Raw genomic sequence first — 72,089 nt, forward strand, 5'->3', positions numbered from 1 at the left:
GGGCACACAAAAGGCGCAACTGTGCAAAATGTTGCTGAAGGAGACGCATGTGATAAATAACCCCTAAGGAATGTATTCACATGTTTGCATTTTTCATGGACAGAAAAAACAGTCTTTAAGGCCCGGGGGCCACATGTAGCATAAACACCGCGGATTGGGAGAAGTGTTTTACAGTCACACCTTTCAGACATTGCAGAAAAATATGCGCAGTGGAAATGCTGCTTTTTCCAAAACTATTGTGGTTTTGGAAATCGCAGCATGTCAATTATAAGTATGGAAATGCTGTTGGTTTCCCTGTACAGTATGTATAATGGAAGCAGAAAGTCTGCAGTGGAAACCTGCGGTCTTGCCCTGTCGGAGGCTTTATTAAGACTGATATACACAACCTAGTCTTAATATATCTGCTCTTTGTGCTTCTATTCCTCGCCATTGTATGATCTCTGTATGCTATAACTGAAATGTAACATTGTTATTTACTCCCAGAGGGTAAAATATGTCCTGGAGAAGCTGGGGTGAGGGATAAGTTTCCGCATACTAATTGTACACTTGTACAGAAGGTCAGGAATTGGTAACTACTAACTAGCTGTCTTCCAGACTTCTCAGTAGCTGGCCTTGTCTCTGTGCCTCTCCACCTGGGACATGTAAAGATGTACTTAATGCCAGATGACTCCACTGGGCTAATTAACTAATAAGTGTGTTGTCGCTTGCATTGTCCCTTCTTGCAGAACAGCAGCAGTGCCAGTACAGCTAATGTTGGCCTTGGAGGAGTAACATGGATGAGCGCTTTCATTGGGGTGCAGAAGAAGTCTGCAGACCTCTCTCTCAGCCTGGCTAATTAAGGGAGCTATGATTCCCTGACAGAAGTTGAGCAGATTATCTTCATGCCATATGTTCTCAGGAGTAGCAGTACTCACTATAGCACTACTGTCTTCATCACCAAGGAGCTAGATAATCCCCCTTGTTCATCTCAATGTGTGAAGAGCAATGAATATCTCCTCTCTATTACCTTCCCCTGGTACCAGAACTCTGCCAGTAAAGCCTTGGAGGTATGATGAGTCCAACTACTGTCACACGTGGACAGTTAATAAGGGGTAGTGGTGCTTCTACCCAAAACTAGATCATCTTCTGGCATAGACAAAAGTTCAGTTTGTCCACAACCATTGACTTACAAGGGAATGGAGTTACATTACGACCATAAGGGTGTGAGGACAAAAGTCCAGCAATGCTCTATAACTTGTATTTTGTGTTTTTCATCTCTGATGATTCACCGCATGTAAAATGTATACATAAACACATGTATGATAGCATCCTGAGGGTAGATCTACTTTTTGTGGCAGTTTCCCTTTCATTTTCTCACCTATTTATTCAGGAATAGAATGCAAAAGCAGTAGGAAATATAAAAAAAAGAACTTACATTTCTTATTCCTGCTGTATCCAACTATGGCTTTGGCGCAAAAATCTGCATAAAAACTGCAGTGACTTTTTATTTAAAAAAAAAAAAAGTTCATGTGTCCACCCTAGCTTGGCTTTATTCAGTGGGGAAACAATTCTAGCTGCAGGGGTTAAACCAATGGGGAAGTTTTTGCCGTGGGCAGGTCTGCTGCAGGATAGCTCATGTTAGATATCGACATTGTATTCATATGCAAATGAGGGGGAATCTAGAGCTGAGAATAAAGTCCGAGAAAACTAAGGGCTTGTACGCACAGGGTAAGAGGGGCAGATTTTGACGCCGAATCCACCTCAAAATCCGCCCCCTCACAGTATAGGTCTATTTAGACTGCTAGCGTTCTTTTTTGCACTAGTGGTTTGTTCCCGCTTGCGTAAAAATGAAGCGAGCTGTCCTTTCTTGAGGTGGCGTTCGCCTCGCGACACCTCCCTCCAGACTAGGCCCATTCATTTCGGCCTAATCCAGGGTGTAAAGCCACGATGGGATGCCGTGCACTGCATCGGCATTCCGTCGCGGCAGTCGCGACAGAATGCGCACATGACAAATCCCCGTGTGAACTAGCCCTAAGGCATGCCCCAAAGCACTTGAAAATGGGACTCCAAAGCTGAACAACAGGCATATTTGGAATTAGCTCTACAAGTACTGGAATTGGGTTTATAACTATTTTACTGCTGCCAGACTTCCTTTAAAGGCTATAGAGAAATACGAGAAATCAATAAACACATATTGTACTAGCTCCTGTGCTTTATTATCATGTATTCAGAAGCCCTCGTTTCCAATTTTTTTGAGCTCCTTTCCTCCATGCTCTCCCTGCTTCACCATTCGCCATTCACCCCCTGATGCCACTTAAATCGCACCTGCAGATCCCTGAAGAGACAGAAGAACATTAGGGGAAAGGTGAGTATTAGTGGTTTTTATTTTTGTTTGTTTTGTTTGTGTGGGGGGAACGAGTAGAGGGATATACTGTGGGGGCAACTGCAGGGGGAACTTATACTGTGAGGGTCAGGGCCGCCGATAGGCCAGTATTACGGCCTATCGGTTTTGGCCCGCCACCGTGTGCCAGCTCCCTGGCGCCCGCAGCAGTCATTGTATGTCCTATTTCAACTCAGATCTGCGTCCAGAGGTATGTGTGCCTTGTATTAATAATGATGTAGGCTGCTATGCTTCTAGCATAGCAGCCTGTTTGGGGGTGGGACTTTCACTTTAAAGGAGTGTTCACATTGTGTTTTTGGCCTCCCTTGCCGGGATACGTTGGTAACGAGTCACAATCAGCTCCCCACTTTTCCCTGCACAGAGAACTGCAGCCCCCCCCCCCTTTTTTTTTAATGGGCAGTTCTTCGTGCAGGGATAAGTTGACAGCTGATTCTGACTGGTTACCAATGTATCCCGGCAAGGGAGGCCAAAAACGCAATGTGAAAAAGCCCTGAGGATTTATTAGGAGGGCTCTTATAGATGGTGTTGGCTCTCTATAGGCGCTGTCACACGTAGCAGATTTTACCTGCAAATAGAATCTGATTAAGCCTTGTAATGCTGCTAAATAAAGGTAAATTTAATACATAATTGGTATGTCGCAAGATAAAGTAGTTTTAAAATGGGGGGGGGCAGACAATTAGGCGGTATGGGGCCCCAAAATTCCTGATGGCGGCCCTGGTGAGGGTACCTAGAATGAGACTATTAACTGTGGGAGCAATTGGATGGGGACAATCTATTGTTAAGGCACACCAAGTCAGGGGACACAAAGAGAAATTGATGGGAGTCAAACTGGAAGAGGGTGGGCTAAATTTGCCATGGTGCCTCTTTTGGTCCTTTGAAAGTTGGGAGGTATTTTTTTATGGTCCTCGGTGTTTCCTACAGTAATAGTTGCTCCATATCAATTAAAACAAATAATACTTACCGACCCCTGTTGTCCAGCTCAATGCAGCAGACCTGCACCAAGTACTACCAGTTGCCTGAATGCTAGAGTAGGAAGGTTTCCTGCTTCATCATTGTATTCAACCCTGAGGACGCAGATGAGGCTGTACTGGGGAAGGGGCTTGGGGAACCATCTCAGAAGATCTCTGACGGAAATTAAGAGGAAACAAGACATAGCAGCTGTGCAGTGTATACAAGTATATGCAAGCAAAAGTCCTATAGGGGAAATGATAATAGTCAGAAAGTGAATACAATGAACACAATAAAAAAAAACATGGCAAAGGTGTACATAGCCTTTAAGACCCTTTTATGTGACACAAAAGTCAGGAATTATTGAGAATAAGCATTTCAAGGAACTTTTTATTCTAAGTACTATAAGAGCGGTGAGATTTTATAGGTACCCAGATTGCTAAATCTAAAACATACAAACAAGTACAGAGATAATACCCCAGATAAAGTGGGAACATAAAAGCTGGGGGGGGGGGTGTTAATGGTAGCTGTTGGGGAAGAGGGGCTTATATTAGACTTAAAAGTCTAATCACCATTTTATACCTTCCAACAGTCTGGATTTTGTGGCAATTCCCCATCAACTGGCATAAAAAGGAACAGGACTATGCACTGTTTGGACTATGGGAGAATATTGGGCACATATACATGTGTCAGAGTGTGAGAGCTCAAGACAGATCCCATTCACTTCAATGTGTGCCGGTTTACAGGCGCTACACATTGCAATCAATGGGAGGCTTTTTAACCCTTTGATTTCAATGTGTAGCGCGCGTGAGCCGGCACGCAGGGGGTTAAGTGGCTGGCCACCGGTAAAGTGTGCCGTTCAAAACGGGAGTTTCGAATAATACTCGCTCTTCCCCATATGTCATATAGTAGCACAACGGATGGGGTATTCCTGCCCCTGCGTGCAATTTAGGACAGGTGGAAATTTTAATTAGTCTAATCAATCCTCCCCTATAAGAGGTCAGAAGACCTCCCCTCCCTGTGTTTTTTTCTGTCCTGTGTGTGGGACAGGTGGGGGGAAAGGCTCTTTTCCCCTGGTGTTTGTTTGAACCCTGTTTTCTTTATGATGCCATTTTTTACACTTTTCCACCGGTAGTTACCTGGACATTCTGGGTGACGTTATGTCACTCATGTTCTCCTGGTGGCTTAGAGCTTGCCGGCGGTTTAGCTCGGCCAGTCCTGGAACACTTCTTCGGCATCTTTGCTGACCCTCGGTGCAGCTCTGGAAGTTTCTGTGTTCCGGTCCCTCTCGCGTCCGGGTGTGCTCGTTCTCGCACACGTGCGGGGGGTGGTGCTCTCTGTATATGATATGGTAGCGTTCGTCCCGTACCTCCTCCAGCTAGGTTCTGCGCATGCGCAGACAGCAGTTTGCCTACTCATACGTTAGGCATCTCGGCTCCCTCTTTCGCCCCTCCCTGTGGGCAGGGGCGGAGAGGACGATACAGCTACTTGCAGATAATGAAATATCTGCAGATGTAGTATGATTTTAGTTTGCCCTTTCTTAATTTTCATAACTTGTGGGCCCTTTTTTGCTACGTAGTAGCCTGTGACCTTTGGGGCGGTACTTTTCCCTTTGTCTTTCCGGGGTAGGGCTATTTAAGCCTATCCCTTTTGGCAGGCCAGTTGCTGATTTCAGGCTACAGCTTGGCTTGGTCAGCTCTATTCAGGCTAATCATTTCAGTGCTAAGCTCTGTGTATTTTTGTCTGAGGTACCTCTGTCTATGCTATGTGACTCCTCCCTTGCATTTGCATTCTCAGCATGCTAATATTTTTTGTCATCTATTCATAGATGTCTTCCTCGGCATCTGCCTCAGGGGAGAATCGGCGAAGAAAGTCCGCGTCTAAAGGCAGACATGCGCCATGTAGCGATTGAGAAATCTCATTACCTGATGGCAACGATTACTCACGCTGTCGCCAGTGCCGAGGTCCACCGGCTGAGGATTCACAACTCCGTGAACTCATATCTTGGGTAAAGGATTATGTTAAGGAGTCAATGCATGAGATGAAGGAGTCCATCTCTCACTTCACCAAGAGACCACGGATAGAGCCGCCCTCTCGGTCATTTCCCCTGGATAAAGAGTTGATGAAATTTCCTCGGATGAGGATTCTGAGGATGCTGCTGGCCCATCCTTTCCGCTTGATAAGACGTCGAAACTCCTTAAATTAATTCGGCCTTAGCGGGGCGAAGATGCAGACCGTAGGGCCAAGGTCGTTTAAGGTGGAACCCACCTTAGCAAGGTGCATGGAGACGGAAACATAAAAAACACTGTTACTTACCTCTCCACGATCCGGGCAGGCTTCGGCCTAGTCGTCTGATGTCTCATGACCCTGGCCTGCGTCCCGGGTCATGTGACGTCTGACGTCATTGAAGATGGACTACAGCGAAGGCCGACAGCGTAGGAGCCGGGAGATGGGTGAGGAACAGAGGTTTTTTTTAATGTTTTTGTCCCCCTGGGTCTCCGATTATTATAGTCTGGGGTCTGAAAAGACCCCAGAGTATAATAATTGTTTATGGGTGTCCACAGTGGGACATAATACTGTGTGCAGGGGCCACTATGGGGGATAATACTGTGAGCAGGGGCCACTGAGAGACATAAAAGTGTGTGCAGGGGCCACTAAGGGACATAATACTGTGTGCAGGGGCCATTGAGGGGCATAATACTGTGTGCAGGGGCCACTATGGAGCACAACAGAGCGCGCAGGAATGTGTAGGAGGGGGTCAGTCGAGGGTGTCGGTCGAAGCGGGCCCCATGTCAAAAGTTCGCCACGGGGCCCCGCCATTCCTAGTTACGCCACTGTTTAGAACCCTTTTTCCCGTGGAGGAAGCAGAATTGGGTCGCTGGGGCCTGCCCCCAAGAGTGGATATGGCCGTCTCTAAACTGTCCAAGCGCACAGTGGTACCATCAGAGGATGGATCAAATCTCCAAGATGCAATGGATAGCCGTACAGAGGGTTTGGGCATATATACTGCAGCCTTATGTAGCTCCTTATGGAGTCTGCTCTTGAACAGGCCAATGTTGACTGAATGGCCTGGGATAATCCTCCATGTCCGTATAGGGCGCGGTCAATCTCCAGGCTGTCAGGTTGAACCTCTTCAGGTCCTGGCAGAGTCAGTTGTTTTGGGTTACCAGGTTGTGAAGAAGTGGAAGCCTCCAGTATGTCCCTCGACACATCTGCATGAGGTCTTTGTCAATACCTTCGACACCATTGGAAGTGGAGGGAAGATGTATGCCAGCCTGAACCTCCAAGGTATTGATAGGGCATCTACTGCCAAGGGATTGTCCTCTTGATAGAGGGAGGAAAACTTCTTCACCTTGGCATTGTACTGGCTGGACATCAGATCCATCTCAGGGAGACCCCACATCCGAGTCAGTTGAAGAAAGACGTCCTGGTTGAGAGACCATTTGCCGGATATCATCAGGCCTCTGCTGAGATGGTCCGCCAGTGTGTTCAGATGTCCCTTTATTTGCACCGCTTTGAGATGACTTAGATTCACTTCTGCCCAACTAAAAATCAAATGTGTTAATTTGAGAAGGGAAGGTGATCTCGTGCCTCCCTGTTTGTTCAGGTAAAGAACGGAGGTGATGTTGTCCATTCGCACTCTTACCGCTTTGCTGCGGAGTAAATGGGCAAAGTGCAGCAGAGCCCAGTAAACTGCGCAGAATGAGGTCATGGGGCAAGTTCTTAACAACCCCTACCTCATGTCGGCTCTCTCCACAGGGGGTCTGGATGGAGACAATCATGGTTGGGTAGTCCCTTATATCTCCATGTATGCACAGGACCTCGACTGTGCGTCCAGTGACAGTCCCGTGGTCAACATAGTTCCCATTAACAAGGGTCACCTGACTGCCAGAATCCAGTAGTGCCACCACTAAGCACCCAGCCATGGTCACCTGGCACAGGTGGCGCTCATCAACAATGTCTGGGGTGGCAGCAGTGTTAACAGGTGCAGCATAGAGGGACAATTAGCTGCAATATGGCCCGGCTCCTGGCACTGCCAGCAGATGACAGTCCTTCTCCCCTGGTTCACTACCTTTTCTTGGGGAGCTGGAGATAAACTGGCCCTCTGGGCCTTGGGAGTTTGTGGGATTTAGGGACGTCCCTTCCCAAGGGACTGTGTAGCACAGTATCGCTCCACCAACCCCTCCAATACATTGGCGTTTCTTGGGTCACCATGCCCCACCCACCTCTGGATCTTACCCAGTAAAGACCTCAGGTACCGGTCTACGACAACCCACTCCACAATCTGTGCTGGGGTCAATGTCTCTGGCTGGAGCCACTTCCAAACAAGTTGTACAAGGTGGTGCATTTGTGACCTTGGTGGTACCACCTTGGTGGTAACATCCCAATCATGGACTCTTTGAGCCTGGACATTCTGGTCCACGTCCACACGGAGCTGGGCCAGGATCTCTGCCTTCACGCGCTGATAATCACATGCATCCTGTTCACTCAGGTCAAAATAAGCTTGCTGGGGCTCAGTAACTAAGAAGGAGCCAACACCTCTGCCCAGAGCAGAGGTGGAAGCCTCTCACTGGTGGCCACTCTTTCAAACTCAGTCAGATAGGCCTCTACGTCGTCCTCTGACGTCATCTTGGTCAACGCTTTACGGACCTCTTTTCTGGCATCCTGCTCTGGCTTTGCTGGGTCGGCCTTTTGCTGAGCAGCCAGCAACATGGTCATCTGCTTGGCCAAAAGACGGTTGGTCTCCTGTTGCGCTGTATTAGCCTCTGCATGTCTCTGCTGCAAAAGCCTGTTGGCCTCTTCATGTCTCTACTGCTGCTGATTAGCCAGGACCAGCTGTTTCACAATCTCTTCCATAGCTGTGGCTTTCTATTTCAGCTTGTGTATGTCTCACTGCAAAGGCACAGAATAAACAAAACCCTTCTCAGCTGAGAGACTAACTTAAACATAAGGAAACTTTTCCCTTACTATACAGGAGACTGGCTACCAGACTCCCACCTTGGCAACAACAATGGGTGGCACAGTACCTGCTCTGTAGATTTGGTCTGGACAGGTCAGCTCTGTCTGTGTGGTGCCACCTACCTAGTCCTCACACACAGACTATTATCAGGCCTTGATTAGTCAGCTGACCTCCCTGGTGTGGGTCTTTACCATACACCCTTTAGGTGCCTAGCTGGAATGTACCTGTTTTCCCAGACCACACCCTTCACTCTCTCACAGTACCTAAAGTCCCTTCTCAACAAAACACTAACCATGTTATTTCCCTACCTACCTTCTACCCTTCTCCTTCATCTCAGGAGGAAGAGAAGTTGCATACCTTAGATCTGGTGAGATGTTTAAAGATCTACCTGGAACGTACTAAATCTTTCAGGAAATCTGAAAACTTATTAATACATTTTTCTGGTAGGTACAAGGGTGCTAAAGCTTCCAAGGTAACTATCTCTAAATGGATTAAATAAGCCATTTTCTTTGCTTTCCACACTCAGGGTCTGTCTCCTCCTGAGTTTGTTCGGGCTCACTCCACCAGAGCGGTTGCCACAACTTGCGCAGAATGGCACTCGGTCTCCCTGGACCAAATTTGCTCAGCCGCAACCTGGAGCTCACATCTTACCTTCATTAGGTATTACAGGCTAGATAGGCGCAGCTCAGAGGTAGTTGCCTTCGGCCGCTCAGTATTGTCATCAGTATGCCAGGAGGTCCCTCCCTAGTGGGGGTTTCTTGCTACCTCCCCATCCGTTGTGCTGCTGTTTGACGTATGGGGAATGGAGGATTATGTAGATAATCTGTTTTCCCATAGTCCAAACAGCAGCACAAGGCTCCCTCCCTTCTTTTCTTTCTGAATGTTATTTTCGAAGTCCATTACTTTATAACTAACACAAAAAGGGGGGGGGGGGGAGGTCTTCTGACCTCTTATAGGGTAGGATTGATTAGACTAATTCAAATTTCCACCTGTCCTAAATTGCACGTAGGGGCAGGAATACCACCCGTTGTGCTGCTGTTTGGACTATGGGAAAACAGATTATCTACATAATCCTCCAATCTCTACTGTTGAACTATCAGTCCTTAATTTGTTCTCCATTGTAAAGTCTTCTACAGCTGTGCATAAGCATGGGCGAGGGTGCAGCGCATTGGGAAACGGCACTTAAAATCTCCCTCTCTTGGTATCTGATCTTCTGAGACTTTGTGGATTACCTCGCATGGTGTTATGCTATTGTACTACTGACTCCTGTTTTACTTATTTTTACACTCATTGTAAAATGTGTTCCTATGTTTCTTTTTCTAAATAAAAACCAAATTTAAAATAAAATAAGCATGGGCCAGTCTATACTGTATTCCTGGCATTGTTTTAATGAACCAAGTGTTATAAGATGTGTTGTAGGAAACACTTCATAGGAAAAAGTAAATATAAATGGTAATATAACTCCTTATGGCTAAAATAATGAAAGGTGATTTTGTGTGGCTATAATCTATGTGGTCCTCATGGATTTTCACTTTCCTCAGTGTAACCTGTCCACCACTGGCTATAAAACTGCTAACAATTTCTTAGGGAACTGCTCAATAAACCTCATTCATAGTCTACCACAATAGGACTGAATTGTACCTGAAAGAGCACAGGCCTCCTGCAGATAAAGGTCTGTACATCTCATGGTGAACAGAGGAGCATGGGTGACAATTGCTTGCCGGTGTGACAATTCCACACCGGTCACAGGCCACACACAATAGGTGAAGGTTTTATAGATAAAATAACCCAGAACAATATTGTTAAAAAGGCTGGAAATGAGTTTCTGGGCCCTGAGCGTCTGTGTGATGGGACAGGGGAGCAACATCCTGATCCAGGAGACTAGATTCAATTAAGAGACAACATTATCCAAAATCTCCCAGCGCTGCAGTGCACTGGTCACGTACAAATCCCGTTGTACCTGTGATGCTGCGCTTCATATTCTGCCAGTGAAGCAAGTTGTTAATCCTCAGTGACTATTATCTGCCGCTCTGCAGCCGCCTCCCCCCGAAAAGCATTATACAGAAAAATTCATAAAATATGGTAAATGGTTGGATAATTTTCTAAAAGGTTTTTCACTAGGGATTGTCAACTCTCCTAATTCAGCAGCAAGTTATATAATGTAACGCTGGCTCCTGAACTCGCTGGCTTACTACTGATCCCAGCAGGCACAGCCTCCAGGTTTACCTTTGCTGCACGTTGTAGTGCACACACGCTCCCTGCTGCCCATGGTGGTGCAGGATCACCTGTAGGTCAGGTGGGCCCTCCCTTTCCTCTTCTTAAAGGGACAGTGTACACACCTGCAATCCTTACCCAGCTTATCCTTATCTGACTGCTTAAAAACTAGCCTCATTAGCTATGACTGTCTGAGCAATAAGGTTCTCGTTGCTAGATTTGCTGTAGGTATGTCTGCTGTCTGACCTGATCTGTGATTTGACCCTTGGATTGTTACTTACTCCATTCCTGTCTGCTGTTTTTGTCATGACTGATATTCATGCCTGACTCTTGGCTTGAACCTGATCCATTGAACCTTAGATACCGGCCTAGCCTGGCCTAAATCTTGTTGTTCCTCTTGGCCTGCTGGGCCAGCTGCTACCAACAGAGGTGGACAACCTCCAATAGCAATCTGGAAGGTTCCCTGTAGTGAATTCCTTTGTTTAGGCCTAAAGGGTGAATACCAGGTTGTCTACTTAGACAACAACCTCAAACAGGTTCATCTCAAACACATTCCCCCTGACACGACTTTCATTCCTGTACACAGTAGACAAAGCTACTTACTTGGGCCATGATTCAAATTTGGCCAGACATCTTGGGGTGCAAAAGTTCCTTAAATTCGTGTCACGGACTTCAATTGGTTCTCACTGGCTAAAGATGTCTGGGATTATATGTTGACTTGTTCCATATGTGCTTGTAACAATTTCTCAAACAAAAATCCTACAAGTCTCCTTCTGCCTTTGCTAGTCCCAGACGGCCCATGGCAACACATTACAATGTATTTTATAACAGACCTACCACCTTCTGCCTGTTGCATTACTATCTGGGTGGTAGGTGGGTAGTAAATTGTTTCTCAAAGATTGTGACTTTGTGCCCCTGTTCAGTCTTCCATCTGCTACCTGCCTGGCCAGTTTATTCAAACATCATATTTTCTGTTTCTTAGGTTGGCAAGAGATCAAAACTGCTGTCATCCAGGCTGCACCTTGTAGGGAAAAATGTTTTGACAAGTAAGAAGAGCTCCTCCTCAATCTATTCCCCCAGACAGATTCTGGATATCCTTCAGAAATATCTGCATGAGGGTTCCTTCTTATAAGATTGCTCTTTACTACCTCAATCTCTACAAAGTACTGCACCATATTAAGGGTGACTTCAATGGGTTCCTTTTTTACCAGCCCTGAAATTCCACACCATTTTCCTCTGTGTGAATGGACCCTATCCCAATATCGTATGAATGTTGCCTGTGTTTTTCTCTACAGTTTTGGAATTCCTTCTATGTCTACATGTTAAAACCTGAGACCCTGAACTAGTTCTCTAGGCCTTCAGTCACTTTGTTTGCTTCTGCTTCCATTAGTCCTGAGAACAAATTCAAAGTTAAGGACATTCTGAACTATAAGGGAATGGAAGAAAACGTGGATGTTTTTGGTGGACTGGAAGAGCTATGATCCTGAAGAGAGGTCATGGGAACCTGCAGAAAATATCAACACTCCAATTCTCCTCCAGAAGTCCCATCACTATACTGGGTCTAAGAGGAGGGGAGTAGTATGATTCTGGCTATATGCACTTTCTAGTGCGCAAACTTCTCCCAGCAGGTACAGTCACCAAGTTGCTGTTGTTTGGGACCATGCAGTCCATGCTCCCTCATGTTATTGTGCACACACATATCTTGCTGCTCATGCTGCTGCTGGATCCACCCAAAGTATTCATTCACATGGAGGAAAATGGTGAGGAATTTGGTGTGGAATTTCAACGCAAAAAAAAAAATGCCTCCCATTGACTTCAATGGGTTCCTTTTTCTGCTAGCATATTCCGCTAGCCGAAAAAGGAACCCATTGAAGTCAATGGGAGGCTTTTTTTTCAGTGCTGAAATTCCACACCAAATTCCTCACCATTTTTATCCGTGTGAATGGACCCTTAAGTGCAGACCGGCCCTTAGTGCTACTTAAAGGTTCAGTGTGCACACCTGTAAACCTTCTCCAGTCTATCCCTGTCTGATTGTGTTTAAAAGTCATCATCACTAGTCATGCCTTGCCTTATCGATAAGGCTTAAGTTTCTAAACTTGCTATAGGTCTGTCTGCCTGACCTGTCCTGATCTGTATTTGGACCCTTGTTTTGTACTCAAAGATGTAACTTGAAGGTCCTGAGCCTCAATGTAAAATCTGTAATAGTGCCCCTAACTACCAAGTGCCATTTAGTATCCTAATATCTTTTTTGGCAGACGGGTCTTTAGGGTCTCTCAGGCTGTAGGGTCCAGTAGAGATTGCTGCCTTTGCAACTCCTATCACTTTAGCTCCTCTGGACTTACAACTCCTTGCATTCTCCATTCACTCCTATGGGTAGCTCCAAGAACAGCAGACCAAATAGGCATGCTGGGACTTGTAGTTTCTTAACAACTAAAGCACCAAAGGTTGCCTATCACTGGTCTATGTGATTAACTTTAGAAAAAATGTCATGCTCAGTTTTGAAAAATCGCCACAAATCCCCAAAATATTGTCTTTTTGTACTTGAACCCTACAAATTGTAAAGTGCTGCTGAATATGTTGACACTATATCAATAAAATGTATCATTATTATAATGCTACAAAAATGCAATAAATAAATAAAAAAAACCTCACCCATGATGGTAACATGACTTGTACTTCTATCCAGTGCTTACGCCATAAGTACCAGCAATGATGGAATCACTGTGGCTGGGACCTATGAAGGGCAATATGGGGGTTACTGGAGATGACACTTATGGATTCCCTGTAACTAACATCTTTGAGGTTGATGTGGCTGCCATAGAATGGCCGGGACTATTGAGGGCAATACAGCAACATTTATGTGGGTACTGTGCTTGTATGGCTGCTACTGACAAGGCCACTGAAATGGTAAATCCTGTACTACATCTCTATACATTGAGAAGTGGTGTGCATCCTCCACCTGTTCTTGAAGATTGCAGCAAAGGGGATACCACTGCCCCCCTTTTCTTGCTACATTCACTCACTTCCCTTCTGAGGGGTCTATAGGAGACTGTTCAAACAGCCCATTGTATGAAGTAAATAAATTAGTCTCTGTGCTCTCAGCCTGGCCCTCTGACAGCTGCCCGCATTGTTGGTACAGACAAGGGGTAAGGGGGGGAAGGGTCTGGCTTACCCCCCTTTTCCTTTCCTTCCACACTCCTAGGTCAGTCCGGTCAGTCCGGGTTAGCATTCCCTTCTCTTCTCTTTCCTTGGCTTTTCTTCTTGGGTAATATATTATTTTACTACTCTTTCGGTTCCTGCATATCTTACCCATGAAAAAGCTGAGGTGTCCAGCTCACACGCTTGGCCTGCTCCAGGGATCAATACTCAATTTCCCCAACAATCTGATCCCTGTAGTGCAGTCAGTAAACCCTTTCAGTGCTGGAGAAATGGACAGAAGCTCCAATCTTATTGGATTATGAATCTTCTAAGTCAGAAATTCCTGTAACAGCTTTTGAGCCATTCTCTTTTCTCAAGTTTGATCTTTACCTGGTAAACCTGGATAATGACCAATATGGTGGCCAATAAAACATCCTTAGGAACTGCCACTCAACTTTTCTAGAGTCCTGAACAGCAAATCTGTATAGGTATACACCTCAAATTATAGGCATACAGATCAAACTAGAAAAAAGAACAAAATAGTTCAGCATGCTGCAATATTTCATCTGGTAAAATGATGGACAGAAATCATTATAGTCAATGAGGACCATAGGCACAGTTGGTGTAAGGCATGTGACAGATTTGGCAATGCCTTTGTTTTCTCTATAACAGAATAAGGACATAACAGAGCAGATGTGAATTTAGCCATGTTTAGACCAAAGTATTGGTCTTAGCCTTGGTTCACATCTGCATTCGGTATTCCATTCAGGGAGTCCACTTGGGGACCCCCGAACGGAATACCGAATGCATTGACAAGTGGTGAGCTTATGAAAGCACACGGACCACATAATCTATAATGGGGTCTGTGTCTTTTCCACGCGGTGTCCACACGATTTAAGCAGAGAGACAAGTACTTCATGAACTACTTTAATCTCTGGATGTTCCTGTCTGACACTGTCTTTGGCTAAACGATATGTCACTAAGTGTACAATAAATAACTGAAACCACTATTCTGTGGCATATAAATGGACAGTGTGGCATGTAGAAATGGGAGTATGCTAGAATAATCTTTCATTGATTATAATAAAATTATAATGTTTAATTGATTGTAATTTTGATCAAGGTCATAATCGCCCAGCTGTAATAAGAAGGTCATTGTACTGTATGTGGGCATAAAGTAACAATTGTATAGGAGCATAAAGGACTATCATATGGGACATTCAGTAGCCCGGAGGCCCCTGCTGCTTTTTTGTTTAAATTGATTGTTACCTGCTGGAGTAAACCGAGCAAGTAACAGGCTCTATTTACTTACCAACCCTCATTCCTGCTCATGGCCACTTCCGTTTCCCCTTCTGCCCTCCAGGGGGCCTCGTGTATCATGCTGAACAGCATCCGGTCAGTGATGTAATATTCTACACATGGACCCCTGGAGGGAAGAAGGGGAAGAAGAGGCGGCCATGAACAAGAACAGGGAACAGTAAGTAAGACCGCAAGCCCGTGGAAAAAGTATCTGTTGGGCGAACCCCCTGAGATTTGTCTCACAAGGTTTGCCTGGCGGTTTCGTTCAGACTGAATATGTCCAAACTGAAACTGCTATTATTATACTCTGGGGCTTCTTCAGACCCCAAAACATATTGATCTGAGGTCCTAGGAGGTGAAAAATTTTTTTAAAAAAAACAGTGTTATTACATCTTGTGGATTCCGGAATGACTCCCTGCTGTCTTTGGGCCATTTTAGTAATGTTACATGAGTCAGGCCGGTGTCACAACGCTTAATGACGCTGCCTTAACCCATGTCTGTGATGTCACTGAAGAAGGCTGAAGTCAGCATGAAGTCTCACCAGAGCCCTGGAGAGGTAAGTAATATTGTTTATTATGTTTGTCACCTTCCCTGTGCCTCAATAATAATAGTTCATGGGTGTATTTGCACTGTAAGGGCCACTGTCAGACATTATACTGTGTTCAGAGGCCACTATGTGACATTATACTGTGTGGAGGGGCTGCTATGGGACATTATACTCTGTGGGACCGTTATACTATATGGAGGGGTCGATATGGGGTATTATACTGTCTGGAGACACTTTGGAGCATTATGGTGTGTGTAAATGGGGTGTTATACCGGGTGGGACCTGGAAATGGAGTGCTATGTCATGTGGTGGAGGTACAAAAGTTTTCTATGTGGCCTAGTTTTTGCTAGCTACACCCTTGGGGACATTGTATTGTATGGGGGCATTAACAGCCGTTATATGGGGCAAAGGAAACCATTGTACTATAAGAGGGTATAAGAGGGCAATATATGCGTGCATAAGAATGCATTTTACTGTGTGGGGCATTATATGGGGGTTTAAGGGACCATTGTACTTTAAGGGATGTGAAAAGGTGACAGGTAGAGTCCTGAAGTCCCGCTATATCAGCCCCAGGTTTCTTACATACCTGTGGTCCAGGGTGGATTTGGAATAGGCCTCAGCTCCAGCTGTGGAGGCTGAAGAGCCTACACTTCAGGGCAGATGCAGGGAGTGAGATGAGACGTCTGGGTCTGTCGTGATACTCAGAGTCCTGTGATACTGCATCGTGCTAATTTATTCATGTGGCTGGTAGTAAGCCACATGTATAGTTAGTTTATTGTTACTGTTTAGTTAAGAGCTCAGACGAGCAGGGTTTTGTTTCACATCACTTTTTTTTGCCGAAAATTAAGGCTGTATTTTATTTTGCTGATTTGTGCCTGAAGTGAAGGTTTATTTGTTGCATATTTTGTGTTCCTGTCTTTTGACTGGTTGGGTCCACATCATTGCTGCTACTGAGCTACCTTCTCCACAAGGGGCGTATTTGGATATTGTACTGTGGGGGCATAAGGGACCATTATACTGTATGTGGACATAAGAGGACCATTATAATGTATGTGGACATAATGTGGCCAATATATTGTGTGAGGGCTAAGGGCGTCATAACACTGTATTGGGGCATAATGGGGCCATTATACTGTGTAGAAGTATAATATGGGGGCTATTATATTGTGTGGGGGCATAAAGAGGCTATTATATGTAAGGGAACATGTCAATTATAGCTGCAGCTCTCAACCACAGACTTTGAAACCTGGGAATAGACTTACAACTATTCTAGCAGGTCTTTTACAGCAAAACCACCCAGTTGGGGGAGTTTTTGTGCTGGCATGGCTTTTAGAGGAAAACACATGAGTTACGCTACAAAGGGATCCTCTGAGGCTCTGTCGCCTAAGGGCCCACACAAACCTTGAGCCAGACCTGAAAACTATACAAAATTACTGCTCAGAGATTCTCATAAATTGAGTTGTGAATACCTAAATATACTGTCTATAAAAGAACTTGGTCCATTATGCCATCTCCTGGCTGCTATCAATCTCTTCAGCTCTGAATGGTGCTTTATTGTGTCTAATACTCCATGGACCAAATCTACTAATAGTTAGTGTAAACTTAGACAGAAATATGCCAGATTTATCACAGTGTTGAATGGTAGATAAAAAATCCTACATATGTTTGATTGCCTAGTCTACATTTATACCACATTTTTTTGGCATACTTTGAACCAGAATTTCACAATACAATGTCAGCGCATTTTGGGCACATCATGGCATATTTAAGCCACATCCCCTTTTCATGAAAATCTACACCTAAATGTCAAGCAAGTTGAGAAATTTTGACCCAAACTACATGCACCAAATTGCTCCTAAGAAGTGCCACGTATACCATATTAGTAAATTGTTTCTTTTCTAAAACCAATTATAAACTTACTGAAATTTAGATGAGGGCCTCAGGTATCTGAACGGGAATAGAATGTGCAAACTCAAGTCTACCTTGTGCATCTGAGGACACACTTCATGTCATAGACACACACGACCCTCACTCACCCCATACAGTCATATGAGAAACATAGCGTAAAAGCAGTTGTGTAACTACTACCATAACAGACTTAGTAATGGCTACAGGGCCCAGCTACCTGCCGCTGCTTTTAAAAAAAATGTTTTAACAATTAACAATGTCGGAACAATGTGGAGATGGGTAAGGGTATATTCACATATATGAGTTGCATCAGTATCCGTTTTTTTTTTGTCCCACAGTCATTACAACTGATGCCCAAACTGAAAAATCAGTTGTCATTAGACTTTTTTACACATTTCTACTCCAAAACCATAAGTGATCAGTTGTCATCAGTTTTTACCATGATGGTCCAACTACTTTTAGTAAGGGGCCATTGACCGGGATCCGCTATCAATTAAAGGTTTGAGCTGAACAGAAGCTGGACATATCCCGTATTTATGGTATTTTATCAGACAACAAGAAGCCTATAAGAAAAATTAGGATTAAGTAAGGTTCGACTTAACATGGCATTATATTGTGTGGGGGGGGGGGCTGACTAACATGGCAATACACTGTGCGAGTGGTGCTAACATGGCATTATACTGTGTGGGAGGCACTAATGTGTAATTAGACTGTGGGGGTGGCAAATGTGGCATTATACTGTATGGGGTGTGAGAAGGTTACAAGTAGAGTGCTGGAATCCCGGTATATCTCCCCCAGATTTCTGATATATGTGTGTGGTCCAGTGCGGGTATTATGTAGGCCTCAACCCAGGCGTGGGTCCTAGGCTCATTACTGGGCCATAAAAGGCTGCAGAGCCTGCACTTCAGGGCAGATCCTGGGAGTGAGAGGAGGCACCTGGGTCTGTCCTAGAACACTGAGAATCTGCTGAGACCGTACTGTGCTATTTTGTTTGTTCGTGTGGTTGATAGTAAGCCACACGTATAGTTAGATTTTTACTGTTTAGTTACTACTCAGATGAGCAGGCTTTTGTTTTGCCTCTTGTCTGAAGTTAAGGCTGTATTTTATTTAATTTATTGTGTGCCTGAAGTGAAGGTTTATTTATTTTACTGTTTTTCCAAATAAACCTGATTGCACCAGACATTGTGTCCCTGTCTCTGAATGGTTGAGTCCACACCATTGCCGTTACCGTCCTCACAGGGGCAACTAACGTGGCATTATACTGTGCAGGAGCACTAATGTGGCATTATACTGTGCAGAGGTACTAATAAGGCATTATATTTTGCAAGGGGCACTAATGTGGCATTACACAGTGGGGGCACTATCGTGACATTATACTGTGGGGGTCACTATAGGAGTATTATATTGTACACTATATTGTATCAGGGCCTGTAAAGGTGACACTTAATGGTTAAGGCTACACATTGGGAAAAAAACTACATTTTTTAGGACATTTTAGTTGCACTTCTTTTAGCCGATGCCAGAAGTGGATTTAGAAGGGAGAAGTATAAGCTTCCATTATATTTCCCAGTCCTGTTAAAACCATTGTGGCTTCAGCTTTAAGGGGTATTCCCATGTACATAATCATATCTATATTTGTAGATAATTAAAAGTTAAACATTTTTGCAAGTATAAGTAATTAAAAATTCTGCAGAGTTTTAAAGATTTTCTCTAACTTTCTTACGCTAGGTTCACACCTGCGTCTGGGGTCTCCGTTCTATGGTTTCCGTATTCTGCATGCCAGAAGACGGAAACCATAGACCGGGTCCGGCCGTGAGCGGCGGTGAGCGTTTTAGGCTCTCCGCCGCGAAACCGGATTTTTTTTTATCCAGACACAGAGTACTGCATGTCCGACTCTGTGTCCGGATTATAAAACCCGGTTTCGCGGTGGAGAGCGCAAAACGCTCACCGCTGCTCACGGCCGGACAGCTTTCTCACCCATTCAAATGAATGGGTGAGAAAGCCTCCTGCAGGTTTCCGTCTCCTGCCTCTGTTTTAGGCAGGAAACGGAAACCTCAAGTACGGAGAGGAGAACGCAGATGTGAACGAGCCCTTAGTGGTGACATTGTGTTATCTTGATCAGTTGCCATGGATATGACCACTAATGCAGAAACTTTCTATGGTCTGGGAATTGTCAGGAACCCAGCTCTGATTTTCTTATTGTAGCTGGGTTATCAGGCAGGGACACTACATGTATCAGAAGATATCCCGGCCACAATAAAGAAATCATGGCTGATTTTCTGACCTTAGAAAGTTTCTGCATTGGTGGTCATATCCATGGCAACTGATCAAGATAACAGACTGTCACCACTAAGAAAGTTAGAGAAAATCTTTAAAACTCTGCAGAATTTTTAATTACTTACATTTGCAAAAATGTTTAACTTTTAATCATCTACAAATTAAAAAATAATTACGTAGATGGGAATACCCCTTTAAGCGTTTATTGTGACGGGTCACCCTGTGGCCTTGATATTGAGGGGCCAACATCCTATGGCAATAATGTAGAGATAAAGTGAGTGTTGTATTGAGAGAGTGTGGATAAGCTGTGGTGTGGTGCTGAACTGTGACATCTCTGTGACAACATTGTTACTGTGTGAGAGCAAGGCATACACACAAAGACTGCTGTCTGCTGTTGGCTAAAGTGAACTTTATGCATTACTGCCATACTTTGCGATCCATTAATATTGCCACTTGACTGTCAAACTACCAGTCTGGCCAGCATTTTTACCAATAGGCTGATCTTACTAATGTTATAAATGTGAAAGTTTTTATGTTTGTGTGTTTGTATGTTGGTTACTCAATCACGCAAAAATGGCTGAACAGATTTGAATGAAATTCGGCACATAGATAGTATGTAACCTCGATTAAAATATAGGCTACTTTTTATCCCGGTAAACACATGGCTTCACGACTGTTATGAATTTATGTTCACATACTATATTACCCTGTTCCTGCAGCAGCCTTATCTCAGGTCCCAGGGCTGTTATCTTACTGAGTAACCCCTAAGGTAATATTATACAGTATGGCTAAGAGGGCATTATTCTGTGTGGGGTGGACTTATTGGACATCATACTGTGTAAGAGTGACAATTTGGGCATTATACAATTTGTGGGTTACTAAGGGAACATTATACTGTGTGTGTCCACTAAGCAGGCATTATGGTGTGTGGGGCAACTAGAGGGGAATTATAATTTGTGGAGGACACAAAGAGGACATAATACTGTGTATGGGTAGAAATAAACTGGGCAGAGTCAAATGGGTCATGGACACAGAGATAGTTTTATATAGAGACAATAATCATGTTTTTTTTTCTTTTACTTTTATACAGTTACTTGCTGCAAGTGTACATTTTTCTCCTTTTCAAAGTGCAGCTGAGTTCTGTCAGCAGAAAAGGGGTTAAATGTCTTTTTGTCATGTGTGGAGTATGCATACATCCGGCAGCTGCAGAGGACACATGTGAATCACCTGAGCTGCATGTAAACACCTGTCGGCAGGTGTGAGCGACCTCCTCCTTTGTCTCGCTGTGTACAGGAGCTACTGTTTGGTGATAAACTGATTAGAGAATATAGGAAACGTTCCCTCCTTTGAGGATTTGTTGGCTGATGCTTATATTTAGGATGGAAACAATAGAACTTGTTTAAGGTATTGCAAGAGGACAAAAGGCAGCTTGTGGGGCAAGTTTGGATGACAGCTGTCCCAGCAAAATTTTGTAAGATAACCTGAAGGCATTAAATCCCCAGAGAGTTAACAAGCAGCTGGACGTTTTTATTGAAAGAGCATATATCACTTAAAGCGCACCTTTACATAAGGCTACATGCACAAGGGGGTGAAATAGCAGGAGCTATACTGATTAAAGAGCCATGTGGGAATGGATTAGGGGGAGTCTGGAAAAGTTTTAGGCCTGGGCCCCATGGACCGGAAATGATGTGATTTGCCCACAGTGGAAACGCCGTGAGATAAATTGCAGCGTTATACAGTATCTGCAAAGTGGATGGGATTCACTCGAATCCCATACCCACTTTGCAGTTAAAACCGCAGCACAGACATGCTGCGATTTCCAAAACCAGTGTGGTTCCTGCAGCAGTTTTTCCCGCAGCGCTTTAGAGCTGCGGAACGTCTTGTGGGGCCTTAGCCTTAGAGATTACAGGGTGGCAACCAATTTATGTACGTGGCAAGCTGGAAGTTATATAACATGGACGTTTCCACAATGTGGGGCCTCAGCCTTAATATCCATTTTGCATCAGTTTGTCATTTTGAATTGTCAGTTAAAATAATGGATGAACTTTCTTTGTCTATTTTTTTCACTCAACCCAAGAATTTACTTTTATTCGTCTACCCGTGAGTGAAAACAGAAAAGATAGGACGTGCTATTTTTTAATGATCTGTTAAAACAATCCATTATAATAAAAAGTGTGCTGTCCACATTGATTCTCATTGTCCAATTCCCATTGTCCTTAATATGGAGCATGATGTTGATGGCTATTTTGGTAGTGATTAAAATGTAACCTTTAAATGGAACAAATGACAGAACATACAAAGTTCTTAAAGGGATTTTACCACTAAAACGCTGTTTGTGTGCTTTAGACTTCGGAATAGCCTTTAGAAAGGTTATTCGTCTCTTACCTTTAGATGTAGTCCCCGCCGCGCCGTTCCTTTGAAATACTGGGTTTTACTGGTATGCTAATGAGTTCTACGCAGCAATGAGGGCGGGCCCCAGCGCTGAAATGGCGATGGGGGCGTCCCCACTGCTGCCCGAGAACCTGCACCAGCGACGCCTTCTTCTTCAGCTGCATCCTCCCCTTTTCTGTCGTCTTCCTTCTTCGTCATCTGTGACGCCTGCGCAGTCGGCTCTGCCAGCGAGACACTGGTAGAGCCGACTGCGCATGCCGGCCGGCGGCCATATTTTCGAGGCTGCAAGGCAAGACTGTGCAGGCGTCAGAGCTGACGAAGAAGGAAGACGACAGAGAAGGGGAGGATGCAGCTGAAGAAGAAGGTTTCGCTGGAGCGGGTTCTTGGGCAGCAGTGGGGATGCCCCCATCACCGTTTGAGCGCTGCGGCCCGCCCTCATTGCTGCGGAGAATTCATTAGCATACCGGTAAAAACTGGTATTTCTAAGGAACGGTGCGGCGGAGACCACATCTAAAGGTAACAGCCGAATAGCCTTTCTAAAGGCTATTGCGACGTCTAAAGCACACAAAACAGTGTTTTATAAATAAATATTTATATTACTAAATATATTTATATTAATAAACAATGAATGCTCCCCATCAGTCATAGGTAGAAAGATGGCGCTAGTAGATCAGAAGATACAGCAGAAGAGGCACAGTATTAATCATTAGCAGCACTACACATGGTAAACAGACTTACTGGTATAGACTGCTGCTATAGTATATAGTGCGTGTGTGTGTACATATATATATATATATATATATATATATACACAGATGATACATTACAATGGGAGTATCAGAATGTATAAAAGTCTCTGCCAATATAATATGCTCCAGGGTATGATGTGTTTGGTTTGCCCTTTAGAAAGCATCACCTTTGTACTGAACATTAAGATGCAGCATGGGCAGTGCCAACCCCAACCCTTTGTTTACAGAACCGAAAAGACAAGCTGTCAGAGATTGCTCACAACAAGTTTATAAATATGCAATTCTGTCCGAATGTAAATCGCCTTCTAGTAACCCATAGCAGCCTGTAGTTGCCAGAGGTGAAGAGCTCACTAATTTGTTTTTATATTAAGGTAATTGTCCCTTCACAATATTAAAACAAAAATGTTAAAAATATTAAAAATATTGTCCAGAATAAGAAAAACATGGCTGCCTCCTTCCAGAAATAGCGACACACCTGACCATATGTTGTGTCTGGTACTGCAGCTTCGCACCACTGAAGTAAATGGGGTTGAGCTGCAATACCACACACAACTTGTGGACAGGACTGGAACTGTTTTTTATTTATTTTTTATTTAAACATGCATACCTCTTCTATTGGCTTCAGATAAACAGCTATACATGGTGCCAAGTAAGGCCACACTGAAACTTAGGCCTTATTCACATGTCTGTAATTTGGAGCTGATTTTAAGGTGGACTCCACCTTGTAAAGATATAAAGATATAGATATAATTGAAACAGAAAGTCAGCAGAGGAAAGCTCTGCGGACTTTCTGTGAGAAGCGCTGTGTTTCTGCCATGTTTTTACTGCAGCGCTTTTTGGCTGAGGCCAACTATGCCTTAGCCTAAATTAGAAAATTTAGGTCACTATCTGCTTCTCATTGTTTTCAATGGGAGGCAGTAACAGACACTTTTTTGCCATTTTTGGAAAATTTTCCATGACAGATCTTGGCCTGAACAAGGCTTTATAAAGCCTTCACCCCTCATTCACATCTGCATTTGGCAATCCATTCGGGGAGTCCGCATGGGAAGCCCCCCAAACAGACTACCAAACGCAATTGCAAGCGCTGTGCGGTAAAAGCACACGGACCCCATAGACTATAATGGGGTCCGTGTGCTTGCCACGCGCTGCCCGCACTAATCATGTGGACAGGAAAGTAGATTGTGAACTACTTTTCTGTCCTGATGTTCTGTGTGGAGATCTGGCGGCAAGCATCGGACCCTATTATAGTCTATGGGGTCCGTGTGAATGGGGTCCGTGTGTGACTGCACAGCGCTTGCGATTGTGTTTGGTATTCCATTCGGGGGGGGGGGGGTCCCCATGCGGAACAGATTACCAAACACAAATGTGAACAAGAGGTCACTTGTCACAGTATGTATGAAAATCCACAAGCAACTTAAACACCAGTCATTCCCATATTTTCTCTTAGAATAATCCTGTCAATTTCTGGAGGTACAAACTCCCCTTATAACTTGGTGATCCATTAACCACCCCTCTGGATCACTAGCACTGCCAAGGGCATCTATAGGAAGAGGAGGGTAATGGATTGCACAGACGAATACATTACACAACACAGAATGCTTGGGTTCTAGAAATAATTGAGCAGAAAATGCCAATGATAGTTTCCATTTAGTTCTTGCTATACGCTACCAGTAAGGCTACTTTATATTTTTTACGGAGCTGCCACTGGAGTTCAGACTGGCACTTACACAAGGATTTCAGGTTTTATTACTGGAGAGCCATCATTAATCTTTGAGGAACCTCCTCTTGTAAAAGAGATATGGCTACTAGTCGTGTAGGTTTTAAACCCAACAATACAAGCTATCCTGCAGGTTTATATTTGCACACCATGCCTGAGGCTGCTCTTCTTAAGCCCTATATGATTTACAGACGACAAGTACTTTCTTCAGACTCTGATTTGTTAGTTAAGATACAAAGGAAATAATCTAAGAGCAATTCTTGCTAATGCTAAGCAAAATATACTAAAATAACATAGTTTAGACCAAGGACAGAGAGAGAGCACGGACTAGATGGGACTGCATCAATTCTTCTTTTTTTATCAATTCATTATTTATAACGGAGAGCAATTACAGAATACAGAGACAATAGTGAGTTATAGGCGATACTGCTTGGGATGAGTTTTGACCGCCACATTCCAAGCCAGGTTTGTTTTTAAAGAAAATCTAAAAAATGTTTAAGAAACAACACAAATGTAAACTTCCTCAGCAGAGGCGGGGGGGGGGGGGGGGGGAGAGACAGGGAAAGGGAAGGGAGAGAGATAAAGGAGGAGGGGGGTAATGAACCACATCAATTCTTCTATGCACACTTGTACACAGTTTATGAAGGAATACCATACCATAAGGGAGGAAACAGGTTCCCTTTGAGGCCTGGGCCCCACGGGACGTAAACACCATGATTTGCCTGCGACATTTTACAGTCAGGGCAAAGTGGATAGGATTCTAGAGAATCCCATGCCCATTTTGCGGTAAAAACTGCAGTGCCAACACACTGTGGTTTCCAAAACCGGCATGGTTATGGAGATAACAAACCTGTCGTAGTTACAAGTCTGGGGACTGCTGCCTGTATATTAAAAAAAACACTGGCATACTGTTCCCTCAAAACGGGATTATTTTTGGAGAGTTTTTAAAGTTAAACAGCATGAAAAAAAATAACAGCACAATATATTACACAAGCAGTTTGTGTCCACTGCATACTATCTGTTTTCTCATAGGCATACATGTTACTGCCGCTTTTATTTTGACTGTGTTTGCCTTAGAGGGCTAGACTCGAGCTAAGTAGAGTCCTAGGAGCCCATATGCTATATTTTAATTTAAACTCCATTTCATAATGAATTTATTCAACCCCAAATGAATCATAGGACCTAGCCATCTGAACCCAAAGCAAATTTTCAGAAGTTCACCCATCTTTAATTCTGGCACTTAGATACATTAGTATTCTAGTACATAGGGAACAGTATTAGGCTAAGTTCAAATATGTTTTCAGGTTTCTGTTCAGGGGTGGTCCGCTTGGGGACCCCCCGAACAGAAACCTAACCTGCACAAAAAAGCAGTTTCCTTAGGAAACCCACAGACCCAATAGACTATGGGTACATGACAGGGCTCAGAATGGAAAGAGCTCTATTTGGCTTTTGGAGAGCAGATTTTTCTGGAATATTTTTGTGTATCGTGCCACATTTGCAGAGCTTCTAAAGTACCAGTTCAATGGAAACCACCAAACAGTGACCCCATTTTTGAAACTACAATCCACACAGAATTTATCAAGGGCATTTATCAAGGGCAATGAGCATTTTGACCCAAGGGAAGGTTTTTAAAAAGAAAGATGCAGTGAATGATGCAAAATAGTAATGTTCTAGATATGATATTTTCATGCCCATCTCATATGTGGGTATAAACTGCTGTTTGGGCACACAGTCAGGCACAGAAGGGAATGAGAACTATTTGGTTTTGGAGCACAATTTTACACAGTTCGTGAATTGCCATTTAAGGGGAATCCACAGACACATGACCCTAATTTAAAAACTGCACCCTCATGGGATTTATCAAGTTCCATTTTTAGAATTTTTAACCTTGAATATTGCATTAATTTAATTTCCAATAATGAATGTGCAGCTGGTGAACTTTGCATTTTTGACAGAGATTTGCCATTTCAGTGCCCGATATGTTGCACCCATTAAATTTCAGCAGAGACACACACTTTGGAGTATTCATCCCTGACACAAGCTGGGCGCAACACATTGCACAGTGACGTGTTTCAGGAAAAATTACGATGTTCACCTTTCACTATCAGCTGCACATTCATTTCCGGAAAATAAATTAATCACTTGGGGGTTAAATAAGATAAGATACATAATCCTTTAATAGTTCCACGATTAGGAAATTCAGTGTGTTACAGAAGCATGGATAATGCAATAAAATATTACAAGAAGGAACACAGACAAGCTCAGAATAGCAGGAGTCATAGCAACTAAAAAGAAAAGAAAGACTACAGGATCATTTAGTTCTCTGTGCAGAGTGATCTTCGCTTAGCCTGATGTTGATTATACAGCCTGACCGGTTGGGAGGAAGGATCTTCAATATTGCTCTCTCTCACACTTGGGGTGAAGCAGTCGGCCACTGACAGTACTGCCCAGTGCTATCACGGTCTCATACATGGGGTGGGATTTGTTCTCCTGCATGGAGCTCACCACAGACATTGTCCTTCTGTCACTCACCACCTGCACTGGGTCCAGGGGGCTCCCCAGGGCTCAGCTGGCCCTTCTAACCAGCCTGTCAAGCCCATTTCTGTCCCTGGTTGGTATGCTACTCCCCCAGCAGGCCACTCCAAAGAAGATGACTGATGCTACCACAGAGTCCTAAGAAGTGCCCCCTGGACTCCAAAGTCCCTTAGCCTCCTGAGCAGCAAGAGCCTGCTGTGACCCTTTCTGTCTAGTGCATCCAGGTGATCTGCCCAGCTTATTATTGAGGAGCACATCCAGGTACTTATAGGTCTTGACTATTTCAATGCCTGTCCCCTGGATGTCCACCAGCACAGTGGCCCCTGCAACCTCTATTATGCCCTACAGTGGCCCAACCAACCTCTATTATGCCCCACAGTTGCACCTGCAACCTCTATTATGCCACATAGTGGCCCACCCATGAACTATTATTATACTCCATGGTCTTTTCAGACCCCGGAGTATGATAATCAGAGACTCGGGGGAAGTGAAGAAACATAAAAAACACTGTTACTCACCTCTCCTGGATCCGGTGTTAATCCTAGTAAGCTTCTGAGACATGACCATAAAGGCCCAAAGCCTGCTAGGAGTAACACCGGATCTAGGAGAGGTGAGTAACAGTGTTTTTTATGTTTCTTCACCTCCTGCTCACAGCCAATTCTGCCCTCCACTTCTGCGTCGTATAGCAGAAGGGGAAGCGAGAGGTGGCCATAAGCAGGAACTGGGATAGGTAGGTAAATAGGCCGTTACCTGCTAAGGATACTCCAACAGGTAGCAGCATATTAAAAAAAAAATCCTCACCTACCTGCGATCCCTTGATGGAGCCCATGCCTACTCTTCTTCACCCGTGAATAAGACATCTGCGTCTCAGTGCAGTAGGCATGATGACGTCTTAGTATCACCACCTGCGCTGAGACGCAGAGGTCCTAAGCCAGCCCAGGACAGGTTCTCTCAGTTTTGGTTTTAGAGCAGCCTGTTTTGGGCTAGGTTAGTGGGGAAAAGTACTGCCTCATTAGCGGTGCACTCTTGATCCAATCCACCATGCAATGACTGTAAAATGCTGTGTTTTTTGGTGCAACATTTATTCCACAGCCAAACCCCGACATTTGTGTTACGTGGGGGCTCCAGCCTTACAAAAAAAAAAAAAAATGGAGTAATCGCTTTGGATCATACAGTGATATATAACACGACCATCCCCTAGCTTCATTATCTCTAATATGCAAAGTGTTCCTGCCCACAGCATCCTATATACTGTCTGTGACACCTGTACTGTAACGTGTCCACTATTATTGTCCAAGAGGCTGTCAGGTCATGCCAGGACATCACACAGGTCTCTTCTGTATTCTCACTGCACAATGCATGTCGCGGCAGTAACTTTAGTTTGTCGAAGTTGAATAAAAAATGATTTGGTTTTTTTGTTCTGTTTTTTCAAACCTTATTGAAGCCGAAACAAACCTTGGAACAATTTGGTTCAACCGTTTCTAGCCCTGAATTTGTATCAAATTGTATTGAATGGGAGGCTTAAACTGAAAAAAAAAAAAAAATGTCCTGCTCGATTCTGCCACAGACAGTGGTTATCACTGTTGTCTAGCTTTGAATCCGATCAAGGACAACACCTGCAAAGTGTTATATGTTCTCCCTGTGTTTGCATGGATTTCCTAACACATAGTGAAAGGGAATTTTTGCTATGTTCACATATGCACTGAGGTGTTATTCTGCTCTAACAGCGGGCCAGAACAATAAACACATGGGCCATCAGGTGTCCATGGTTTTAGGGTCCATTCACACGGAGTAAACGCATGCTCATTTTGGCAGAATACACGTGTAAAGAATACACGTGTGAAAATAAGACTTCCATTGACTTCAATGACATTTTTTACATGTGTAAAAAAACGCGCCAGAAAACGCAACACGTTTTTTTACCCTTTTTTTACACGTGTAAAAAATGTCATTGGAATCAAAGGGAGTCTTATTTTCACACGTGTATTCTGCCAAAATGAGCGCGCGTTAACTCCGTATGAATGGACCCTCAAACTGAAAAAGTCGGACTTGCAGCACTTTTTTGTCTGGCGATTTTCAGCTGTCACTGCAATGGAGTCTCCAAAAGATGTGAACCCAGCTGTATATTGTGAACCCTATATGAGACAATGATTGACAATGTCTGTGAAACAGTGCACAATATGTTGGAGCTATATAAGTACAGTAAAAGAAATACCGGTATATATATATATATATATATATATATATATATATATATATATATATATTACCCCCATACATCTGTATTGTGTAGCTAACAGTATTATAGTAGTTATATTCTTGTATTATGTAGCTAACAGTATTATAGTAGTTATATTCTTGTATTATGTAGCTAACAGTATTATAGTAGTTACATTCTTGTTCATAAGGGACAGTATGATAGCAGTTATATTCATGCTCCTAGACAGTGATATAATAGCAGTTGTATTCTTGTACAAGCAAAGATTCCATTTATACATAGGAAAAGTGATAGGATTCTTTCATATGCAGCTTGAGTCAGTCCCGCAAGACTCAGTTTTGTGAATTAGGACACAAATTTATAAAACTGTTCTTTTTCTATGGAAGATGACAGAAAGGGAAGAAGGAAGGAAGTTTTTCTTTAAAAAAATCACTTCCACCCAAGTACAATATAGACACTATCCTTCCAAATGAAAAGTTTGTGCAACTCAGAAGAACAATTCTATGTGAATTTGTTTTATGGAACTTTAATCTAGTATTACACTACAATCTTTGTCTTCTCCGTCAATGAAAGCTCTACAAGAGTCTGTCAGAGGGGGGAAGCAGGTGCGGAGAACTTACTCTAAGGCAATGTTTATCAATGAAACTGTGTGGTAGAAACTCTCATTGGCTTTCTCCAGAAACTGCAATGCAGTAATGATCCAAAAGGGTCACCATTCATTTACTGTGTTTCTTTAGAAAAAAAACCCTCACTATATGTAGTTAGTACTGTGCTAATCCAACTCATGCATGCACTAGAGCAACCCCATTATTTCACAGGGAGGATGAAGGTGAAGGCTGTGCTGTGACAATCTCGAGAATAGCTCTAGAGCGGGCACTTTCCCCAGCAGATCTGACTCATTACCATCCCTAATTGTTTCAAGAAAGTGTCCACTCTTATGCAAACCATGATCCCTGATGCTCCTAATGGCTGGGCTCGGCATGATTGCTATCATTTGTGCTGCTATTCTCTGTTTTGTACCCACAACGTGCTTTTTTTTTTTTGTTAAAAAAAAAGGAAAAAAAAGATAAAGGAGCTGCTATTAGAAAAAATAATAACTTTGTCCCTGAAAGTCCATTAAGGATATATACAAAGGACAGCATTTTGTTCCAGTTTCCCCCTCCTCCCATCACCCGCCATGGAGTTTATTTGATTACAGTCATCTAAAGCTCTCTGACAGAACATTTATTCTGGGAATTTAGTTGGAGAGCATGAGAACCCCGATAACTGAGGGTCTAGGAAGTGAATAAAAAGGTTTTGTGCAATGAAAATGACTTTATAAAACAACATACATAGCTGGTTATTAAAGTGCACCTGTCGAACACACACATTATGGCAGATGGGCTAAACCGATATGCAGAAGGATGCAGCTGATCAGTCACCATGATCCACGGCCAAGTTAGTGAAGTCAGGATGTGGCCCTTACTATACAGGAGGATGCAGACGGCAGCTTATAAAGTAGCAAGAACTATGTGTATGGTTAGAGCCTCAGTAAATGAGCCACAGTCAATGAAGCACAAAGGGAAAATATATTGTGGGGAAGTCAGCTCGGTACAAACAGTGGTGCAGACACAAACAATCAAGACAGGAACACAAAATATACAGCAAACTAGTTTATTTAGGAAAAAAAACCAGGAAAATAAATAAATCTTGACATCGGGCACAAAATAAACAAGACAAAATACAGCCTTAACTTCAGGTAAAACCAAAATAAAAAACCTGCTCGTCTGAGCAACTAACTAAACAAAACTGATGTCCTAACTATACGTGTGGCTTACTTCCATCCACACAAACAAAATAAGTGCAATACTGTCTCACCGGACTCAGGGTTACTGGACAGAACCACACACCTCCTTTCACTCCATGGAACTGCACTAGAATGCAGAATCTGCAGCCTTTTTCTGGTCCAGTAATGAGCCAAGGATCTACAAATGGGCTGAGGCTATTATCTGAAAATGCTTTGATACTTTACTTACAGTACACTTGAACCGCCTGGTCAATAGGAACAGAACCATTCAATATATTCCCTAATTTATAGAAGACCTACATTAAAAAAAACTAAGAGGAAAAAAACAGCTTTCCAATAGACCAACATTCAGAAATGGTTTGGAATATCCTCTCAGCGGACATCTGAGCTACAGTTTGTAAGGTTCTCATAGTGGAAGAATAATTAAACAAGTTGTTATATGGACCTCAGAGAGAAGGGTCCCAGGCTGGCACAAGTACAGCTACTATCCATCTATCCTTAGTCTAATGACATTTCATACAGTAGCACAGAATTCTTAATCCTGGACCGCTCTATACACTTCTATGCTCAACTTGTACCATAAGTGACTTATCATCAGTACACAGACTGCTCGCCCTCTGTCTGCCCTCAGCACAAGGACAGGCTGGATAGTTGTCTGCAGGCTGATCATTGTAATCCTGTTCACCACCTACATTCCACTTAGATCGGAGCTTGATTTACATACAGATGCTGAGGCAAAGAGCAAGTCAGGAATGTAGCCATTGGATAAGAGGAGGAGCACTGCAGTTTTGGGATGATGAGAGGGTAATGTGACCACCCAAATACTCCTTGCAATGCTCAAAGTCCAAGCTGGAAGACCCCAGGTGGTCAGACAATGCCTGCTCAAACAGACCATTATTCCCAAAAATCTTTTACCCTCACAATCCTACAGCATATGTGGGAAACACTCTAGTCAGCATGTCTTTTTACAGGCGTCATTTACTTAAAAGAAAGTGTTTGCCCTTCTTTGCTGCGAATAATTTCAAAATATTTGAAGTGTATTTTTCATCTCCTTCCCCTGATCATAAATGATTTTTCCCTTAAAAAAAAATTGGTTGCAAAGTCATCACCCTAAACCAAGGAGGCGTCAGGCACTGTTCATAGTTACTGAGTAAATGAGGGTCATTAATTCCCGTAATGTGATGATGTACGCTAGCAAATGTGATCTGACTTTTCTGTGATGTATTATATTAAAAAAAAAAGGAGGGGGCAGGTGTTGCCATGGAAACACACGACTGGAAAAAATATATGATAATTTTAAAATACCCTCTGTTTGAATAAGAAAACATTCAGAAAGCAATATTCGCCTAATCTCAACACAATAAGCAAACACAAGATTAGAACACAGCTCAAATCTTATTTTCCATCTGGTGCAGGAAAGTTGCAAGCATTTGCCAAGGGATTGTCAAGAGGAAGGATAAAACATTATAATATAAGTTTATATCTTACAGATGCCTCACACTGCCAGGAATGGACACATTGTATAATATGATTTTCCTGGTTTTTTAGGGTTTTTTGCTTGATTTATACTCTGTTCCCTCGCCATACAGGCCTGGATGATTATCTTTTGTGCTCCTTTAATTATGCTCTACTTTTTGCAGGCAGGCTATTCCCAATTTTTTTTTTTTGTGACAGCTGGGACAACCAGCCTTGCAGACCCAGCACAAAGCTTATTACTAGTACTCTTTTCCACTTAATGAGGCCTGCATCCCAGGGTGTAGGCCCCTCCTAGAAGTGTGGCATGCCTTTGTTACTAGTCGGGTAGACCCTGTGCCTGATGACAGATCGGCATCCGTCTGTACTTTGTATTGTACTTTACTGCAGACTGATGACAAAGAACCAAAAAGTCAGAAAAATCTCACTGTATATCATTTCAATTTGTACATGTTGGATACATTTGTAAATTCATTTTAATTCATTTAATGTAAAGATGTTTTTTCAATTTTTCTACCGCTTTCGTCAAAGCAATTTAATATTCTTAACTATTTATAGAACTGCAATTTAACAAAAACATTACTAAATTTGCCAAGAGTAATTCAGTTAAATGTATTGTTCAGAAAGCACAAAATAAGAAAAATAGGATTCCAGGATATTTTTTCCAATAACATACCGTGCGTATTGGATTTTGTAATTTACATAATGTCCAATCCACTGCAAAAAAAAACGGCCAAAGAAAGGTTGAGCAAATTTAATCCAATCGATGATACAAGTTATAGATTCCAAATTTTTATGAATTTATTTGCTTTAGTGACTCTCCATCCCGCAAACTTGCTGAAGTTCAAAGTATTGTAACCTAGCACAAGCGACCTGCGAAAAATTTGTAGTTTTAAGGTACATTCTTAAAAATATGATCCTTATTATTTTCTGCATCAAAGCAGAATTGAAATCAATGAAGAAGGGCTACAATTTCAGTTCCATGCGGTAACACGATCCTTCCTTCCCTGCTTTGTGCAGAGGTTGGAATGAAGACAAGATTTTCAAAAGGGAAAATATTGAATAACAAAATTTCATACTTACCAATGATTTGAATTATTCATTAAAACAGTATTGGTAAACTTCTTGAATTACTATACATCGACGACATTTTTTGTTACAGTTAGACTTAGGGTGAATATTTTTTTTATAACATATAACTATTTTTTAAAGAAAGTTCCGGTTTCAAAAATATCTGAAATTTTCCGTTACAAGATTTCGAAATGAAATGAGATGTTAAATGTTTCATAGATTTCTATCGATCTCTCATTGATTAAAAAAATAATGAAAATCTTTGTTTTAGAAAAAAACATATAATTACATTATATTACATTTTTGTATATTTTAACCCAATTTTTATATAACTAGAAATGTTCTTATTTCATCTCTCAGACAGTTACGCTTTTATAATACTCACAAACAACCTTACACACTCGTAACTATTGCAATAATATCAGTATACCGCAAAATAGTTTGTAAGTTTGTTGCTATGAAAGAAAAGTTTGGATAAACTTTGTGGAGTAGAGATGACCCCATGAGCTTGTTGTGTCTTGGAACAATTGGTGGTCTTTCTGTCTCTGTCTCTTTTGTCTGGGTACTGTTGGGTGCCAAAACTTTCAGTATTTTCTGCAATGACTGTCAGCCTCTGTGAGAAACTGAGGAAGACCACCTGCCATAGTGAGGCTCGGAGTTCAAGGGAATTAGGACAGAGAACACTCTGAGGATCGAGGCAATAAGACATCTGAAAAGAAGTTAGAAGTCTTCATTAAGATTCACTTCCCCCACTACCAGCCCGCCCTTACTGAGCAGATGTGTAGTAACACAAACCTACTTTTGTTGCTGGAGAATCATGCATGATGATACAACATAAGTAATAAGCAAACAAACTCGTCCTGCTCTACAACTCACTACATATATCCTCTACCAGCAATCTTTCCGTCTGTAGTGGCCGCTATATTGTGGCCAATATAACAGCGACTTAGTATTCATAATAATACCAGTTTGCGGTATATTTGGTAAAAGGCTATCCAATTCTCTAGGCAATATAAAACAATGGAGTTAGTTTGCTGAGTTAAGTCTTAGCTTTGATTTAAGAACTTTGACCCTTAAGTACTATCATGGTCTCTATCATAATGATATGTGTATGATAGTGGTGTATGATAGACACCATGATAGTACTTTAGGGTTAAGGGATTGTCCAGGATTTTCAAAAATCTGTGTCCCCATTGGTCTTCATAGATCACTCATGTACTAGATCAATGATTGGCTGCAGTGCTCACATGAATGATATATGTGATATTGCTAGAGGACTGGTGGGAACCACTGCTGGAGCAACAAAGGAACAGGTGAATATTAGCTATTTTTTTTATTTTAGCACATTATTGTAACTCCTGAGATGAGCTCCTGGAAACATAACTGCTGGAAGTTCTTACATTAAGGTTGCGGAAACCCACCATTTTTGGAAACGCAGTGGAAAAACACTGCATTTTAAAATAGAAGCAAAGTGAATTCAATTTTGTCTAATTTCATTCACAAATTACAGAAAAAAAAAGAGCTGTGGAAAAGCTACGCATACGTCTTTGAAAAATGCAGCATGTTAAAGTTGCAAGCGTTTTTTCCATATATTTAATAGGGGAAGAGAACACGCAGAGAAAAAATTCAGCAAAAGTCAATGGCAAAAGCTGTAGAAAAAACAGAATGCATTTTCATTACTTTATCTGCTTTTTGCTATGTGGACCTTAGCCTAAGGCCAGGGCCCCACAGGCCACAAATGCTGCGATTTGCGAATCCTATGCCTACTTTGCGGTAAGATCCACAGCGCAAATACACTGTGATTTCCAAAATCGGCATGGTTTTGGAAATTTCAGCATGTCAATTATATCTACAAAAATGTTGGCATCTTTCCCATAGATATAATTGTAACTTTTTGTTTAAAGCACTGTAGGAAGAACTGCAATGCATTTCCGACGCACTTTAGCGCTGTGGATCATCCCATGCGGCCTTAGCCTAAAGGAGTTTTCTGGAACTATAATATTGAGCTCCCCATTCTCTTTATTTAGCTTACTTGTATAGCACCATCATATTCTGCATCACTTTATATACATTGTCAGTCACTGTCTCATATAGAGCTCACAATCTACATTCCCTATCGATATGTCTTTGGAGTGTTGAAGGAAACTGAAGTACCCAGAGGAAATGCACAAAAACACAGGGAGAACGTACAAACTCCTTGCAGATGTTGTTCTTGGCTGGATTCAAACCCAGGTCTCCAGCACTGCAATACTAACCACTAAGCCAACATTCTCTTCCCAGACCAATGACATCCCGTCTGTTGGTCAAATGTTGTAGTTCAGCCCCATTCAAACAAATAAGGCTGAGCTGCTATGCTAAGCACAGCCGCTATACATCATGCAGAACTATGATTGGTAAGTAATGAAGAGGCCACAACAATCAATATCATAGTCATGGAAACACCATCTAGCGTGTGCTTAGCGTTGCTTGTGTTGTAAGTGAGGACACTCACCATGTCAGGCTTCCGTCCATTAACCACATATCATAAACTCTACTTCTCCCCACCTAGTATTTCCAGAAGAGTTTTATGTAGGGGTAATAATAAGCACTTATAGCATTTCTAAGCATCTGATATTACATGTAGAGGGTTTCTGATGTTAGAAAGACTGCGCTATACCCTGAGTCTTTCCTCCAATTCTTCCAGTAAGGCGTAAGGTCTGAAGGTATATGTATGTATTCCTCGAATATCATCAGATCTGATCATGATTGTATAGAATTACCTTGAAAATACTGTTCATATCATTGACTTTTTTTTCTGCACCTGCATCACTTTTTTCTGTAGAAAATTTCTGACCAGCGTCATAGGCTTTAAGTGAAACGTCTGAAAACAGGTGGTGTTCTCACATCACTGACCCCTACAAAAAGTTGCCTTCAGACAGTCTCTATTAAGTCTCAAACTAAATGCGGTAACCCCCTTTTAAGCGCCGCAGTCTGAACACAGGGAATTCTGGGATTTTTGGCAATTAGCATTTTGCATTCACCACGGAGATAATTCCGGCCATATGAACATCACAGCATCAATTTAAGAGGAAAATGTTTGTGCATGTGATGTTTGATACAAAGTCTCCGTTGAGTATTTTGGGCTAAAACAAAAGCATTTTGCAGATGGTGTAGCTCCCACATGACAATCTGTGGTTATACCTGCCTAGCCAAGATAACGCTATCTATGCAGCAGGGAGGGGCGACTTTTTGTGTTTTTTTTCTCTTGTTTTGATTTTTTTGAACAGCATTCATTCTCAAAGCACAGAAGAGTCAACAAATTTAATAAGCAGAATCCATTTCAGCCCTGCGGCCTTCCATGGCAACAGGACATGATGAGTGAAAAAGAGGAGGGGGAGGGATCCTGTCTCCATTGCTCAACCAGCATTATCTGCAAAGCCATCTGCTGGGGAAAGGGACAATTCCATGCTCATTTCAATGAAGACAAGACTTGAAATACTTTTTTTTTTCTTTTTTGCTGCTTCCGTACCCCAGGCATTTACAACAACACTTCCATAAGATATCTTTTTATCATACTACACCAGATCTCTAATAGTCACTTACTAAGAAATATTGAAACAAATGACAAATATGATTTCAAAAAATGCTCTTCAAAATCAAGATATTCTTTGTGCAGCATGGGGACTTAGCCTAAATCTAGTAAAAAGTTGAGTATTTCTGCAAATACTTTGCTCCCCTGTATTTGTGCCAGAGACATTTATTTCTATTATGCTGTCAGACATATGATCTTACTGCTCAGCTCTCTGACCAAACAGAACAGTCTATATGTTGCCAAATGTCTCCTTTGTCCTCTTCATCACCACCAAAGTCATCTGGCAGCAGCTTTTACCCCACTCCTATCGTATGTATAAAAACTCTAAGCATACATTGCAATAGCCCTTCCCCAACATCCACTGTCCTATTATGGTAGATGTTGGGTATTTAAATATGGCAACCGCTCAGAAGATGAGCGTCCGCCACAATCACCAGATCTCTAATCAGGGATGTGATCATGGCCATTAACTTCTCCCCGATGCCTTGATCAAACATGACTTCCCTGGTGGTGCATTGGTTCTGCAATTTTAGGCTGGGTTCCCATGTGGTTCCTAGCATTTTATAGTCAGTGCAAGGTGAATGGGATTTTATGTGGAAAAATGCATGCAGATTTCCAAAATCGAGGTTTGACGTTTTGCGAAAAGCGCTGCAGGAAGAACATGATTCAGGTTTTGCTGCAGCATTTTTTTTGCTGTGGCCCACTGTGTGGGATTGCCAGCCCCCAAAATGAGAGGCCAGACCCAGTAATCCATTTCCATGACAGTAGGAGCCTATTGAAGGCTTGTCTGGTATAAGCTTCTATTACAGGTTGCTCTGTGTTTCACCACAATTTTACAAATGACCACATTTTTACAAATCAAAATTGCTAAACCACCTTTTCGCTTCCCATAAAAATTTAGATAAAAGTGATCAAAGGAATAGACATTCCCCACGATGGTATAAATAAAAAGTACATCTTTGCTTAGAACGTTAGCTTGAGTTGTTCCTCTCTTTTTGCTGATAGAAATGTATGAATAAATTGACAGCTAGGTGTAACCAGTAGGGGACGTGCCCCTACATAGTCTGACAATGTCCTATCTGTGGTGTCAGTGTCAGTCCGCTAGAGACACATCTCTTTGACAAGGGGACTGATAATGCCCAGTTATCATTGTATTCATATATTTCTAGGTAAATTAAACGGGTTGTCCCATGGGATAGGGAATAAGTGTTATATCACTGGTGGTTCTGACCGCTAATCTTCCTGCATCCACCCTATGAACGAGGCACCAATGCACTTGTGTGCCAAATTCTCTAGTCACTGCTATAGGGCTGCTGAGACTGCAGTCTCCAGCTACACCATAAAAGTGAATGGAGTGCAAAGGCACGGATGCTTCATTTACAAGAAGGATGTAGGGGAAATTTCAGTCCCCAGTTCTCCTGAGGACCTAGTGAACAAGACATTGGAAAAGGACCCATTCATTTCCATTTGGTCTGTGTGTCCAACCAAAAAAACAAATAAAGAATATCCATTTTTTAACATGCATGTGCGTGCCTTATTCAGTATGGGCTTAGATATAATATCAACTATAATATTATGACACACATATGTAGTGGCTATCTTAACGGAATGACTTTTCCGTCATATTAATCCTTCTTCTGAATCTGCACTGTAGAATATAAAGTAGATGGATGTGTTACTTGTTTCATAACTGACTTATAGTTATGAACTATGTTACAAGTCTATGGTGGAAAGAGGGCTAAAATTAGTTTATTTTTATAAAAATGGATATTTAGGGATATTTAGTAGTTCATGCACATTAGATATTCAACAGATCATGGATTCATCAGACCTGGTATTGAAGCTGAACTTCACTTCCACATTCACAACCTTTGGTAAGGTGTAGTGCTGTTTTTGGAGTAAAGCAGCTATGTTATTTCCAATCATGTTTAACCCCTTCAAGTGCTATGTGCTCAGTACTGCACACAGGTAGTGCACTGTTGCGGTCTTTCCTTATGTCATGTATTGTGCCTGCTATTGTATTGGTTGCATTTTTAGGACCTTTGCATTGTACACTATGGAAGCACTGGCGCACAAAGAGTTAATGGCTCAGGTGAATCATAGAACCATTTACATGCTAGCGAGTGTTTGGCGTTGATGATATTTGCATGGTGAATTTCAGTCTCTAATGTATTGAGGCTGCCATAGCAAAAAAAAGCAGGTGTCAAGCCTATAAGGGTCAGGCCTCATTTCCATGTAACTTTGCATGAGCTGCTCGCTTTTCAGACATGCTCACACCTCTCCTCCCAGAAAGCAGATTCCAATATCAATCATCTTTCACAAGGGCTCTATCCGGTAAAGAATGGCAGAGGGTGTAAAGCCCAATATGAAAGGGGTACACACATGTCAAGGCTGCAGGGCAGAACCTCACAGCAGGTAAGATCTTCTAGTCTGCCTAGCCTTTTCATGCTCACATTAAATCCCACAGCTCCAGTTGACTTTTGACCTTATCCTTTTAGGACTTAAACGTATGTCCATCCCAACTGTTTCTGAAGCCCCCTACTACATTATTCGGTGCTATCCTTACGGAGAGGTTCTAACTTAAACCAATTGTTTCCAAATTTCTTACATGTAGGGATGTCAAATTCTGCCATGGTCTTTAATGTTTTACCAGTAAGCAACTCATAACCTGTAAGACAGTATTTATGCTCAGACATGTATACAGGATTATTTTAATTGGTGGAGGGAGTGTCGCAGGGCAGTCATTGGAGGCTGGGACCACATACCATAATAATAAACCATGGAGAAGTAGGATATGACAACTTTTGTGCTTCCCTTTCACATATCCTACAGAAGAGTAGACCTGTATTATCCTCAGGATTTACATCTATAGAATGTAAGACTAATAGTGAGACCTTTAAAATCTTAATGTGCCGTCACTCGGTCAAGAAGTTTGGTGCCAGGAAAAGGCTTCTCATAGCCATAGCAAAATAGAAATAAATTTCCTGCACTCAAATTAATGCTTCCAAAATATTGTGAACTTTTATTAACATCCGACAAAAAGTTTCGGTCTTATATAGACCTTCTTCAGTTTGTCGGTGGGGTATAGTGGAAAGTGGAAGCTTCTGAAAGGGTCCAGGTCAGAGGGCACCCTCTGACCTGGACCCTTTCAGAAGCTTCCACTTTCCACTATACCCCACCGACAAACTGAAGAAGGTCTATATAAGACCGAAACGTTTTTGTCGGATGTTAATAAAAGTTCACAATATTTTGGAAGCATTAATTTGAGTGCAGGAAATTTATTTCTAATAGTGAGACCTGTTATATATGGCCTGTGGCAAGGATTTATACTGAAATATTTAGAACAAAGTTTAAGAAGAATTGTTTATTCTGTCCATAAAGTTTTATCAAAATAATATCTTTTATCTGTGGCCCCCACGTAGGGGGCAACAGCAAAAAAGTGTTACAGGAAAATCCATGGTGGCAACACATCGCGGTTTTTCCCGCAGCACTGTTCACAGAAAGCCTGCCGAAATTTCCTCTGTGGACTTTTGGCTTCTAATATATACATATAGGGAAACTTCCAGCTTCTCCGTAGGTATATTGACATGCGATTGTGAGCTGTGTTAAAGTATCCATAGGTGAAAGCATTATTCTACAGCTTACCATTAATGCTTTATCCGGTTTGATTAATGGTTTAATATTTGTTCTGTCTATGGAACGTATACCTATAGATTCTGACCTGCTTCATTGTTTGTATTCATTGATTATTTGTTGGTAAAGGCTACAATATTAACTACACCAAATAGTGATCAATGGAAATAGATGGAACATCACATGATGTGCATAATCTTTATGTTCATGTCCCCATCTCACAAGCATTGCAATTTATAAAAAAAATGGAAATGCTCATGTCCAAGTCTTTCCAAGTATGGGCAGCTTTACATATGAATGAAGCATTCTCCTGATGCTTATCTCGCTTTGTTTTGTAACTGATTTGGCAGTGATGATCTTGTCATGGTCTCTCCATTCATATAGCTGGAGCAGCTGTTGCTTCCATTTTGTAAACAGTTGTCAAGAGTGTTGATAGTGGGGCTTGGTTATGGCTCTATCTGACAGTCTGTGGGTCAGAGATAAGCAGGATGTATCCTATAGATGTGTATTGGTCACACCAGCAGGGGGTTAGTGGACGCCCCCTCCATCTAACTAAATACTCCTTTGCACAGGGTTTGGTATCATGGTAGATATCTGTCTTATTATCTATTTCCCCACTTAGATAAAGTCTCTGTTGGCCACAATCGCTCTCATCTCTTGCTAGCCCACTCTTCCTTCCAGCCTCTCTAGGGTTTTCTGCTGTGTGAACAAACTCCATCAGATACGGGGATAGTTATGTTTAGAAAGGCATCACTGTGTGGCACCGCCAAGCTGCACCTGCTGCCTCATACAGACACAACCATGGGGCCTCCACACAGGACGCAAGCATCTCCCCTCGGCGGCTAGGAAGGAAATTTTGGCCTCCGGACAGTTCTGAAAACATTTTGCATAATTTAGCCTTGGCTAGACCCCCTCCCTTTCTTCTACCCAGACTCCACTATGCCTCAGTCAATGCCTCTTTTCATTCGCTCATTTTTTATCTGAGGTGTCTGTGGCAAGTTGAAAAAAAGACCTTTATACTTGGGCTACTTCTCTGTGTCCTGAGGAGAACAGCGGGCACATAACTTTACAGAGGCAACTTCCTCAGCTTCTGTGTGGGCTTTTAACCTGTTCAAAGAAGTCTTTCTTGTGGTTCCTCTTCTAAAGTGTCTAATGGTTTTCTTCTCTCTTTTTAGACTGTAGTTTGTTTGTTGGTCACAGTTCATGAGCGACTGGCAAAGTCACAATGCATCTTATTCAGGACCGTCACCTCTATCCACATATGACTTGACTGAAAGTGAAATGGACTTAGTCTTAATATTAGTTTAAAGCTGTCGAAAAAAAAAATCCAAAAGTGTTTTTCTTAATTTCTTAAATAAAAATTGTCAGGGTTTAGTGAAGGTAACTAAGACCAATATGTTTCTGACATATAGATAACATTGTAGAAATGACTCAAAGGCCATAGTATGAGCAGGCCTAGATTTTATTTTCTGTATTAAATGCAGTCCAAATTTATTAACATGCGTGTGCCTCTTAATAAGATTGATGTATTGTACGCCAGAGCCTTTCCGCATAAGATTGACTTATGAAATGACAGTCTTAATACATTTTCCCTTAATGTTTTTCCTTCCAAAATAATTCATTTATCATTGAACATATGAACCAGCGGAGTTTTAATGTGTGCCATTCTCCAGTCTTTATCAGCGCCAATGGAATACAAAGACTGGTTAAGTTGTTTCTTCATACCAGGCCTATAGATCCAGAATTTTAAGTCGAGTCATAAATAAAATAGTAATAATATAATTAATAATAATGATAATAATAATAACAATAATCAAATAAAGTGGTTATATATATATGTATATAATATTAGATGGATGTCTTACATTCATAGGAATCCATTCACTGTTGTTTTCCTGAATTAGTGATGCTTTACTTCTGTCTGACACTGGCTGCCAGCCATTTATAAAGACATTAGAGCTGACCTCAGAGTTGAGCTATGGAAAAATAGAGGAGTTAGAGTTAGTGATTTGGCCTACCAACTCCACAGCCCTGCTTTCTACTGAAAAAGTAAAAATGATCATCGGATGCCCACAGTATGGATGTTGGTGATGTTTAATGATAGGTAATGCACTCTATATGTCAATAAGTAAGTAACACAAACTTAAGTAGCAAACCACGCGCACAAAAGCCTTTGACTGCAATAGAATAGAGCAATCCAAAAAGAGCAGAGGAACATAGTCAGGTTATGAGGCAGATGCACATTAAGGCCGGGTTCACACGGAGTATTCTGGCTCGTCATTTGGTACGTAGACACCGCAAAATCACGGCTGCAAAATAGTGCCGCGTGTACGGTACCGGCTCCCATTGAAAACAATGGGAGCGTATACGGCCCACAAATCCTCCCGCGGCGTCTACGTACGAAATGATGAGCCAGAATACTCCGTGTGAACCCGGCCTAAAGGGGTTGTCTCATCTCAAGGATCCTATCTATACTGCTAGCTTATGTGGAGTTAAGAATTTTCCTAAATACATTGTTTCAGCAAAACTGCTTTGTTTGGCTGTTATCTTAAACACCTGGGGATGATCTTATCTGTCCGCCCAGGACAAGTGACATAGCTCCCTGCTCTCAGGAGGGGAGGGGGAGCTGAGTGCTCTGTGCTTGTATTTCTGAGCTGTTTATCTCTGCTCTTCCAGTTATCAGTCGGTTAATTGAATTTTGCTGATAAGGGCTGAGACAGGGAGCCGTTACCTCTGTATGTAAGCACAGACCTAAACAGAGTTTATTGCAAGCTGACTCTTGTTCCTGTAGCATGTAAATTTTGGATTCTCATCACCTATCAAATCCAGATCTGCTATATCAGCTTCATATTGTGCATCTTCCAGTGATACTGTGCTAATTTATTTACAACCATCCCTCATTACTGACTGCAAAAATGTACTGCAAGACAGCAAGTGAAACCACACCCACCAATATACCAGGAAAACCAGGAAGTGAACTGAGGACACAGCATGAAGGTTGGTGAACAAGCCAGTTGGGAATACCCCTTTAAGTACCGATATATGAAAGACCGCTGTTAGTAGATTCATGTGGCCATATCCAACAAAAGGCATAAAATATTGACAGGCTCCCAAATTTAAAGAAAATGTAGGAGTTTGTCTTTGCAACTGTCTTTTAAAGCAAGACCTTGGGGGTAGTTCTCTTTTGGCTTCTCTCCCATCAGCTTGTCCAGAGACCAGTCAATCAAACTAAGCTGAAGAAGAGCCACCCAGTGGACACTCTTCCCTGTGCCTGGCTCATTCTAAAATCATGTTGTCTCTGAAAGACTGTACAGTTTCAGCATAAATACGGTAGCTATTTGTAATGTGAAAGCTTATCTTTCTTACTGCATATGGCAAGGCCAGCATAAAGCTACTGGCAGGTATTCTTTTAGTAGCTACGCCATTAACAAACTAACTTAAATGTGGGTACAATACAGTGCACTGAGTCTTGGGATTGCACAAGCAATCTACTTCCTAAGGCTGAAGCCCCATATTGTGAAAACGCAGCGTTTTACAGTACCAGAAAAGTTAATGGGATTCTGGCTAATCCCCTCCACACATTACAGAAACATCTGCAGTAGGGGCAACAGGGTGGCTCAGTGGCTAGCACTGCAGCCTTGCAGTGCTGTAGTCCTGGGTTTGAATCCTGCCAAGGACAATATCTGCAAGGCGTTTGTATGCTCTTCCCCTGTTTGTGTGGATTTCCTCCCATACTACAAAGACATACTAATAGGGACTATATAGGGCTCACAATCTACATTAAAAGGGGGGGGGGAAGCAGTGGAAAAGCATTGTTTTCGAAATCGCAGGCATTTTCGGTATAAGTATAACTAATAAATGTCCATAAAATAAGGCTTTGTGTGTAGCTTTTATTAACAATTATGTATGTGACCCTCAGTGCCCCCAGATGCAATATAATGGCCTCCACATGTAGAATAACAACCCCACAGTTCTACATTATAATGTGCAATAGTGGGTTCTCCATACAGTATAATGTCCCATAGTGTCCTCCCATACACTATAATGTGCAATAGTGGCCCCATACAGTGTAATGTCCCATAGTGGCCCCTACATTCAGTATAATGTCCCATAGTGGTCCCCATACAGTGTACTGTCTCATAATAGCCCTCCATGCAGTATAATGTCCCATCCATAATGATCCACACACACTATAATGTCCCTTAGTGGCCCCAATAAAGTGTAATGTCTTATAGAGACACCCATGCAGCGTTTTATCCCATGGAGACCCCCATACAAATGTCCCATGGTGGCCCCTAAACAGGGTAATGTCCCATAGTGGTCCCCACACTGTATATAATGTTCCTGAGTTGCCCCTACATTAATAAAATCCCCATACATAGAAATTTTCTTACAAAATTGAATTCAACTAAACCTGCATTTTTTCTGGAGTTTGTTACTCTCAAACTACAATTTTATTCTGAGGGTCTCTTTTGACCCTCAGAGTATAATTAATAAAAGCCCAATAGAGGTGAATAAATATAAAAACAGTATTACTCACTTGTTCTGGGCACCATCTCTGCTCTCCTCCGGCCTACAGAGGTGATGTTAGGCAGTTACGTGGGTCACATAGTGTAATGACGCAAACGACTGCATCATGTGACTAAAAAACTCCAAAAAAGTTAGTTCTACTGCCAAATAAATAATCAAAAACTAAAGTGGAAAGTCCAATACCCATGGGCAGAAACAGCTTTTAAGTATTACTGTTTCTGCCCGTGGGTATTGGACTTTCCACTTTAGTTTTTGATTGCATGATGTGACTGCGCAATATCATCTCTTAACCCCACCAGCTACCATTAGGCGCGGGAAGAGGCTCTCACTGTGGTGCATACTCCCGGAGCAGTTGGATGTACCCCAGGGGTATGTGTACTGTGTCTTGAGGTCTAGACTGATCTTGAACCGCAATCATGAAGGCGGCAATACACGTACAAGAATGAAAATGTACGTTACAAGCAGTTGTTGACCTTGTTGGATTCAGATCTATAACCTTAATAAAGTAAAGAATCATCGTTGACCAATGAGCTGCCGTGAGCTACACTGCGGCCTTGCTAACTTCTTTTTTTGGTCTGATAAATATCTTTTTATTTCTTTTGTTTTCTTTTCTTGTTAAAGATCTGAGGTTTATAGACAAATCCGATAATGTAGGGGCACTTTAAATTTTCTTAAGCCCCAAATGTTTCCCACACAACCTAAAATTATACTTACAAACGCACATTCATCCTGTCCATTGCAAAGCTGTAGGTTCTGTTATTTTGCATACAACGTTATAAACTCTTGGTACCTGTGTGTGGGCGACCAAAGCGTTTCATTATTTTTGAATATATTAATTTCCCCAAATCAACCCTCTGCACAGACTACACACAACTTAATGAGGGAGCAGCTCTGCATGGACAGCAAATAGAGAAACACAGAATTTATTTGTAGCAGTAACTGTAATAGTATCCATGTATACACAAGTGACAGGACATCAAGTACAATGGATAAGGAGTTGTAAGAGAAATATTTTATAGCATCAAGATCACTGGCTAATATGTTACGTTGTTCTTTGTATATGAAATTAATTATGTTATAATTCCACCTCCTCTACAAAAAATATATGCCTTCTGCAGTGTTTACAAGACTATAACTACTATAACTCTGTCTTCTACATACAAGCACATACTAAAACACTATCTCCTATGTACGTGTAACAATAAAACTACTATAATATTGCTCCATATGTATGGGAATATAACTATCATCATACTGCTTTCTATGTACAAGAATATATATAAACTATAATACTGCCCCCCTATATTCAAGAATATATCTTCATCACTATTACCCAATGTACAAGAATATACCTACTGTATTATAGTCTTCTCTCGCTAACAATATAAGTACTATAATATAATAATATAATTATTATAAGACTACTCACAATGTACAGAAATAAGTACTATTAGGGCGCATTCATACGATGTAATGTGCCGCGTGATGTGAGAGTTTGCACGCCGTAAAAGCTCCCATTGAATTCAATGGGAGTTAGGATCGTATACGCCACGTTATTTTGCGGCCGTGATTTTGCGGTTGCAAAATCACGGCCGCAAAATAACACAGCATATACGATCCTAACTCCAATTCAAATGAATCGGAGCGTTTACGGTGTGCAAACTCTCACACGCCATATACGTGCCATATCATGCGGCACGTTGCATCGTGTACGCACCCTAATACTGTCCCCTATGGACAATAATATAACTACTATAATAATTCTTTCTATGAACAGAATATAACTTCTAAAATATTTGTTTCCATATACAAAAATATAAGTACTATAATAATGATGTCTATGTACAACAACATAACTTTTATAATACTACCCTCTATGTATAGGAATATAACTACTATGATAATATCTATGTACAGAATTATAGCTTCTATAATACTGCCCAATATGTACAAGAGTATGACCATTATAATACTACACCTGTGGAGTACAAAATTACTTCTATTGTACCACACCTGATATACAAGAATATAGATACTATAACACTGCTAGAATATAAATTCTATATTACTGCCCCCTATGTACAAGAGTATAACTCCTATAATACTGCCCCATGTACAGGAATATAACTATTATAATACTGCCCCCTATGTTCAAGTAAATAACTACTATAATAATGCCTTCAATAAACTCAATAAACATGATCACACACTTTACCACTATATATATATATATATCCTATTAATATTATAAATGTGAAAGTTTGTGGGTTTGTGAGTTTGGATGTTCGGATGTTTGTTCCTCAATCACGCAAAACCCGCTCGACCGATTTGGCTGAAATTTTCCACAAACATAGTCACTACACCCGATTGCGCAATAGGCTACTTTTCGTCACAATAGCGCACATACATTTGTGCCAGGACCCCCACAAAACCCAAACTCACACCACCATCTCTGCAATCTCACACACTTTGGACCATAGCAAGCCACAAAATTCATATTACCCTCTACAGCCTCGCCCCTAACCCCACACAATCTCATATACATATACTTTACCACTTTGCCCCTCCCCTTAACGATACTCCAGGAGGCGCTCTTTAACGCTCCGGAGCAGCCATGTTTGCCGACCCCCACCGCTCTGACAATCCGCGACACCGCCCACCCATGTTAATACCCCTAGGCGGTCTAATAAATGCAAAAAAAATTTTTTTAAAAAAGTAAAAAAATATATAAAAACAAATAAAAAGGATTAAAAATTCAAATCACCCCCCCTTTCCCTAGAACACATATAAAAGTAGTTAAAAACTGTGAAACACATACATGTTAGGTATCCCCGCGTCCGAAATCACCCGTTCTACAACGCTATACAAATATTTTTCCTGTTCGGTAAACGCCGTAGCGGGAAAAATGGTCAAAAGTGCCAAACCGCCGTTTTTTCACTGTTTTGATTCTGATAAAAATTTGAATAAAAAGTGATCAAAGCAATAACATTTCCCGAAAATGGTAGAAATACAAAGTACACCCGGCCCCGCAAAAAAAGGCGCCCTATACAACCCCGTACACGCACGTATAAAAAAGTTACGGCTGTCGGAATATGGCGACTTTTCAAAAAAAAAAAATTTTTAACACAGTTTTGGATTTTTTTTAAGGGGTCAAAATGTAAATAAAACCATATAAATTTAGTATCCCCGGAATCATAACGAAACACAGAATACAAGGGACATGTTATTTTGGTTGCACAGTGAACGCCATAAAACCAAAGCCCGTAAGAATGTTGCAGAAATGCATTTTTTCTTCAAATCCACCCCATTCTGAATTTTTTCCCTGCTTCCCAGTACATTATATAGACTAAATAATGGAAGCATCATGAAGAAAAATTTGCCCCGCAAAAATTAAGACCTCATATGGCTCTGGGAGCGGAGAAATAAAAAAGTTATGGGGTTTAAAAAGAGAGGAGTCAAGAATGAAAAACGAAAATCAAAAAATGCCATCGGCGGGAAAGGGTTAACTTCAAAGACCTCTGTCCCAAAGTCACTATGTAAAGTTTCTCACAACACCATATAGTGGCTCAAATACAAATTAACTTCAACACAAAAGTCTGACGTATTCTCTGAATTACAGAAAAAACAAGATACAAAGTTACATTTCATACCCCATACCTTATACACAGTACGAAAACCTTACCCGCGCCTGTATATACCCACTTCTACAATCACCGCAGACGAAGTCGCGGGTACCAGCTAGTATATATATATATATATATATATATATATATATATATATATCTTCCATTTTAAATGAAACCTAAGTAATATAATGTCATGAATGTAATGAAAATTTCACAATGGCTAGGTTCACACATGTGCCCTGTCTCTGCCTAGGGATTTAGTTCCCCACTCCACAAGCAGTGCTTTTCTCCCCGCATTTTATGCTCTTTTAAGACCCAAACGTAGGTGTGAACCTTGCATAAGTGGACATACAGTAAAATAAAATACTGAGATTTACATAGTAACAATTCTTCAGAATGTCTACAGGAGTTGTGAGTTGTTTTGCTAGGCCAGAATTTAACCCTGTTTGTAATGCCATCTAATGTAGGGAGTTAATATTGGGGAATACTGCTGCCACTGCCACTGGAAATGTCTCCTGCCAGAGGTCCTCTTTAAAGGCCATGTATGAGGGAGCCTTCACACAGAGTTTTCGCTCACTCATTCTGAACGTAAAATTCGTTCAGAGTGAGCAGCGTTAAAAACAGATCCCACTGACTTCAATGGGTGCCGGCATATGTGCGTATCACATTGAAAGCAATAGGTAAAAAAGCCTCCCATTGATTTCAATGGGTAGCGCGCATATGCAGGCACCCATTAAAGTCAATGGGATCTGTTTTTTACGCCGCTCACTCTGAACGAGTTTTATGTTCAGAATGAGCGAGCGTAAACTTCGTGTGAAGGCTCCCTAAGATACTTACAGATTGCTTTAATTCACTGCTGTATCTGAGGTTGCTAGGTGGGGTGGCATAGACACACAAGTCCAGATTTTTAGTCCAAACAGGTAGAGTTTTATTTTTACTCCACAAGAAACAGTGCAGCAACACAAAAAGAAAAAAAAAAAAAACACATACAAAACAAATACCTGCCCGGCTAGACTCTAACTACACACATCAATAGGTTACCTCACCTATGATAGCAGATTCAATGGCAAAATTGAAGAGTACAAGACACAGCTCCCACAGTGTGACCTTCCAGCTGGCCCTGCAGCCCAGCTCACTCTCAAAGTCTTGCTGCTGGAGCTGACCTTTTAAACCTCACTAATGAGGACAATCCACAGCAGCTGACCCGCTGCAGAAACATCCACAATGTGTGTACTGGAGCGGGTGTGAAATGACAATCCCACTGCCAATCCTACCTGCCATTCCTAAAATATCCAGCCCATTACTGAGCATGTAACAATGTAACAAAAATGCTCAGCAGACAAAAGCTGTCTGCTGAGAATAAGTCATCCCTGGACTTTCTCTCATCTTGCCCACCTGAGTAGTCTTGGCGAGATGTACACCCCCTCCATTATTTTGCCGGCCATCGGCTTACAATACTTTTAGGTTGCATTGCTAGCATGGAGCTATATTTTTAGTATTTTAATATCAGAATATTTGATATTAATGAGCTGCAGGCTACCCTTGCCCATCCCCAGCTGCCGGCTGACAGCTTTCTCGCTATTATTGTACATAGGGAGAAAGCTTTCAATCAGTAGCCAGAAGTGGGTAGGGAAACCATAGTGTATGAATACTCAGCTTTCAGTATAACGTGAACACTACAACTAAAAAAACTACACTACAGGTAGACATAATTCCTGAATGCAGTGTTTCTGATCCGTCCTTATGGTGCCCTCAGAGAGAGCAGCATAAAAGTGTTGACACATTCCCTTTAGTGTTTCAGTGTAATTTCCAGGATTTATTTTCACCGTCTTTACAATTCGCATCTTTACTTTGACCCACATACACATTCATTTTAGATAGAGAGCCAAATGTATTCTCCCCTAGTGATGCCATCTCTTCTACAATTGTTATTAACATACTGGGGGAGATTTATTAAGTAAAATGTGCCAGAATTATGGTGTAATTTGCGCCATAAAAAACAGCTGTCTAGCATGATGGACTGATTATCAAGTGTCTTAGACATCTCTTAGGACGAAGCTCCACATGAAATGCCACGGTTTGGCCACGGCATAAACTGAATCCCATCCACACAATGCAGAAAAATATCAACAGCGAAAATGCCTTAGCATTAGACACTTTTCTGACTTGTTGAAAAAGGAGATGGTCTCAGGAAATTAGTGTGGCTTAGCTGGAAAGGGGCATGGTCTAAGTTGTGCTTTTCTGTGCCCAAAATGCAAAAGAACTTTTAATCCAACTAGTAGGGGGTATAAACTTAGATTAGATAGTCTCAAATTTTAATGTACAATTTCTAAAATATAAATGCTCCTCCCAAATGGCTGTTATGGGCAACACCTAAGATCAGGGGTTAACCTAGCCCTTCTGCTGCCTGAGGCAAACTATAGAAAGCCACTCTATTCCCAAAACAAAAAAATACTCAACCAAGCTATCTTTGGTTGCACATTAGCAGAGCAAACAAAATCCTCTTATTTGACCTCACATAGTATAAGCCCCCACATGATATACAACCTCTTTTTTTGTTTTGGCCCACCACATGATCTATAACTCCCTTTGTTTTTGTCCCCCACACAATATATGACCCTCTTCTTCTGGTCCACCTCATGGGATATGACTTCTTTCTATTGGTCTACCACATGGTATATAATCCCGCTTTTTATGGCCCACCACATGGAATATGATCCTGCTTTTTATGGCCCACCACTGTATATGGCTCCTTTCATTATGCCACCCCACAGTATATGACCCATTTCTTATGCCCCCATACATTATATGAACCCCTTTTTTATGTGCCTCCTCACCCAGTATATGACCCCTTTTTTATGGCCCCCCCACAATATATTTCCCCCTTTTATGCCCCCATACAATATATGATCCCTTTTTATTGCCCACAGTATATGGCCCCTTTTTATATCACCACATACAGTATATGACCCCTTTTTATGGGCCACACGCAGTATATATATTTTTTAAGTTCCCCTCACACACACACTGTATATGCCCCCAGTATATGTTAGGCTACTACCTATTATAGGAATAGATAGCGACCAATAATTTTTACTGCTGTCCATTCCTCCCTCCACTGCAACCTCCAGAGTGCGCTATAGCTGATGCTGAAGAACACCAGGAGGGCAGTGGAGGGCAGCCTGGACAGGAGCATGTTTTGTTTTTTTAGAGCCAAAACCAGGAGTGGATTTAGCAGACAGGAGAAGTTTGGGCTCATTGCCACAATGTAACGCGGCGCTCATTCTGACACATATACACGTGTCAGAGTCAGTGCTTCGAAACCGAATCCCATTGACTTCAAATGGTTCCGTTTAACACGCTTAACACATTGAAATCAATGGGTGAAAAAGCCTCCCAGTGATTACAATGTGTAGCGCGCGTAAGACGGAGCCCATTGAAGTCAATGGGATTCTGTTTTGAAGCGCTGACTCTGACACGTGTGTATGAAAAATGCAATGGCTTTTTTCTCTGCATTTATTGCCCTTCTCGGGCAGCAATCGAACAGAAACCACATGGACCCTATTATAGTCTATGGGATCCATGAGTTTCCTAAGGTAACCGCATTTTTATGTGGATTAGGTTTCTGATCGAATCCCCTAGCAGATCCCCTGAACGGAAACTCGAACACAGATGTGAACCTAGCCTGAAAGATACATTGCTCTGCTAAGCCCAGCTCTTACAGTCCTATGAAAAAGTTTGGGCACCCCTATTAATCTTAATCATTTTTAGTTCTAAATATTTTGGTGTTTGCAACAGCCATTTCAGTTTGATATATCTAATAACTGATGGACACAGTAATATTTCAGGATTGAAATGAGGTTTATTGTACTAACAGAAAATGCGCAATATGCATTAAACCAAAATTTGACCGGTGCAAAAATATGGGCACCTCAACAGAAAAGTGACATTAATATTTAGTACATCCTCCTTTTGCAAAGATAACAGCCTCTAGTCGCTTCCTGTAGCTTTTAATCAGTTCCTGGATCCTGGATGAAGGTATTTTGGACCATTTCTTTCTACAAAACAATTCAAGTTCAGTTAAGTTTGATGGTCGCCGAACATGGACAGCCCGCTCTCAAATGATCTGAAAACAAAGATTGTTCAACATAGTTGTTCAGGGGAAGGATACAAAACGTTGTCTCAGAGATTTAACCTGTCAGTTTCCACTGTGAGGAACATAGTAAGGAAATGGAAGACCACAGGGACAGTTCTTGTTAAGCCCAGAAGTGGCAGGCCAAGAAAAATATCAGAAAGGCAGAGAAGAAGAATGGTGAGAACAGTCAAGGACAATCCACAGACCACCTCCAAAGAGCTGCAGCATCATCTTGCTGCAGATGGTGTCACTGTGCATCGGTCAACTATACAGCGCACTTTGCACAAATAGAAGCTGTATGGGAGAGTGATGAGAAAGAAGCCGTTTCTGCACGTACGCCACAAATAGAGTTGCCTGAGGTATGAAAAAGCACATTTGGACAAGGCAGCTTCATTTTGGAAACAAAAATTGAGTTGTTTGGTTATAAAAAAAGGCGTTATGCATGGCGTCCAAAAAGAAACAGCATTCCAAGAAAAACACATGCTACCCACTGTAAAATTTGGTGGAGGTTCCATCATGCTTTGGGGCTGTGTGGCCAATGCCGGCATCGGGAATCTTGTTAAAGTTGAGAGTCGCATGGATTCCACTCAGTATCAGCAGATTCTTGAGAATAATGTTCAAGAATCAGTGACGAAGTTGAAGTTACGCCGGGGATGGATATTTCAGCAAGACAATGATCCAAAACACCGCTCCAAATCCTCAGGCATTCATGCAGAGGAACAATTACAATGTTCTGGAATGGCCATCCCAGTCCCCAGACCTGAATATCATTGAACATCTGTGGGATGATTTGAAGCGGGCTGTCCATGCTCGGCGACCATCTAACTTAACTGAACTTGAATTGTTTGTCCAAAATACCTTTATCCAGGATCCAGGAACTGATTAAAAGCTACAGGAAGCGACTAGAGGCTGTTATCTTTGCAAAAGGAGGATCTACTAAATATTAATGTCACTTTTCTGTTGAGGTGCCCATACTTTTGCACCGGTCAAATTTTGGTTTAATGCATATTGCACATTTTCTGTTAGTACAATAAACCTCATTTCAATCCTGAAATATTACTGTGTCCATCAGTTATTAGATATATCAAACTGAAATGGCTGTTGCAAATACCAAAATATTTAGAACTAAAAATGATTAAGATTAATAGGGGTGCCCAAAATTTTTCATAGGACTGTATCTCCCTATCTATCTAACCAACTAGCCAGCAGCTATACACAGTGAAGTAATATAAGATAATGCAGCCAGCGGCAGAGAAATAAATTAGGTCTTACTTTTACTATAGGATGATATAAGGGTAGGGACTGTAGAAGCAGGCTATGCAGTCTACTGTACGTAATAGTAGTCGTAGGAAGTGTTTATAGCACACACTATATATACAGTCTACAGGATGGATTCCTTAGTAATGCTCAGTTAAGAGTCTGTTAATAAACTATATTAAAAAATATTGTTAAATAGGGTTACCCAATGTTCATTCAATCGTCTGAATCACAACTTTTTTCTAGCCCCCTATTAAATGTAACGGACTGGATAATACTGTGCGCCTTTTTACGTGCCTAAGAAAGTGATGTTTAAGGCAAGTGCAGCATTCATTCATCTGACTTTGCTGTGTAGCCTGATTCTAGGCAGTACACATGAGGTTCTGTAGTCTCTGTTTTCTGGTTTGGAAGCATTTCTTCATCTTAGATCCACTGCCACTTGTACATTATACGTATCTTCTGTAGCTGGCAGTGTAATTAGCCCTCTGAAGCTCCATATACACCACATTCGACACTCCGGGAGTACATAGTAGGAAATAGTGCTGAAATCCAACTGGGAACCTTAATGACTAACATCTTCTAACGGCTGCTCTTCACGTCTTCTATCCGTCATTAAGGCAATAGGAATTCCTCCTATACAAGGAGAGCAGACCCTGGCAGTGCAAAGTGTGAAGATGTCACCGAGGACTTGCTTTCTCTTACTACAAACATTAAGTAGAGAGAAGAGCACACAAGAGCTGTGACCCACTGGCAGGTCATCTCATTTCAATGTGCTAATATTTTTTGTACAACATTCATTTTTAGCATTGTCTGTAGCTGTACTGCTGACAACATAGCCCACAATCCACCTGACTTGTGTTGTACACAACTTTAACATGATCATGTATACAGTGGCGTAACTAGGAATGGCGGGGCCCCGTGGCGAACTTTTGACATGGGGCCCCCCCTCCCCTCCCCAAACCGATGCCGAAGACCTCGACTGACCCCCTCCTCCGCACTCTATTATGTCCCTTAGTAAGCCCTGCACACAGTATTATCCCCAATAGTGTCCCCTGCACACACAGTATTAACCCCTATAGTGTCCAATGCACACAGTATTAACCCCTATAGTGTCCAATGCACACAGTATTATCCCCCATAGTGTCCCCTGCACACACAGTATTTACCCCTAGTGTCCCCTGCACACACAGTATTATTAACCCCTATAGTGTCCAATGCACACACAGTATTAACCCCTATAGTGTCCCCTGCACACACAGTATTATTAACCCCTATAGTGTCCAATGCACACACAGTATTAACCCCTATAGTGTCCAATGCACACACAGTATTAACCCCTATAGTGTCCAATGCACACAGTATTATTAACCCCTATAGTGTCCAATGCACACAGTATTATTAACCCCTATAGTGTCCAATGTACACACAGTATTAACCCCTATAGTGCCCCTGCACACACAGTATTATCCCCCATAGTGTCCCCATATGTCCCACTGTGGACACCTATAAACATTTATTATACTCTGGGGTCTGAAAAGACCCCAGAGTATAATAATCGGAGACCCGGGGGATTAAAACCATTAAAAGAACAGAGACAGTTGCTTACCTGTTCCTGTCGGCTGTCCTGTCCGCTCTTGTCCAGCTTTAATGACGTCAGACGTCACATGACCCGGGAAGCTGGCCTGGGTCATGTGACGTCAGACACGAATGACGGAGGCCTGGCAGGATCGCGGAGAGGTAAGTAACACTGTTTTTTATGTTACCTTACCCCTCCCGGTGCGCCGATCATTATACTCGGGGGTCTGCAAAGACCCCCGAGTATAATGATAGCCTCTGTGGGCCCCGCAGTGTCACTTGCCGATCCCGGCCCAGCCAGGATCGGCAAGTGAATGGGGCCCGTAACGGACTTTTAAAAAAAAAAAAAACCGCAGCGGTAGCGGCTGTCACCGGGCCCCCTAATGGCCCGGGCCCTGTGGCAGCTGCTACTGCTGCTACCACGGTAGTTACGCCCCTGCATGTATAGGTAAAATACATTTTAAAGATGTACAGTGAATTACCAAAACTTGTGTCGATCCTGGATGCATTTTTATCTACAAGGAAAAGCGTCCAACCTGGGGCTATTAAAGGGGATGTCCAGGCAAACACTTAAAGTTTAACTCTGCTGAGGGCAGTAAAAAAAAAAAAAAAAGAAATACATACTCTCAGTTGCTCCATACCTGTCCTAGTTGCTCCATTATGATCCCATGCCACCCGATTCATTTGTTCTCCTGGGTCTCTTCTGGCATTGTGCTTGTATGGGATGTACAGGTTTCCACGGGTAACCTCTTTTTTAAGTGGACAGGGTCTCCATCTTTCAGTTACCCACCCACAATGTGGCTAATTCTGCCCCCTACTGGGCTAACCATGCCTCTGAATCAGTCACTGATTCACTCAGCCTCATTTTAACCTAATATTATGATGGCCTGTGGCTAACAGCAGCCAGGGGACAAAATATTAGGGTAAAAGGAAGAGTGTCTGAGTGTCTACGCATGGTAGGCAGCAGTAATTTATAAGGCATCATTGAGAGCAAAAGGGACGAAATTCACTAAATCCTATGATGCCACAGCATAGCATCACATGAGGAGCTAGAGACTGAACCATCTCTGCCTGCTAGGAGACAGTATAATTCTATTTCTCTAATCATCATCAGTGCTTAGTGACAAAAGTTTGTATCACCCGTGTCGAGCCTGTGTGGAACAGTCCATCATATAGAAACAAAGATAAAAAGTCTGATTCTCTAAACCCATTGTGAGAGAGTGAAGGGTGTGGTCTGGGAGGACAGGTACATTCCAGCCAGGCACTTAAAGGGTGTATGGTAAAGATTCACACCAGGGAGGTCAGCTGACTAATCAGGCCCTAATAACAGTCTGACTGTGAAGACTAGCAGTGTGACACCACACTGACAGAGTTGAACTGTCCAGACCGGACCTCCAAAGCAGGTACTGTGCCACCCGTGGTTGTTGCCAAGGTGGGAGACTGGTAGCCAGTCTCCTGTATAGTCAAAGAAAAGTTTCCTTACGTTTAAGTTAGTTTTCTCAGCCAAGAAGGAGTTTGTTTTTGTTTATCCTGTGGCTTTGCAAAAGCAGTGTATGCGCTACATGTGAATAAAGCCTGAACTTGTGTGCAATCCAGTGTCTGTGTCCCTGTTTCCTACACTGCTACAAGCATCTACCTGAGCGATTCCTCACATAAGGTGCTTCAAATGTGGGCATAAGTGCAGTGAGACATACACAAGCTGAAGTAGAAAACCACAGCTATGGAAGAGATTGTGAAACAGCTGGTACTGGCTAATCAGCAGCAGGCTACTGCAGTGCAACAAGAGACTAACAAGTTGTTGCAGCAAAGGCCTGTCAGCAGCAGCAGCAAGCTAATGCAGCGCAACAGGAAACCAACCGTCTTTTGGCCAAGCAGATGTCCATGTTGCTGGCTGCTCAGCAAAAGGCCGACCCAGCAAAGCCAGAGCGGGATGCCAGAAAAGAGGTCCGTAAAGCGCTCATCAAGATGACTTCAGAGAACGATGTAGAGGCCTGTCTGACTGGGTTTGAAAGAGTGGCCACCCGTGACAGGCTTCCACCACAGCTCTGGGCAGAGGTGTTGGCTCCTTTCTTAGTTGCTGAGCCCCAGCAAGCTTATTTTGACCTGAGTGAACAGGATGCATGTGATTACCAGCACGTGAAGGCAGAGATCCTGGCCCGACTGGGTGTGGACCAGAATGTCCGGGCTCAAAGAGTGCATGAGTGGGAATACCGGGAGGCGTTACCACCAAGTATCCAAATGCACCACATTGTCCAACTTGTCCGGAAGTGGCTCCAGCCGGAGATATTGAACCCAGCGCAGATTGTGGAGTGGATTGCCGTAGACCGATACCTGAGGTCTTTACCAAGGTCTTTATCAAGTAAGATCCAGAGGTGGGTGGGGCATAGAGACCCAAGAAACGCCACTGCATTGGTGGGGTTGGTGGAGCGATACTGGGCTACACAGTCCATTGCGAAGGGGCGGCCCCAAATCCCACAAGCTCCCAAGGCCCAGAGGGCCAATTTATCTCGGGCTCCCCAGGATAAGATAGTGACCCAGGGGAGAAGGACTGTCATCTGCTGGCAGTGCCAGGAGCCGGGCTATATTGTGGCTAATTGTCCCCGTGCCACTGAACCCATGGACTACAGCCTGGGCTGGAGGGTGTCCCTCTATGCTGCACCTGTTTACACTGCTGCCACCCGAGACACTGTTGATGAGTTCCACCTGTGCCAGGTGACTGTGGCTGGGTGCTTAGTGGTGGCACTACTGGATTCTGGCAGTCGGGTGACCCTTGTTAATGGGAAATATGTTAACCATGGGACTGTCACTGGTCGCACAGTCGGGGTCCTGTGCATACATGGAGATTTAAGGGACTACCCAACCATGATTGTCTCCATCCAGACCCCCTGTAGAGAGAGCCGACATGAGGTAGGGGTTGTTAAGAACTTGCCCCATGACCTCATTCTGGGACGGGACTTTCCGCTGTTTTGGACTCTGTGGCGGGGAAAGCAAGGGTCAGAGGATTTAACCCCAAGAATACCACAAGTGTTGTCTGGTCAGGTCCTTGAGTCTGAACCTAATGACCAGGACTCTAGGGTTCCTGCCGTAGGGGTGACCATGTTAAAAGAGGATTGTGGCTCTATGTATCCGCTAGAGGTAATGGCAGGTGAAGCCGAGGAGGCTGGTACTGAACTTTAGATGTCAGATTTGAAAGTATAGCATGATAACTTTGGTACTGCACAACACCAGGATCCCACTCTGCAAAGGGCCTGGGAAAATGTTAGTGTTATCAATGGTGTGTCTCAGCACCCATGCGCTGATGAGGTGTTCCCCCACATGGTTGTCAACCAGGAGTTGTTATACCAAGTTGACAGGTTGCGAGGTGAGACCTTAGAGCAATTACTGGTACCCCAGCCTTATCGCCGAACGGTGCTGGAGTTGGCACATAAACATGTGCTAGGGGGTCACCTAGGTGCCACAAAAACGTGGGACCGCATATTGCAGCATTTTTATTGGCCGGGGGGTATATCATGAGGTTAAAGTGTTTTGTGAAACATATCCAGAGTGTCAGTTGCATGCCCCCATGGCACATTTTCGAAGCCCCCTGGTACCTCTGCCCATTATTGAGGTACCCTTTGAAAGGATTGCCATGGACTTGATAGGTCCTTTAGTTAAGTCCACTAGAGGGCATCAGCATATTCTGGTAGTCATGGACTATGCTACCCGATATCCTGAAGCCATCCCTCTACGGCACACGTCAGCAAAGTTGATAGCCAAAGAGTTTTTCGCCGTGTTTTGCCAAGTGCGACTACCCAAGGAGATCCTCACAGATCAGGGTACCCCGTTCATGTCTAAAGTCACCAGGGAATTGTGTAAACTTTTTCATATCAAATAGTTGCGTACATCTGTTTACCATCCCCAGACAGACGGGTTAGTAGAACGGTTTAACAAAACCTTAAAAAATATGCTGAAAAAGGTGGTAAGCAAGGATGGAAAAGATTGTTATTTTTTGATACCCTATTTGATGTTTGCCATCCATGAGGCTTCCACTGGATTTTCCCCTTTTGAGTTGGTTTACGGCAGACATCCTAGGGGTCTCTTAGACATCGCCAAAGAGACGTGGGAGCAAGAACCCACCCCCCACAAAAGTGTTATTAAACATTCCGATAGTATATTTTCCCATAAACTTTGAAAGTCCGGGTCATAGGTAGTAATTGGAAATTTCTTTATCCTGAGCCCCCTTGGAATCATACGTTTTTCTATGTATGCACTGAGTCTTATGGTCCCATCATGTACGTATCTCCTGGGACCAGAGTTTGATAATATTTCAATAAAGGTCATCTTGTTTTAGTACATGTTTGGTATCATGACTGAAAACTTTAGCAAATCTTTTGTCTATCCTCATCAGAGATGTCATCCATAATTATGCAACTGTATTTGGATAGACGCAAATGAAGTTAAAAGATAGCCAGGGCATGTAGTGTTAACATAGAAAAAGTGGCCTTGTGTGGATCGCCTGTCCTAATTACGCCCAACTTCAGGAGGGAGTTTGTGGTCCAGATGGACGCATCAGATGTAGGGCTGGGAGCTGTCTTGTCTCATGAGGTAAATGGAGAAGAGCATTCAGTCACCTACCTGAGTAGGAAACTCACGCCAGCAGAAAAAAACTACAGCATAGTGGAGAAGGAGTGTCTGGCCATAAAATGGGCATTAGAGGCCCTGAGGTACTGGGGCTTGGGAGGCAGTTCCATCTGGTGACCGACCACTCACCCCTCACTTGGATGAGCAGGACCAAAGACAAAAATGCCAGGGTGACTAGATGGTTCTTGTCACTTCAGAACTTTAGGTTCGCAGTGGAGCGCAGAGCCGGGAAACTGCAAGGCAATGCGGATGCCTTGTCCCAAACTTATTGTTTGGTGTCTGGAGTCAGAACTGGGGGGGGGGGAGTGTGTGGTACGTGAGAGAGTGAAGGGTGTGGTCTGGGAAGACAGGTACATTCCAGCCAGGCACCTAAAGGGTGTATGGTAAAGATTCACACCAGGGAGGTCAGCTGACTAATCAGGCCCTAATAACAGTCTGAGTGTGAAGACTAGCAGTGTGGCACCACACAGACAGAGTTGAACTGTCCAGACCGGACCTCCAAAGCAGGTACTGTGCCACCCGTGGTTGTTGCCAAGGTGGGAGACTTGTAGCCAGTCTCCTGTATAGTCAGAGAAAAGTTTCCTTACGTTTAAGTTAGTTTTCTCAGCCGAGAAGGAGTTTGTTTTTGTTTATCCTGTGGCTTTGCAAAAGCAGTGTATGCGCTACGTGTGAATAAAGCCTGAACTTGTGTGCAATCCAGTGTCTGTGTCCCTGTTTCCTGCACTGCTACAAGCATCTACGTGAGCAAGTCCCCACACCATCTACATTTTAGTACATCAGAATGAAATCAAATAATACTTTTCTTCCTTCTCCCCACACAAGTATCAGAGGTGAAAACAGCCCTAAATGCCCTGACCTGGCAGTTCACCAATAGAATTGTACAAGGGTCAATACAATCTAGCACAACTTCCCTAAAAAGTCTTTTTATTAATATTCCATTAAAGATGTGGTCCAAGGAGCAAATAATAAGTATCCAAACCACAACATGCACAGTTTACACAGTTGTTTTAATCTAACTGGAAGTGGACACTTATAGTCAGTCCGATCATGAGACATTGGCGAAAATGAATGAAAATGCTCATTGGTCAGCTCCATAACTTTGAGCAATAAGCACATTCATCAGTCTGATGGGCAACATGCTCACTGGCCAGTTGGCATTGCAGGGCTCCCCAGTCTAATGGCCAGGACATGGCAGCTGTACTGTAACCCCAGGGCTTGCAATGCTTTATAAGGCCGGGACCCCATGTGGCGTAAATCGCGCATTCATATCATAGCGGAAATGCACACAGCAACAACATCAGCAGTATAAAGGAAGGGGGTTACTAGATCAGGGGCAATGTGGATCTTTATTGATTTCAGTGGGGGCACCTAATATGTTCCACAATATTTACTATTTTTGTAACTGCCCTCCTGTAAAATATAGTAAACTAAGCTTGCACTTGTTTTATTATTAAGGCGGGTATTATAGTATTTGCAGGGTGCACTGCCAACTAATACAACTAAGGGAGAAGGTATTTCCTAGGCTACATTCACACAGCACTGTCATGCACTGGTCAAGAAAAAGTACTTTTTTTCACAGCCGAGTGTGCACCCATGGGTAATCTGTGTTCACAGACACCTCATAAACATGAGTCTATTGAGGGATCATGAAATCTGGCTGAGAAATAGCGCATTCTACTTTTTATCAGATTTCACACGGACCGTTAAAGCAATGGTAATGTGAATGGATCCGTTAAAGTGTATGGATCCGTTTGGTCAGTAAGGAAATTAGAACCATGTCTTTACAGCGCTCCTTACTGAAACCATAGGAAGGAACATAGATAAAAAAGAAAGAGTATAGTACATGGTGGGGAATGTAGTAGTGTATGGCTGACACTGTATCTCACGCAGGATGGGCTCCGTTTTGCAAAACTTTCATTTGGGCAGCAGAACATCCTCACTGTCAGAAGCTGTATGATAAGTTGGCTGTGTTCTCACAGCGCTCCGCCTTGTCAAGCCCATTTTTCATGGTGTGAGCTTTAAATGTCGGTTGCAGCAGATTGCACTAAAAGGTTTAAAGTGACTAAGATTCCTGTGATAGGCAAGGGAGTGCCTTGATTCACAGGCCACTACTCCACACACCATCTGCTGCCGTTATCACTTGCCCTGTCCTCCATTCTTATTGCCTGTATTTCCCTAGGGCCCAGATCAGTCATAGATTGTCCCTCTAAATTATATTGTTAGCAAGAGGCTCAGACCGGATCGCCTCATGTAAGCTCTGGTCTACAAGTCATGGTGACCTCCGGACAGAGAAAAAAAATTATACAGGAATGAAGTCCAGAATATTAAACATGTTAACACAGATATCTAGCCTTAGGGTGTGTTAGATAAATGAGAACAAATTATATGTACTTATGAAATCTGTTTTAGAATTTGGAAGACTTATGAGATCTGTTTACTTTTTCTTTAATTTGTTCAACATTCTCACCAATACAATGATACTGATAAGCGTCATCTATAGAGAATAAGCCATTGTTAGCAATGATACTTTTTATGCGTTAAAGGGCCTATGTAATTGACCCAACTACTTCATCTTTATGGTGCCCTAATGACAGTAGAATAGTGGGTGCTATTGTGAATTCATCGGTAGAAGAATAGAAAACAGACATAGTAATGGGTCACCGCTGTATAACAATGATGGGTCACTTTACAGTGTTACGCCAAGTGTAATTTGTGTATCAGACTTGCCACCATTCTCCTCACACCATATTCATATTCATTTACACTACAAATGTGGCAGAAATGATGGCAGAATCTAGAATTGCACCTTGGCGCAAGGGTGCCAAAGAAAGCATCTAATTCATGATGAGGTGAGCTGCATCATGAATTAGGAGCTCCCTCTGATGGTGCAGGGCACATCAAGGCCAGCATCAAGGCCATATTACAAGTATATATTCCTGATGAAGAATACAGATATCTACAGTGTGATGATATAGTATAAAGTGACATAATACATCACTGATGTATTGTTGGCAGGTGCAGAATCCTCAAATTAAGCCTAAAATTCTTAAATATATATATATATATATATATATATATATATATATATATATATATATATATATATATATATATCTTAAAAAATGTTCTCTCATTTTGTCTGGTCTGTATGCCAGAATTGATCCAAGCTAGGACCCGTTGTAGATTTAAACCATTATTTAGGTTGGGTCCCCATGTGGCGTAAACACCGCTGCAAAAACTGCTCTGATTTACAGTCCCTGCAAAGTGGATAGGAGTCTAGTGAATCCTATCCAGACATTGCAGGAAAAAAAAAAATTGCTTTTCTTAAAAGCCATAAACGCAGTGTAGTTGCTCCAAAAGTCAAAAGTTTCATGCAAACAGTGCTTGCTAAAGAAATATTGGTACCTTTCTTTATTGCCATACTTTTTTTTATCCTTTATATAATTTTTATAAAGAAGTGTACAATTGTCATAAGTTTTCATTTCATATGTTCCCTTGCACAACCCATTTATTATTAGAAAAATGTGGTTGGCAAGGTTCAGCCGGTTGCAGACGACCATACTGCAACCAGCTGGCCGTGATTTAAAAGTACGGGTGGCTCACGGGGGACACGGGGATGTCTCCCATGTGCCGCCTGTGCACAAGCCGAGCTTCCGAAGTTCCTTTCATTAACTGAATAGTAGTCATGGAAGCAAGGGTTCCAAAATAAGAAAGGATTAGGACCTGTTCTATATTTTGCAATCCGGATTGTCAACCCACACACAGGACCATGAAATTCACGGTTGTGTGTACGGGCCCATAGAAAAGAATGGATCAGTGTGCAGATATCACACTGACCACAGCCATGGTCATGGTTGTCTACAAGGGGCCTTAGGCCAAGTCCTCCAACAGTGGGCCACAGCAAAAAAAGTGCTGTGGGAAAAACTGAGGTGGCAACACATCACAGTTTTTCCCACATTGCTTTTTACAGAAAGTCAGCAGAGGTTTCCTGCTGCTATTTCCAAAAACTCAATGGTTTTGGAAATCGCAAAGTTTCCACTCTGCATATTTATCTGCAATGTGTGGATGGGATTAGGTTTCTGCTGCGGCCAAATCCCGATGTGCCAGTGTTTGGCCATGTGGGGCTACAGCTTAAAATATGATTTTGTGAAGTTTTATATGAAAGGGATTCATTCCATCACAATTTTACATTGGTGGGATAACTCATGGAGAAGATATAAATGCTGTTTTCATTGTTTAGAGTACTGTATAGAAACTCCATGGTAGGTTGGATATAGTATCTTCCACTTGTCAACATGAGGCTCTCAAAATATAAAAGGTGAAGGATCTGTGTAGCATCCTAATTCTTGGCCATAAGACTACATCACCTGAATGACTTAACCATTGATACCAGGAACAAGAGGAATTAAGAACAGGCTTATCAGACCTCCACAAACTTAGAATCCCACCCCAGACATGCCCACTACCCTATTATCTCCCGATCGTCTTTTCAACCCCAGGCCTGCTGAGCCAAATGACTGCCTTCTCCATTCTTGCATTAATAGCTCAGCTTTGTTCCAATCAGCCATTACTTCAGCCACCTGTCTCCCCCTACAAAAACTTTCTTTTCTGCCTTTTCCCCCCTATTTTACGAGCACAGGCGAGCAATCTGCAGAAATTGTTAGTTGCTCTCTTTACCACGGACTGTAAGAATACATTTAGAAAAAAAAAAGCGTTAATTGGCACGTTTTTTTTTGGTTTTTTTATATATTTTACTTTTCTCTGAAACATTTCTCAGTCTGTATTCTTGGTCTCATAAATCACTATTTTCATAAATTGTTCTGTAACTTTCTAAGTTTCTCTGAGTACTGTAAAAATGCATATAACAATAAAAAATAATCATTTTGAAATAATAAAATATTCTTCCTATATTATACGAATAATTCAAAGTAATACTATATTAATATTTTTCTGTATTTCATACATGATTATTACATTTATTTAATACTTACAGGTTTTCAGCTTTGTAAGTTTACCATGATGTTGTTTAAATGATTAAAATTAGAACAAATTAGTGTAAAAATAATGAAGCAAAAATAAATTAAATAACGCATGAAACTTTTTTTAAGATTTGTAATAAATAGAAAAGAAGCCATTGGTTATTTGGCGATTTAACAACATCTGTTCAAGGAAGATACCAGCCTCTTAAATTAGTAATAAGCTCGATAAATGGGACAAGTTTTCTCCCTTTCAATTGTACCAAGTTAAAGTCTTTGTTCCATACATTCCTTGGTAACCCAGCCCCCATCTCACTCCATATGGGAGGCTGGTGAAAGTGGTTCTCACAGAATTTTAGTCAGTTCACCCCAGCTGTGATCGAGATTTGGCAATGCATCCATCTGCCCTCTCAATTCAAAGGCCAAGCCCGACTGCTGCTTTTGATTCTCACCCCATAGATATATTTTCATTTTGTTTTTTTGTTTTTTTCCACCACTTATTGCCTCCCATTACAGCAACGTGACATTGCACTCACCAGTCTGATCTTCGACATGTTTCAGTCAACGGTTAGGCTTAGGAAGAACAGTCGGATGGTTTTTGCAATGGGGAATGTACAGTGCTGTAAGAAAAACCCATTTTACCCATCCAGATATCTCTTACTATTATATCTGTCAAAATGAATGATCTACATTATTTGTACTATTACTTTGCTATCTGATAAGTCCCTAGAATCAAACTTATAAGATCCCTCATATCTTATGCTATACACTTTCTAACAATTGTCCCTGTGTATTCTCCTTGGCTATTGGAAGACACAATAGTGGTAAACAGTCCAATCCATCAAACTATTGCTACAGCCATGATGCCATTTTGTGCCACCCATGAATAAGTTACTCAGTCTTGCTGGGCTTGGTCACATTAAAGCCTCATTCACACATGCAACCCACCCTGATCACATTTGTCAATGCAAGGCATATCAACTTATTCAACTTTAGATTCTGTGTGATTCTGCGTCTATAAAAAATAGATGACACACGGATGTCAATGTTTTTTCACAAACCAATAGACTTTCATCAATAAGTTCTGTTGTCATTGGCATCTAAATAAACATACTGAAATGAATGGCGTCTATGAAAAATGTGGACACCACATGAATGTGATATGTGGATGTGTAAATGAAGCCCAAGAGACAGATATTGCTGGCCAATGAGTAATGGGATTTCAAAAACAATACCTAGGTATTCGCTATAGCCAATCAGTACATAGTTTTTCTATCTGGGCAGCCTCCTGTATTTTGGTGAGATCGGGAAGTGGTTGTAAGCACGGGTGTTATTATAGGAGGTGCGGAGGTAGCAATCACTAACAGGCCCTAAAACCTTTGGGGGCCCACAAAGAAAGAAGATATCATGTAGCACAAGGTAAATGTGGGCTCCATTAGATATTTTGCATTGAGACTTAGGAGCTTGAAGTTATGACTGTAGCTGTAAGTGTCATATCCTCATGTGTACTTTATATGTATTTGGAATAAATCTGTAATTTTCAGGGAGATATGACAAGCTAAAATACTTGCACACACAAATAAACTAACCTTTGTGTATGCCTAGTAAACCTCTACTATACTGAGTCTTGTACAGTAAAACTTCATTATTCAGAACCCTGTTCAACCACATATGCTGATAGCCCATACCTATGAAAAACCCCAAAGGCTGAGTTTATTGTGACTTGTATATAAAAGCTGAAAGACGTATCAGGTCAGTCACATCCTTTTATAAAGGGAGATTTTTCGCCCATGACAAGCACCCCTTGTAGATACAGCATACCAGTCTGCCATTACATGCGGCAATCAGTCTACAGTATGGGGATGAACAATTGTTAGTACAGTGATTTTTGGCCAATTAACAATGATCATTTTTAGCTAAGTGCTTCTCATATTCACACTGGGCAAAGATCAAGATCAATAAATGTTTAAAAGAATGTTTGTTCGGCCACTCACCAACCTGTATAAAAGGGCCTTAGCAGTACTCAATGGAAACCAATTTAGGCCAGGACCCCATGTTGTGAAAACGCAGCGCCTTGGTTGCGGTGGAAACACCCACGACAAAAAAACACTGCATTTTACAATTCCAGCAAAGAGGAAGGCATTTGAGCTAATCCCATCCACACATTGCAGAAAAATAATCTGCAGTGAAAAAACTGCGCTTTCAAAGATACAGTATGTCAATTATACCTATGAAAGCTAATGTTTTCTGCATAGATATAATAGCGTCAGAAAGTCCGCAAATGAAAACTCTGTGGACTTTCTGCGAAAAATGCTGCAGAAAAAAATGCTAGATTCACTAAAATACTATTACTTTACAGTGACTTTGGAGTGACCGTAAAATGCAGCGTTTTTTGCTGCGGTGTTTCCGCCATTACCAAACCACAGAGTTTATGCCACGTGGGGCCCTGGCCTAAATGGACAATGGTTAGGGTAAGTTCACATGGGGTATTTTGGACTGGAACCTCAGGCAGAGGCTGCCTCAGGTTCCGATCCAAAATGCAGGTAGCCGCGACTGATTGCTGGTGCACTGCACCGGCATCCAGTCACGCACTCCACTCCAGATTAGGCCCAGTTGGGAGAAGGGAGTGTCTTTAGGCCGAATCGCGAGGCGAAATGGCCTGAAGAATGAGCATCTCGCTTCTTTTACCAGGATCCTTAACAAACCGGCTCCCAGAAAAAACACTCGACCAGCTCCCATTGATTTCAATGAGAGTCGTCTTTTTGGTCAGGATTTTGAGGCAGATACAGTCTCAAAATCCTGACCATAAATCTCCGTGTGAACTTACCCTTAGTCTATCTCATATAAGATATGAACTCACCAGTCCTCAAATGTTGCTTTCAAGCTTGAAAGCAATGGGTTGCCAATCAATTGGAGTATAGAATACAAAAGTCTTCAAGGTGATAAACACATATCTGTCTCTCATTGAAGAGTTGCACAAATTGTTATGAAACAATACAATTATCTCTGGTCACGGATATATGGTTACTCTGCATTCTATAGAAGAAACAAGAAAAACAAGTGAATAAAAACTTTGGGCTACAGCCCACATGGCGGACCGCAGTGAAAACCTCCTGTGGAAAAACCAGATTACGTCTTTAGGAAGCCTTCACACGGAGTTTACGCTCCGCTCATTCTGAACGTAAACTCGTTCAGAATGAGCGGTGTTAAAACAGATCCCATTGATTTCTATGGGTGCCCGCGTACGCGCTTCCCATTGAAATCAATGGGAGGCTTTTTTACCTATTTCGTTCAATGTGATATACACGTATGCTGGCACCCATAGAAATCAATGGGATCTGTTTTAACGCCGCTCATTCTGAACGAGTTTACGTTCAGGATGAGCGGAGCGTAAGCTCTGTGTGAAGGCTCACTTAGGCTAAAGTCCACGGGCCAGAAACACCGCATCACAGTTCTTCCCGCAGCACTTTGAACAGAAAGTTCATGGAGATTTCCTCTGTGGACTTTCTGTTACAATTTTATCTACGGGAAAGCCGCCGGCGTTTCCGTAGATATAATTGACATGCTGTGATTTTCAAAACTGCAATAGTTTTGGAAATCGCAGCATGTCCGCGCTGCAATTTTTCCACAAAGTGGACATGGGATTCGCATGAATCTCATCCACTTTGCAAGTACTGTAAAACGCTGCGATTTACGGTCCATGGAGCCCTGGCCTTAGGCTAAGGCCCCCATGTAGCGAGCCACAGCCAAAAAATACTGTGGAAAAGACTGGGGTGGAAACACATTGTTTTTTTTTTTTCTGCAGCATCTTTAATAGAAAATCAACACAGCTTTCCTCTGCAAACTTTCTGCTTCAATTATACCTATACGTAAACCACCAGCCTTTCCATATAATTGACATGCTGCAATTTCCAAAAAAGCATCATTTCCGCTTCACATATTTTTCTGCAATGTGTGGATGGTATTCAGGGACTGTAAAACACCACAGTTTTTCCCTCAGCGTTTTTTCTCTTTACCTTCTATGTGGGGCCTTAGCTTTAGTGGCTTATTTTTTACGACAGACTTTAATGGCACATCAACAACTTAAACGATAAGCCTGACTTGATGGGTTTCAGCAGCCGGGTTCACATTCCCAGTGGAATAATGACTCCTCCATCAAAGTCAATGGAAGATACAGAAACCATGAAGCAAGTGTGAATACTGGATTTGGTATTGCCCACAAACTTCAAAAGAAAGTGACCACAAGGCTGGCTACGCCTAAGATGGGGATGGAAACCACAACTGGTCACTTGCTCAAACCATATAATAGGGATAAACCCTGTCCTGACTGTAGATTTAGCATAATTCAGTGTACTCAGGATTGCAGAGGATCTGGCCTATCATACAGATGACATTGCCTAATTGGAACATGTGCTTCAATAATCCAGGAAAAGCAAACATTGATTAAATTCTCATGGCAGTCAAAAAAAAATTGAAACAATGTATCTAATGTGAGATTCAGATGACACAGGACAGAGGCCCTCTGAGACTATTACTGTGCATCTGCTGAGTGTCTCCAGTAATGACATCTCTGGCCTGTGTCACATCCCTGCACCCATACAGCTGCCATTCAACTTTTCCCATTCATCTTGCAGAAGTTTCTGCTCACAAAACAGATTGTGTGATCTGAACAGCATGACAAGGCCATGCACACTGTATCTGGAGCATCTTTGTGTTTACAGAAGCGACAACTGGATATTTATATCTAATAATGGACCCTGGAGGACGACGACTCACATCTGCTGGTGGGAATCTACAAGGCTTTCTCTAGAAACTGCAACCTCATGAAGCAGGTGTAGAACCTCCTATTGTACAGCAACCTATTAAAGGTCAGCATTTTCAGGTCTCAAGCACATTACAACTGGAAAATGTTCAGAAGTTGTAATAATAAAACCAAATCTAAATGCAAAACAGCCATGGAACAGAACGCAGAGTTTTAAGGTAAGTCCACATGGGGTTTTTTGGTCCGGACTCAGGTTCCAGACCAAAAAGCGAGTAGCCACGATTGAATGCCGGTGCACTGCAGTGTCTGGAGTGTCTTCATGCTGAATCGAGAGACGAATTGACCTGAAGAATGAGTATCTCACTTCTTTTTCCAGGAGTCGGCTCCCAGAAAAAAGAGCTGACTAACTCTCATTGATTTCAATGGGAGCCGTCTTTTTGGTCAGGATTTTGAGGCAGATACGGCCTCAAAATCCTGATCAAAAAACTCTGTGTGAACCCACCTTAGGGGGCATTCACACGATGTAACGCGGCGTTGATTCTGACACGTAAACTCATGTCAGAATCAGCAATGCAAAACAGAATCCCATTGACTTTAATGGGTTCCGTTTAGCGCGCGTAACACATTGAAATCAATGGTAGGCTTTTTAACCCATTAATTTCAATGTGTTACGCGCACTAAACGGAACCCATTGAAGTCAATGGGATTCTGTTTTGCAGCACTGATTCTGGCACGAGTTTACGTGTCAGAATGAGCGCCGCGTTACATCGTGTGAATGCCCTCTACAGTACCAAAGTGAATGAGAGCATGTCAATTATACCTGCAAAAATGCTTGCATTTTCCAATAGATTTATTAGGGGAAGAAAACTCATTGCAAAAATGCAATGAAAAACAATGTGGAAATGTTGCGGAAACACAGTTTGTTTGTTTTTTACAGATTTTGTTGCATTTTTTGAGCCAAAGCCAGGACTAGATTGAGCATAAGATAGAAGTATAAGAGCTTCCTATATATTTCCTATTCCTTTTGTATCCATTCTTGGCTTTGGCTCAAAACTTAGCCTAAAAAGCGCTGTGGGAAAACCCGTGGAGGAAACGCATCGTAGTTTTTCCCACATCGCTTTTTACAGAAAGTCTGCAGAGTTTTCCTTCCCTTATACCTATACAGAAACTGCCAGTGTTTCCGTAAGAATAACTGACATGCTGCGATTTTTAAATCTCAGCATTTCTGCAGCGGGAATTTTTCTGCAATGTGTGGATGGTATTTGCTTGGAGGAACTGTAAAACATCACGCCACATGGGGCTTCAGCCTCAACCTCATTCAGATAGCATTCCCATATTAATCCAACTCTGATACTTAGAATAAGGCCCCACAGACCATATCCGCAACGGCTTTGCAAATCGCAGCATGTCTGCGCAGCGATCTTTTCTGTAAAGTTGGGATGGGAGTCGCATGAATCTCATCCACTTTGCCTCCACTGTACAACGCCGCGATTTTTCCCGCAGCATCTCCGCTGTGGGCAAATTGCGGCGTTTCCGGTCCATGGGGCCCCTGCCTTAAAGGGGTTTTCATATGAACAGAATCATTTTTCCTTTTGTAGGCAATTAAACGATAAACAATTTTACAAATATAAATAATAAAAAATTGTGCAGATCTTAGTGGTGACAGTCTGATCAGTTGCCAATGGATATGACCATGAATGCAAGAACTTTCTACGGTCGGGAACTTGTCAGAAAACCAGCTATGATTACACTGCATATATAAGAAGATAAGCAACACAATAAGGAAATCATGG

The sequence above is a fragment of the Leptodactylus fuscus genome, chromosome 6, assembly GCF_031893055.1.
Source record: "Leptodactylus fuscus isolate aLepFus1 chromosome 6, aLepFus1.hap2, whole genome shotgun sequence".
NCBI classification, from domain to species: domain Eukaryota; kingdom Metazoa; phylum Chordata; class Amphibia; order Anura; family Leptodactylidae; genus Leptodactylus; species Leptodactylus fuscus.